General features: G+C 44.0%; 1 protein-coding gene across 5 annotated transcripts; it reads right to left on the bottom strand.

Annotated features, from left to right (window-relative positions):
* Positions 1-11491: 11491 nt before the first annotated feature.
* Positions 11492-47408, bottom strand: CCDC13 (coiled-coil domain containing 13). 5 transcript variants are annotated; one of them, XM_039366785.1, is made up of 18 exons: positions 46969-47408; positions 46599-46731; positions 44332-44561; positions 42951-43099; positions 41605-41747; positions 39182-39256; positions 35509-35619; positions 32336-32440; positions 26403-26567; positions 25318-25494; positions 23375-23539; positions 22571-22704; positions 20561-20629; positions 18810-18938; positions 15687-15841; positions 14155-14269; positions 11926-12031; positions 11492-11789 (listed from the first exon to the last, which is right to left on the bottom strand). In XM_039366785.1, the coding sequence occupies exons 3-18, from the start codon at positions 44553-44555 to the stop codon at positions 11682-11684; spliced, it is 2130 nt and encodes a 709-aa protein (XP_039222719.1). In that variant the 5' UTR covers positions 44556-44561; positions 46599-46731; positions 46969-47408; the 3' UTR covers positions 11492-11681. The 5 variants fall into 5 exon arrangements, with proteins under 5 accessions (XP_039222719.1, XP_039222718.1, XP_039222715.1 ...); XM_039366784.1 differs by having other exon boundaries at positions 23333-23539; positions 39182-39250; positions 46969-47406; XM_039366781.1 differs by having other exon boundaries at positions 23333-23539; positions 46969-47404.
* Positions 47409-72089: the final 24681 nt, after the last annotated feature.

Genomic DNA, 72089 nt, shown 5'->3' with positions numbered 1-72089 from the left:
AAACCATGTTCTTCTGGGATTTCTTTATTTTACTTTAATTTTTATTTTTTTGGTCCAGCAAAAAGTAAAGTTGTCTCAGCATCTAAAGAGACCCATTTTGCAAGGGAATTATTTATAAAATCCAGTCTTCCATTCTTTGGGGTTAACTAAAGGACACCTTGAACGATCTCTTTACTTACTAAACTCTGAGAATTTCCAAGACACCCAGTGCATAATTTCCTGTCTGTTTTTTAGAAAGAAAGAACCGGATTCAGGGATTGAGATGCTCAAGGAAAAGTATGCAGATGGAGTGGAGGCCACACAGCAATCCTGCGGAAGAATTTGACAACATTTGCAGCAGTAAAATGTTTTTTTGCTCAGAAATTTCCATTTCTTTTCAATTTGAAAAAAAAAAAACATGCATGCAGGGCTGGATTAAAATTAGTATGGTGGGAGGCAGTGATGGGATTCAGCCGGTTCCCACCAGTTTGGCAGAACAAGTAGCTAATTTTTGTTGCCCAGGCCCAGAATGGACTTCCACACAGAGAACCAGATGCTCACCTATTGAATCCCATCACTAGTGGGAGGCTAAACTAAGGTTTTTGGACCTCACCAATTTTCAGATTTCTGGACTTCAATTCCCAGAATCCCCCAGCCTTGATAATATATTGATAGCTATGTTTTAGTAAAGCAGTGTTTCTCAACTATGAATACTATAAGATGCATGGACCAACTCCCAGGGTCCCCTAGCCTGGTAATTTAAAAGACAGTCAAGTCAAAAATACTCTAAAGAGAACTTGAAAAAATTTCTGATTCAGCTTCGTACTCAGGATTGAAAATAAATTGGAATATTTATTGAAATTGGAATAAATATTGACCTTATGATTAGCTACATTAGTTGATATCTAATAAGGTCATCCAGCAATCTACATTTGGATTAATAAAATGTATTTTGTGTTGATTTGTGGAAAATACTGGGTTATTTTACACTTCCCTTTGAATCTCCAGCCAGTCCATGTTTATGCATATATTACCTGAATCCAAATTTCTGATCTACTTTCTAAACTACTCTTCCATAATTTGAGTTCAGAAGAGTGTTTTATTTATTTTTATCCAGCCATTGTTATTTCTTTTACAAACAACTCAAAGTGGTGAACATACCTAATTCTCTTTCCTCCTCCTATTTCTTTCGCAACAGCCACCCTGCAAGGTGGATTGGGCTGAGAGGAAGGATGGCCCAAAATCAACAAAATAGCTTTAATGCCTAAAGTGGGACTAGAACTCTCCGTCTCCTGGTAATTGGCCTAAAGTCACCCAGATAGCTTCATTCCCAAGGCAGAACTAGAACTCACCATCTCCTGGCGATTGACCCAAAGTCACCCACTGGCTTTCACACCTAAGGAGGGACTAGAACTCCCTGTCTCCTGGTGATTGGCCCAAAGTCACCCAGTTGGCTTCATGAACTCACTATCTCTTGGCAATTGGCTTTGTTACCTGGCCTGCTTTCATGCCTAAGGCAGGACTAGAACTCATTGTCACCTGATGTCGATGGATATTTTCAGTCATGCAGATCATAGTTGTTCCAAAGATGCTTTTTCACAAGGCAACGGGACTTTCTTGTTTTTTTCTTTGAAGATATTTTGCTTCTCATCCAAGAAGGTCCAGTCAACAACATGGTCTTTTCAGCAGTCCATACCCCTTTGCACCACTCAGGTGATCCTGAGGACACAGGTAAACCTCCATGTGGCCTCAACAACTCTCTCAAAGAAGGCAAATGACCAGCTCTGTGCAAGGAGTATAAATCCTTCCATTCCCCACCATCCAGTCAGAGCTGAAGAAGCTTCTTGGATGAGTAGCGAAATATCTTCAAAGGAAAAACAAGAAAGTCCAATTGCCTTGTGAAAAAGCATCTTAGGGATTGTCACCTGATGTTTGGCCCAAAGTCACCCAGGCAGCTTTAATGCTTAAGGCGGATTAAAACTCATCATCTCATGGTTTCTAGCACATACTTAAACTACTGCACTAAGATTTTGATATATATTGTGGTTTTTATCTGCCTTATTTTCCTCAAGTGAGTAATAAAGGTACACTCAGTGTCCTTAAGGAAAACCTGTGTCGGTAGGATTATAAGATTCCTCTGTCTTCTAAATATTTGAAGGAGGATTACATGTGTAGTTAAACTTTGTAGCAGGTGGATGACGGAAGCATAAATGAATTTAAGAAAGATACCGAGAAATTAGAGAGAAATAGAAATAGACTGACTTGTGTTATTATCTCCATCCAGAAAGCACAAAGGATGACCTTGTGAATGACAACAGGAGGGTAAAACAAATAAGAAATAGTAGTGCAAACTGAAAGATATGTAAATACAATGTTGACGATTGAAAGATGGTTTACCAAAACATTTACAGATGTTATACGCACACTCTGTCCTGTTAAAGAATATATTTTAAGTTTCTGTTTTTCTTTCTGTAACATAAGGTAATACTAATAGCACTGTTGAAGTCAAGCCTTAAAAAAAAAAAGTAACAGTAAAAAAAGTCAGAAGTTGAATCATATCCATTTTTGTTTTTAAAATGTTCATTTAATAAAATTTGTAAAAAAAGAAAAGAAATAGTAGTGCAAGTGGCATAGTGATGAAAAGAATTTTCCTAGCGAATCAGTACAAATTAGATTGTTTAGAAAATACCGTATTTTCCGGCGTATAAGACGACTTTCTAGGCATGCAACGGTGCCGAAGTCGGGGGTTGTCTTATATGCCGGGTTGCCTTATATGCCAGAAAATACGGTAAGTACGGTACAAAGAGCTCTTATTTTCTTCATAAAAGTAGCTTTGCTATCCTGTTGAACAGAGGGTTCAGCAACTTCACAACTGAATTGGAGCCAGGCAACCCCCTGATTGGTTTTTTGGCAGATGTTTTGTAACTGGAGAACCTCACCTGTGCTCAAAGAGTTCTGCAGAAAGGAGGAGGAGGAGGAGGAAGAAAAAAAAGGACTGTGGGGTCCTTGGTGCTCTCTGAGCTTGGCTGTTTTCTTGCATATGTTTCATGACCCAACTAGGTAACCATGAGCTACAAATATTCTCCTTTTGAATAAATGAATACTGTTTTGTGGTCATTGCCAACCTATAATTTCTTCTGGGGCCTTATCTCCATGGCTTCTATAACATGCATCTCTTTTAGATGCTTGTTCAGCGGTTCTGCACTTCCTTTATTTGTGATAGCCTTTCTTCTGTGTGTGTGTGAAAAGAACCAGGTATAAATATCCAGCTCAGCCTCAGGAATTGGGTTTCCTGTTTGAGCAGGGGGTTGGACTAGATGACATCCGAGGTCCCTTCCAACTCTATTATTATTCTGTTATTCTGCTTGTTGTGTTCTGAGCCTGCAAAAGCAGGCTCGGGACGTTGCATTGGTCCCGGGCATTCCAAAAGTTACCTGTGACCAGACAGAGCAGCGCCGGCCTTGTGCACATGCGCAAGGCGCGAAAACGCTCTGTTCCTATTGGTTGTCACTATCCAGGCTTCTGGCCATATAAAAAGGCTTGTGAGCCTTTTGCTTTCGCTTGGTTGTTGTAGAAGGAGAATAAAGTGTTTGTTCAGCATCGCCATGTCTCTTCATCATTCGCACGCAAACGAAGTATACAACACTGCTCTTCTGTTATTCTAGCCTGGCCCAGTTTTGTGAAAAGAAGCAATTATAAATATCCAAGCTAGCTCACTCTCAAGATCTGGGTTTCCTGCTTGAGTAGAGGGTTGGACTAGATGACCTCTAAGGTCATTTCCAACTCGGTTATCCTGTTATTCTATCCTGGCCCAGTTTCGTGAAAAAGAAGCAGGTATAAATATCCAAGCTAGCTCACTCCCAGGATTTTGGGGTTGCAAGCCGGAGCTGGTTTCGACCACCTGTCACAAGCCAGGATTGCATGCTTTCCTTCAAAGGCTCAGCGGGTGTCACATTTCAAATGTGTGTTCCTCGGGAGAAAACATGCAGAAATCCGTTCCCGGATGGGATATGTGGTCTCTCTGCCCCACTATGGGGTCCCAACACCACCGTTGCCTTCTAATGTTTTGGCATTGCGAATGGAAATAGTCTTTGGAGCACGGACAGAGTTGCCAGCCTGCCCGATTCTTCGCATGCTCTCATGCCAGGCGGGTGTCAAATGTCAGCTGGCAGCAGCCAGCCAAAGTCCATTTTTTCTTTTGAAATTCCAGTGTTGGCACCTTGGCATAAAAGAGTCTTTCATCTAATCGTGTGTATGTGTGTGTGTCTTTTTGGAAATGTTTAGGTTGGTTTTTCTGGACAATGGGCACACTTGGTTTTTTTTCTCTTAAAAAAAGTCAGAATCTGAGAAACACAGAAGGGGGGGGGCTTGGGAATGCAGGAAGATCAGAGGCAGGGCCCAAAGGATTGGGGTGTCGTGAGAATGGCAAAGTAGAATGTGCATTTGGAATAACTGATTTGCGTTATTTAGGCAAACTCCCTCCGAACTAGTAATTTTTTCTATTTGGAAGGATTCCCTCCTTCCCTCCATTCTTCCCTTCCTTACTTTCTTCCTCCTTTCCTCCCTTCCTTTTTTCCTTCCTTCCCTCCTTCCCTCCCCTCCTCTTGCTGTCCTTGCTGTTTCCACCATTCCCTTCCCCCATTTCCCTCCCTCCCTCCCTCCTTCCTTCCTTCCTTCCTTCCTTCCTTCCTTCCTTCCTTCCTTCCTTCCTTCCTTCCTTCCTTCCTTCCTTCCTTCCTTCCTTCCTTCTCTCCCTCCCCTCCTCTTGCTCTCCTTACTGGTTTTTTAAATATGTTTTATTAATTGTTTAACATAATCACCTTAATACTCAGTAAACAGTGTGTTGTCTGGGTTTAAGAATCATTCTCTAACAGTTGATTTCTATAATCTATAATCCACATAATAACTTTACTTGATTTCCTCTTTTTCCCATAGTGTTCTCTTTTACTGACTTCTTGTTGTTTTAATGAGTGATGATTGAGTATAAAAGTTTTCTAATATTTCTGCAGATAATAATCACATCAGTATAATATTCCTTTTCACTCTACTCATTCTGGTTGTCTCATCATAGATCCTGTTTACAGTTCTTGTTTACATTTGTTTTTCCCACAATGTTCAAAACATTCTTACTGGTTAAGATTTTCTCAAAGTTAATTACATTTAAATATTTACGTCTATTTTTTTTTCTCATGTAAGCCAACCCAATACTTTTACCTTTCTGAAGGAATAAATAAGACTAAAAAAAAAAGAATAATAAAAAAAATAAAAAGATAGTATGCTACTTAAAACCCCTATTTCCTATAAGCTAATACATATTTATTTCCAAAAAAAAATTCATTCTTTTTTACCATAATTAAAATATATATTTAATCTTTAAATATTCCATTTAATAAATCTAGTCCTCTAGTCTTTTAACTCTTATTCAAAACCTTTTTAATCCATTGTAATTTTCTTAAAGTCAATCGCCTTTAAATATCTAAAACATTTCCTTTAGATAAGCCATTCCAACTCTTTTATATTACTCATATCAAGAAATAAAAGAAGAAAAAGAAAGTATTAACTTGAGGGGCTCTTCTCTCTTAAAGCCAAATTCACATCCAAAATTTTTCTATTTCTTTAATCATATTCAAATAGGCCCCATCATTTATTTTCTTAATTTTCACTTTAGCCTTTTTCTTTTGCCCAGTATCTTTCTTAATCAATATGTTCTGCTGAGTCAAAGAATCTTGTAGGTGTTACTGTAGATACAAAAGGAAGTCAAGTACAATATCTTTGTGAGAGGCATTACCCCATTCATTTTTGTTGAAAATCTTTTTCTTTCTTTTTCTCTCTGCTTCTCTTATCATTTTTTGCCTCTCCAGTTCTAGTGTTTTTCCTGGCATTTCCATTTTGTCCAATCTCTTTTCTAATCTTCAGATTTGTTTTGTGGTGTTAAAGTATAAGTTGTCTTTTCCAAATCCAGTATTTCTTGTATTTTTTTTCCCACTTGGGTTAAATCTTACTTCTTTGTTTTGTTAGGTTCCATCTTTAAGTCTCTATTCTAAATTTATATTAAGTTGTCTGTTTTATCTGTTCCTTCTCTGTTCTTGTTCCTGGGATTTTGTTGTTGTTGTAAAGTTAAATTGGAGAGGAATTGGTTTATATTTTCAAAGTTATTTTGGATTTCTTTGTGGTTTGAAATCATTGTTATTTGAATTAGTTGCAACATATCATATGTCTCCTCTTGAAAAGTATTTATTTTTTCTTGATAGGTTCTTTCTATAAATTTCTGAATTTCCATGATGACCAAGAATCCAAATTTTCTTTTCTCTGCAAATAGTTTTGGGGTCAGAGTTAAATAGATACTTGTAATCCAGAAAGGTCAAGTTTTTTTTTGTTCCCTGAAGTTTGTAAGTCTCACTTTGTCTGCAGCCCAGATTGTTTTCTTTTTTTGTCACAGCTGTTCTCTATTTTTAGAGCTTTGAAGGTCACAAGTAGAGATTAGTTTTTTCCAGATTTTGCCAAGTCCTGCATGAAAACCATAACTGTCATAGTCTTCATCCACCACTAGATGTCAGCACTGGTATATTTTTCAAATTTTCAAAATAAACAAATTGCCTTTAAAATGAGAATCTTAACCATCCAGTAACTTCACACTTATCCAGATTTAGGTTTTATAGTCATTTCATTTCAATATGTTTTGGTCCTTCATAAAAGGTTTAATTCTCTGCTTCTGTTAGTAAAAGGGTGGGGCAAAAATCCCCCTCTTTCACTTTCAGAGGTTTTTTGCTTCTTGGGATTTTTTTTTCCTTCAGGAAAGTTGATAAATAGGATAGAGAAAATCAATGTTCTTACCCAGATTCAAACGTACTGTTTACAATCAGCTTAAAATAGTGCTTTTGACTTTGGTTGCTTGCAGCTTGGGCTAGACTCTGAAGTTAGGCTAGCCTTTCTCCTGTTGGTTTCTGGAAGGCTTCTCTTGGACCGATTGGGTCGACTGTCATCTCTCAGAGGTCCCCGGGACTTACTTCCTTCTTTGCCGCTTCTTCAGGGTGGCTTCTGGCCCATTTAGGGTCCCCTAACAGGAAGAAACTCAGCCGAAGGACACGGAGTCCCAAACGCCTTGACTGCTGCACTGCTGTGCAAGACTGGAAGTCTCTCTCCCTACTGTTTCCAACATTCCCCTTCCTTCCCTTCCCTCATTTCCTTACTTCTCCTTCCTTTTCCTTCCTTCCTTCCTTCCTCCTTCCCTCCCTCCCCCTCATTCTACCTTTCCTTCCTTCTCCCTCCTTTCCTCCCTCCTCCCCCTCCTCTTCCCCCCTTGACTATACAGGCAGTCCTTGATTGACAACCATTTTAGTGACCAGTGAAAGTTCAACAACATTGCAAAGAGTGATTTACGATTGGTTCTCACACTTATGACCATTGCAGCATGGTCAGGCGGTCAAAATCCAGATCCTTGGCTACCACCCTGCATTTCCAACCGTTGCAGCATCCCCACAGTCACGTGATCTCCATTTGTGACTTTCCCAATTGTTTTTCGACAAGGTCGGAAACAAGATTCTCTTAACATCCAAGGTCAATGGGGGAAACAAGATTCGCTTAACATCCATGCCCCCAAAAGATAGTAAAATTGAGCACAACTCACTGAACAACCATTTTGCTTAACCATGGAAATTCTGGTCCACATCGTAGTCTTAACTCAAGGACTGTCTGCTAGGCTTATCGCAGCCAAAAGGAAGGAAGGGAGAGACACAACTGGCCTCTTGGCACTGTCACAGCTTAATTTACAACCCTAGCTTTTGTGTTCCCAGTTGGTTTTTCCTGCCAGGAAACCACAAGGACAAGTATCTGAACGCTGCAGATAGAAACTGCACAGAGTTGTAGCTCTGCACAGCAGGGAGACTTCCCCTGTTCCGACCCGTTTCTAAAAAAAATTAAAATAATCATTTTGAGTTCAATATTTGTCCCAATTCTTTGGGACAAAGAGGAAAGGAAATATCCCAGAGTTTAAATCAGCAACACAGTGAGTCCCCCACTTACAATTGTTTGTTTACTGACCATTCAAAGTCACAATGGCCCTGAAAAAGGTGATGGCCGTTTTTCATGTTTATGACCATCACAGCATCCCCTTGGTCACATGATCAAAATTCAGAGGCTTGCCAACTGACTCGTATTTATGACGGTGTCAGAGTCCTGGATCATGCAGTCCCCTTTGGCGACCTTCTGACAAGCAAAGTCAATGGAGAAGCCAGATTTGTTTAACCATCGTACTAACGTAACAACCGCAGTGATTCACTTAACAACCGTGGCAATAAAGGTTGTAAAACGGGCAAAACTCACTTAACAATGGTCTCACTTAGCAACAGAAATGTTGGGCTCCCTTGTGGTCGTAACTAGAGGACTGCCTGTGTTTTAATCTTCTGAATGAAATAAAATTGAAAGGAGAAAATTTTTTTCTTAAATTAATGAATTAACGCTGGTATATCCTTGCTGGCCAATCATGATACAAAGCACTCTGTCTTTGATGCCAGTTGCCAGTTGGGAAAATGGGTGAAAGAGGAGGATGGGAAATCTATTCAAACCAAGCCCCCCCCCCCCAAAAAAAAAACCCAGTTGAAAGGTTTAATCCAGAAGATTTTGCACTAGCTGAAGAAATTTGACTTTCCTGGGCTGCTGAGAGATCAGTTAATGATGGCTGAGCACGCCACCTGCTGGGAGTGCAGAGGGTGTAGTTAGAATAAGAATTTAATTGATAGGATTAAATATCACCGCACACTCCGTGGGAAGTGATTATAATAGAACAGAATAGAACAGAACAGAAGCTGGAAAGGACCATGGAGGTCTTCTAGTCCAGCCCCCTGCTCAAGCAGGAGAACCTATACCATCTCAGACAAGTGACTGTCTAGCCTCTTCTTAAAAACCTGATGGAGCACCCACGATTTCCAAAGGCAAGCTGTTCCACTGGTTAATTGACAGGAAATTCCTCCTTAGTTCCAGGTTGCTTCTCTCCTTGATCAGTTTCCATCTGTTGCTTCTTGTCCTGCCTTCAGGCGCTTTGGAGAATAGCTTGATTCCCTCTTCTTCGTGGCAGCCCCTGAGATATTGGAAGACTGCTATCATGCCACCCGTTTCTTCTTTTTTTTAGTCTAGTCAAACCCAAGTCCTGCAACTGTTCTTCATATGTTTTAACCTCCAGTCCCCTGATCATCTTTGTTGCTCTTCTCTGAACTCTTTCTAGAGTCTCCATGTCTTTTAAAATATCGTAGCGACCAAAACTGGGTGCAATATTCCAAGTGTGGCCATACCAAGTATTATAAAGTGGTACTAATATCGTCCGCTGTGTGGTTTAGCCTTCAGTCCTTTGTGATCTTGATTCCATCCCTCTGTTAATGCAGCCCAGGACTGTGTTGGCTTTTTTAGCCGCTGCAGCACACGGCTGGCTCATCCTTAAGTGGTTGTCCACTAGATGACGGTACGCAGCCCTAATTGCAGTGGTGGGATTCAAATAGGTGAGCAACCAGTTCTCTGTGTGGATTCTGCTTCTGGAAGTCCATTCTGGGCCTGGGCAACAAAAAAATTAGCTACCGGTTCTGCCAAAGTGGTGCGAACTGCCTAAATCCCACCACTGCCTAATTGATAAGTGCAGACATGGAATTCTTTGATTTTTTTAAACAAATGGGCTACCTTATTACAGGAAGTTCTTGACTTACGACCACAATGGGGAACCTCAATGTCTATCGCGAAGGGATATGGTCATTAAGCAAACTCCCAGTATCTTTGTTTGTGGGAAGCTGGCTGCCATCATGTGACCCCGGGATGCTGCAACCGTTGTAATCACATGCTGGTTGCCAAGTGCCTGAATTTTGATTTTGTGACCAGCTGCATGCTGTGACTGTTATAGGAGTGAGGACTGGTTGTAAGTCTCTTTTCTCAGTGCCGAACAGTTGCTCAATGAATTGTTGTAAGTAGAGCTTAAGTAACTCAGTTGCCTGAAGTTATTCATTCAGTTTTTTACCCTAGTTTGAGAATTTCCTGGTGGCTGGCAGACATACAATGTAGGTAAAACGAAATTTAACTTGTACCTCAAGGAACAGTTTTATTGTGTTGGACAGAATCTCTAGGGCTAGTTTCAAGCTGTATAGGCAACTATAATATTACCAGGTGGGAAATTTGTCAATCTATCTGTCTGTCTGCCTACCTGTCTCCCTCCCTCCCCCCCTCCCTGTCTGTCCATCATCTATCTAACTTTACCTAGAGACAGAAAGATAAATGGATGGATGCAGTGCTTTTTTTCTTAAAAAAAAAAAAAAGGTGCTGGAACTCACACACATCATACAACCCGCCTTGCCTATCCTACAAGGTTCCATCCAAAAAAGGTGCCGGAACTCCGTTCTGGGCGTTCTATGAGAAAAAAAGCCCTGGATGGATGGATGGATGGATAGATACTAGATAGCTAGACAGATAGAAAGACAGACAGATAGCTAGAGATAGACAGGCAGATAGATAAATAGGTGAGAGACAGAGAGAGAGAGGGGGGGGGAGGGAGGGGGGGAGGGAGGGGGAGGGAGGGAGGGAGGGAGGGAGGGGGAGGGAGGGAGGGAGGGAGGGAGGGGGAGGGAGGGAGGGAGAATCCCTGGTGCTCTCTAAGCTTGGTGGTTTTCTTGCAAATTTTTCATGACCAAACCAGGTAACATCATCAAGTGCTAGGAGGGAACAGGGCAGGATTTGGTCTTATTGGCAAACCCCACTCCTTCCTAGCACTGATGGTATTACCTAATTTGGTTATGAAATGTCTTTTATAAAACCATCATGGTCAGAGAGCACCAACGACCCCATAGTACAATCCTGAGTTACAATAGCAATAGCACGTAGATTTTTATATAGCTTCGTAGTGCTTTACTGCCCTCTCTAAGCAGTTTACAGACTCAGCCTATTGCTCCCCAACAATCGGGGGCCCTCATTTTACCGACGTCAGAAAGATGGAAGGCTGAGTCAACCTGGAGTCTGGTCAGGATTGAACTGCTGGCAATGGGCAGAGTTGGCCTGCAAGAGTGCATTCTAACCATTGCGTCACCACGGCTCTACTTACTTATAAATATTCCTATATCTATCTGTCTGTCTATCTGTCTCTGTGTCTATCATCTATCTGTCTGTCTGTCTGTCTCTCTCTCTCTCTCTAATCTATCTATCTTCCTGCTTACTTTTCTTTTCATAACTACAGTGTGCTAAATCGTCTTCAACTCAAACTGAATCCCTTTTGGATCAATATTTTCTAATTTAATCTGAGCCCTCCTTGAGCAACTCAGCAAGGGGAAAACGTCCGAAGATAAACTAAAAGTCAACAAGGGAGTTAACTGATCGTGAAGCAAACTTGGGCAGAGATGAAAAAGGGCACGAGAGGTGTACAAACACACTTGTAAATGAGCGATCCAGGAAAAGCAATTCACCCTCACCATCCCTGCAATTCACAAGCACGCGATCAAAGAAACATGGTATTGTGTCTTTTGAAAAAATAAACAAGACATTATACTTTGTCCAGGTCTTGCTGAGTGACAACAATGGGGTCTGTATTTACATTGGAAAAGTTTAAAAACAGGTCTTGTTTGGCAAGGGATGTCAAAGTTGATCCAAAGTTGGTTTCTACCCAAGCAAATTCTTCCTGCTTAGGGATTCTAGATTCGTTTGGAATGAGGGCCGGACTACCGATCCGGTGAATATGACTACGAATACATCATTATGGATGAGAGGAGCTGGCCCTTGCGTCCCTCTAGCTGGGGACCACCTGCATCTTCTACAGGACCAACGTCTGCTATGTCTCCTGCACCCTCCTGCAAGTATTTAAATGAGAGTCACCTCGGAGGGACCACATCTGGACAGTGGGACTAACCCCCTCCCACCACCAGACCCGACTCAGTTCTTCTCCTGCGCGTGCTGCTTCAGAGCGTGCAGGAAGATCTCCTTCACCTGTCCCACGGTGTCCTGGTACACACGGAAGTCCTCCTCTTTGGTCCGGATGGATTCTTGCAAAGCGTTCTTCAGGCCTTCGATCTCGTCCATCTGGATCGCTAGCCTGCAAGGAAGGAAACAGTTGACGGATGTTTACATATATATAATTAAAAGAAATAAATGGACCGATATCTGACCGAAAATACTTGACTTACGACCAGTGCTCTAGAGACCATTTGAAGTTATGAGTTAAGATATTTAAATTTAGTAATTGGAAAAGTGAAGGGTTGTGCAGTGAGCCAGAACACACAGAGTTGTGGTTGATTAGTTGAAGAGAACTGGCCATGGTGCAAGGCAATCTGCACTGTGATTGGTCCTGTGAGTGAATTCCTTGTTTCCTGCCTTTTTTCCTGTGTGCCCTACATACTCTGTAATATACCTCATGATATTCCTGCTTTGTTGATATTATCTCATGATGTTCCTTCCATGTTGATTTTGCCTCATGATATTCCTGCTATGATTTATCTCATGATGTTTCTGCTGTGTCAATTACCTCATGATGTTCTTGCTGTATCAATTTCTTCATGATGTTCCTGCTGTCTCACGATGTTCCTGCTGGGTCAATTTACCTCATGATGTTCCTGCTGTGTTGATTTTGCCTCATGGTATTCCTGCTATGTCGATTTATCTCATGATATTCCTGCTGTATCAATTTACTTCATGATGTCCCTGCTGTGTTGATTTACCTCATGGTGTTCCTGCTGGGTTGATTTCACCTCACAACGTCCCTGTTGTGTTGATTTACCTTATGATGTTCCTGCTGTATCAATTTACCTCATGATGTTCCTGCTATGTTGATTTACCTCATGATGTTCCTGCTGTGTCGATTGATCTCATGATGTTCCTGCTGTGTCGATTGACCTCATGATGTTCCTGCTGTATCAATTTCTTCATGATGTTCCTGCTGTCTCACGATGTTTCTGTTGGGTCAATTTACCTCATGATGTTCCTGCTGTGTTGATTTTGCCTCATGGTATTCCTGCTATGTCGATTTATCTCATGATATTCCTGCTGTATCAATTTACTTCATGATGTCCCTGCTGTGTTGATTTATCTCATGGTGTTCCTGCTGGGTTGATTTCACCTCACAACGTCCCTGTTGTGTTGATTTACCTTATGATGTTCCTGCTGTATCAATTTACCTCATGATGTTCCTGCTATGTTGATTTACCTCATGATGTTCCTGCTGTGTCGATTGATCTCATGATGTTCCTGCTGTGTCGATTGACCTCATGATGCTCCTGTTTGCCTGACTATCTATATATACTGTGTAAAACATATTTATTTACCGTATTTTCCAGTGTATAAGACGACTTTCTAGGCATGGAAATCGGCGTCGAAGTTGGGAGTTGTTTTATATGCCAAGTCGTCCTATACGACGGAATATAAGGTATATAAAACTTAGAAGTTCCTGACAGCCTCTGACTCCATTTGGACACCACCTGCGCAATTCCCTGACATTATGACAAATCTCACCAGGGCTATTTACATAGTTGTAAATAAGTAGTCATATTTTGGGTGCTGAGTAACTGGCCTTCGTTTACTGACATTTGTAGTTTTGTGTGATCTAAAGCATGCAAATCATCTCCGAAGGCAGGGGTCATCTTATACGCCAAGTCGTCTTATACGCTGGAAAATTTATGACATTTTTTTTTGATGGAAACATTTAATTCGGCTTTCAGGCAAAGAACAGCCATTGGGTAACATGGTTCCACTTAACAATTGCGGTGTTTGCTTAATGACAGTGGCAAAAAATGTTGTAAAATTGTGAGCAGTCAAGTGGTAACCTGCTTAATGACCAATCAATTAATGATCATAATTGTGGGCTCCGTTACGGTCATAAGTTGAGGATCACTTGTACAGGCAGTCCTTAACTTACAGCCATTCATTTAGTGACCAATTCAAAGTTACAACGGCACTGAAAAAAGTGACTTATGACCATTTTTCACACTTACAACTGTTGCAGGATCCCCATGGTCATGTGATCAAAATTCAGAGGCTTGGCAACTTATCTATGACGGTCACCATGTCCCAAGGTCATGTGATCCCCTTTTGCGAACTTCTGACAAGCAAAGTCAACAGACAAGCCAGATTCACTCAACAGCCATGTTACTAACTTAACAACTTCTTAAATCTAATTTAGAGTTTTGATTTTAAAAAAACGGAAAAAAATATTAAATGTCTTACTGTGTGGACAGTTCCTCTAACTGAGATTCCAGAGGCACTTCGGAAAGTTGAACGGATGGCAGATCTTTTTTATCCCCGGCGTTCCAGCTCATTTTGGTGCTGCTGAATGACGGAGCTGTTGAGACAAGATGTATCGTTAAACAGGGATACTGATCTGGAAGGCTGCTCACAAACCCACCAAATTTTAAACTTTTCTGGAAAAAAAGAAATCACAATTCATATTTTCGGTGGAGAAGAGGAAAAAGACTGTAAGACGCGTGAATTTCGACTGCCAGAACTCCCCAGACCGTAAGTCATGATGGTGACTGGACCTGATTTTATGAGATTTTTTTGCAGTGGTCATTAAGCAAATACTGCCATCGTTAAGCGAATGCTGCAGTCATTAAGCCAGTGGTTCTCAAACTGTGGGTCGGGACCCCATTTGGGGTCGAACGACCATTTCACAGGGGTCACCAAACAACGCAGTCCGCCATTTTTTCCCCCTTTTCCTTAGCTGTGCTACTCTCTTTTATTCTATTGGCTTTTGAAAGCCAATAGAACAGACTCTCTTGAATAGAGTCTAATTCTATTGGTTTTCAAAAGCCAATAGGAATTGTCCAGGCTGTCTCTGCCCTGCTGAGCCTGCCAAAAGTCCCATTCTGCAAACGGTGCTGCGCCAGTTGAGTAGTCCTCGACTTACGACTGGTTGAGTAGTTCTCGACTTATGACCGGTTGGGGGTCACGGCATTAAAAAGGTTGAGAACCACTGCATTAAGCAAATCCATTTTTTTTTACTATGGGGTGTTTTTTATTCTAGAAGCCAAAGTGAATGCCATTTTGGGGGGGGGAATACATATACCGTATTTTCTGGCGTATAAGATGACTTTCTAAAGCATGCAAATCGTCTCCGAAGTTGGGGTTCGTCTTATACGCCGGAAAATACGGTATGTATAATTCTCAACTTATGACCGTAACTGAGCCTGGAATCACGTTCATCAGTCATGGTAGTGTTAAGCAGGTCAGCATACTGTGCCTGATTTTGTGATTTTTTTTGCAGTGGTCGTTAAGCGAATCCAACGGTTGTTAAGTGAACCCATTATACCCAATGAGGGCTTTTGCCTGGCAACCAAAAGTAAACACCACTTTTTTTTTTGGCAAAAATGGCCCAAAATCGCAATCATGGGACACTGCAAATGGCTTTCAATGTGGGGTGGTTGCCAAGTCCCCCAAATTAGTCACATGACCACAAGGGGAAGAGGTGGGGCCATTGGAACTTTGAAACTGATTAGTAAGTAGTTCTGGGGAAGTCCGTCATAACTTCAAACGGTCACTACGTGACCGGTGATAAATTGAGGACTATGTGTTCATTCAAAAAGGGGGGGGGTTGTGCAGTTATGACGACCATCTTTGCCTTTATTTTGGGACTCTTTTCCACAGCCACCCCTAGTTGGCCATTAGGGAAGGAAATTCTCCTCTGTGGAAATTCCACTGGTCAAGTTTTGCACAAGGCTTCTGTGAAGCATTGCATGCCTAGATGTTTTGAATGATTTTACCTGTTTTGGTTTTGGGGTGAGCCCTGGGGGCCATGACTGTCTTCCCCGATTCCATCTTCAGCTTCGCAAACTGCTGCTCAAGAGCGACGTACTTATGTTGTTGTTCCTGAAATTTCTTTTCTGCTTCCCAAACTTTAGTGATGCTCTCATCCACCCTGGAAACATAAATGTTGCACATAAGCATCATCAGAAAGATCAAACACCTGAAAGACTTCCGGTTTTGCGCTGCAGTGAGACAGACGCAGAAAGGCAGGGCTCTGCCTACCATGTCTGATTTTGCTCTGCTGGGGCCCCTAAAAAGGGCCTAAAATTGCCCCAAAGAGGTGATGAAGGTGGAGGGGTGTCTCGTCGATCACGGTGAGATGGCAGTTTTTCTGTTCGATCCGAGAAAAGCCCTCCAAACCAGCAAGGGAAAGACTGGCTACATCCCTATGGCCAGCCACTAGCTGCTGACAACCAAAGAAGAAAAGCACCAATTAACACATCGTAAACAGCATGTTTGGGAACTGGATGAGAATATTGATCCTTTCTTTGCTATCTTACAACTGAATTTCCTGGGAAAGGCTCCCAAGAAGCTAAAAACCTCCAAATGTGAATGGAAACGGCGTTTTAATTTCTATGGGGGACAGAAATATACAATATTGACATGGAAGTAACATAAAGCTACAGTTTTGAAATTTGAGAACTGAGATAATTGTTAAGATTTTCTCTTTGAAAAAAAAACATTGAGGTGAAATATAAGAAATCTGTCTTAAGAGTAGAAAATGGATTTTGAATGACATCTAGTGGTGGATTTGAATACAGTGCTATAACTAGCTTCCTGGCTGCTTGGTTACTCCTAGCTTAAGGGAAAACAGCTGGCAATAAAGGAAAATATTTTGGCATACTTATCACCCTGACCTTTTTGGGCTATAAATACCTACTTAGCTTGGACTTTTAATCTCAAGAGCTAGTGGGAGAGAAAGAAAAAATTGACTTTTGATTACACCCAGCTGGGAGAGACTTTTGAGCTGTTTCCAGAGAGATTGAACATTTTGAACATTGTGGATTATAACCTTGCCTGACTGACAATTTTTGGATGCCTGAGACAAAGGATAACTATAAAATATTGCTTTTGGGACTGGACTATATTCTGGAATCTATTGGATTATAAAGGCTACAAATAAAGTCCAGAAAGCTAGAGGAAACTTTGTTCTACTCTTACTGAGACTGGTGACATTAGACAATCTCCAGGAATGATACCTCAAGAAAAAACAAACACCTTTCAGAAGGAAATATACTCTACGCTACAACTAATTCACCAAACAATTGTTGCATACAAAGAGGACATAAAAAGAAACCATAATGAGACTAAAAATAATTTAGATAATATAAATAAGCAAATCTCCAAATTAAATCTACAACTAGAAAGTTCCCAGACAACGACTACAAAATATGAATAAATAAATCAGACATTGGAAGATGAAGCAGAGGAAATGGACCTAGAGATGGAAGAGATGAAAGAAGGGAAATATAAACTACCATACACAAATAAAATACTGCAAGAATTACCCATAACAATGAAAATGCAAAAGACTCTTTACCCCTTAAGTCTGCAAGATGCACCTGATGACAAGGAAGAAGATTTTGGGGAATGGAACATAGAGCTGTCAGGGGAAATGTTACAGTTTGGGAGACAAAAGATGAGTGGAGAAATTGAGAGAGAAGGAAGGTGAGAATTGCTTAAGCAACATAAATGGGCAGAATTCCTCCCCCCAAAATACCCTACCTAAATTGTCTTCTTCATGCCAAGCAACTTTCACAAAAATAGAAAGAAAATTTCTGGGTGATTTAATGTCTTAGCTTGGAAAGCTACTTGGCAAAGAAAGAAAGTGAGAGTTAGGTTTAAAACATAGAAGATTTGACCTATTAGAGGGGGCATTATATGTTTAAATACTTGTTTCAATATGATTAAAAGAATGGATGACCCTTAGATATAATTAGGCTTTTCTAATAAAAGATATGATTTAGCATCTTTTTTCTTCTTTTGATATGGGAAATACGAAAATAAGAGGAGGATTGGTATGAATAAAATTTTTAGCTATATAAATGTAATTAATATTGAGAAAATCATGACTTTAAATATTGATGGGAAATCAAGCTTTAACAAGAGCACGAAAAACAGGATATTGATTTATGAATTGATATTGTTATTTGTATAATACTAATAAAATATGATGAAGATGTTTATGATGAAGATGTTGCATATATCAATAGTATTAATAATTGTAATTGTGTAATGAGGGGAAAATGGAAAAAATATGGGGAAGAAAGGAGGATTAGAGAAAAAAATATTGGAATGTGCAGTACTGAATAGATTTATATTGAAGTTAAGGTTAAATATGTGAACCCAGACATGTTGTTTACTAAGCTCTAAAGATTCTAATTCTTAAAAATTAATAAAACTTTGAAAAAGAAAATAAAAGAAAGAAAGGTCAAACATCCCTGTAGCCCCATAAACAGCAACAATTCAAGAGCTGAGAGAGAACTATCAAATATTTCCCCAGCGAGGCAGAATCTGGCTTTGGGTGTAGATGGATGGGAGACCACCAGGAAATCCAAGAGGTGGATTGACTGGGACATTTTTTTTATATCATGGCATCCCAAACTGGATGCAATATTCCAAATGTGGATCTTACCAAGGCATTGTAAAGTGGTATTAACACTTCACGTGATCTGAATTCTATCCCTGTTAATGCAGCTTAGCACTGTGTTGGACTTTTGGACAGCTGCAGCACATGGCTGGCTCATCTTTCAGTGATGTCTCCTTGATTTGTTTCCATCCATTGCTTCCAGATGCTTTGGAGAAGAGGTTGACCCCCCCTCTTCTTTGCGGCAACCCCTGAGATATTGGAAGATTCCTATCATGTCACCCCTAGGCCTTCTTTTCATTAGACTAAACACACCCAATTCCAGGAACCGTTCTTTATATCTTTTAGCCTCCAGCCTCCTGATCATTTTTGTTGCTCTTCTGCGCATTCTTTCCAGAGTCTTTGTGGAGTCTCAACATCTGAGTGACTTGGGACAAGGGACTCTGAGTTTCAAAAAAAGCCAGGGAATTTTGTGCTCAGCGACCCACGATACCTTTTCTGTAGGATGCTGACCAGCTCTATCAAACGGTCTCGTTCCACTTCTGCTGCTTGACACAGAGTCTTGTATTCGGTGATCTGAGCCTGCAGGGTTCTGAAATCGATGTTGTTCAGCTGTAGTGCACTAAAACAGAGAGAAGATCAGTTTGGTTTGGCCGAATGAAAATAAAACGGATTTTTGTAAACAAGGCCGAAAGCCCAATTTATGGCATCCAGGATCCATCCTGCAAAGCCCAAGCAGGTACTTATGAGACGTCGCAAACCACCTTCCCATGTCAGTTTCCCAGATGATATTAAGGGGAAGGACATTTACAGGTAGTCCTCTACATACAACCATTTGGAGTTACTATGACACTGAAAAAAGTGACTGATGACTGCTTTTCACTTATGACCGTTGCAGCATCCCTATGGTGATGTGATCAAAATTCAGATGCTTGGCAACTGACTCGTATTTATGATGGTTGCAGTGTCCTGTGTGATCCCCTTTTATGACCTTCTGACAAGCAAAGTCAACATTTATTTCATTTAACGGCTTTGTGACTAACTTACAACTGCAGGGATTCACTTAACAAATGTGGCAAGAAAGGTCGTAAAATGAGGCAAAACTCACTTGTCTTGCTCAGTGGGGTTCAGTTGTGGTAGTAAGTCAAGGACTACACACACAGAAACACACATATATGTGTGTGTATGTATGTGTGGGTGTGGGTGTCTGTATGTGTAGACCTCGACTTACGACTGCCATGGAGCCGAGCAACACATATACTTATAAACACACATGTTTTTGTGCATTAGAACAACACACACTTTTAACATGTTCCAGAATTTTCTTCAACTTCTCTGTGAGTGAAGATAGCCTTGGACTTTCCAGATTGTCCCCCCTCCAAGATTGAACCACGTCTGACCCTGCTTAGCTTTTCAGGAAGGCTGAGGAAGCCAAAAGCCAAATCAGATTTTTTTATTCGTAGAGGCAGTCCTCAACTTATGACCAATGCCAGGTTTTATGCCCTCGTTTTTTGCCACAGTTGTTAAGAGAATCACTGCAGTCTTTTCCCCATTGACTTGGAAGCTGTTGGTCTGGTGTTAAATCTTGCTGTTGCTTCACTGGGGGTTAATTGCAAGCGATAAGATCTTTGTGCCTTTTTTGTTTCTCTCCTAGCTTTTTGATGGTCTTTTGAACCCTCACCCTAGCCCTTCAGAAAATGTATTGCACAAATAAATAAATTAAGGCCTCCCACAGACTTCCCTGGAAGAGAAGGAAAAAATTTGGGCATTGCCATTGTTCTGAATCATATAGCTCTATGTAACCTTGTATAGCTCTATGTAACCCTAACTAGAGAGAATGTATCAGTATGTTAGAATATCTGGCAGTTATTGGGTTAAATGCTGATTTGTTAATAGGTCAGTGGGAGGAGTCTCTAAAGGGCATTGGGAGACTTCCTGGACACAAGCCAGATTGGAATGTCTTTGTCTGAAAGAAGCATGGGCCATCAGATGTCACCCGCTGAGCCTGCGCCGTTATAAAGATGGTATGGAAGAGAGCATCATTCTTTTACCTATAGGAATGGACAAAGGATGTATTTTCCAGAAGTAAAAACCACAGCATGAATGCAAGTAATCTTTCTGACTGAAATATATTTTTTGTTATGAAATCATTTCTATTGAGTTATCTATCTGACTTGATTTAAAAGAAGGCATTTTTTAACTCAGAGTCAGAATAGCCATCAAGCAAGCAAATTTTGCACCAACCTGCTAGGAGATGTTGGAATTAACGTTGCTGCAGAATCCACCAGGGTGTGTCCCATCTTCGACACTGTCCTGGAACACACAAAACATATGTCACATTTTTCACTTCTGCCTCTAAACCACACATCTAACAGCCTCTGGACAGGCTCCTGCTAACCAGGGTGGGATCAGAAGCACCGTCTGGGGGAATTCTAGTTTGCAATGGATGCAGCCGTTCGAAGCATCCTATAATCCTAGAATGAAAGGGTGATGGGGCCATTTTAGAGATCATCTAGTCCAACCTGAGCCAGCAGGGGATGGAAACTAAACAAGGACAGAAGCAACCTGGAACTAAGGAGAAATTTCCCGACAGGGAGAACAATTAACCAGTGGAACTGCTTGCCACCAGAAGTTTTGGGAGCTCCGTCACTGGAGGTTTTAAAGAAGAGATTGAACAACCATTGGCCTGAAATGGTGTAAGGTCTCCTGCTAAGGCAGGGGGTTGGACTAGAAGATCTCCAAGGTCCCTTCCAACTCTTCTTCTGTTATTCTCTAATCCCAGAGCAATCAAACGGTGGAACAACTTGCCTCTAGAAGTTGTGGGTGCTCCATCAGTGGAGGTTTTTAAGAAGAGATTGGACAGCCATTTGTCTGAAATGATATGGGGTTTTCTGCTAGGGCAGGGGGTTGGACTAGATGGCCTCCAAGGTCTCTTCCAACTCTTGTTATTCAGCAAAGGAACCTATTACCGTACTTCGATATTTGTTTAAACACCTCCAGCAAAGTGGAGTCCACCAACACCTGGACTAGTTGATCTTTAAATTCCCTTCAAATCCAGATTTCTGGAGGTCAAAAATTCCAAACTTTCACACAATACAAGATGTCATCAGAAGTGAATGCAATCCAGATGAAGGCTAGTTTGCTGTAGACCCGGATGTATGTATAGTGGGTCCAGCTATTCTGGTTTGTAAATTCTAGTTGAGTTTGTTCCCCACCTGGGACGATAGTAACCAGCACAGTAAACTATACAAATAGTTTACTGTAAGTCATGACTGTCATTAAGAAGGTTGTTTTTGATCGTGTCCTATTTTATATTATTTCTGGCTGTAGTTGTTAAGCGAGCACAGGGTCACAAAGCAAATGCTGCAATCTTTAAGCCAGTGGTTCTCAACCTGTGGGTCGGGACCCCATTTGGGGTCGAACGACCATTTCACGGGGGTCGCCAAACAACGCAGTCCGCCATTTTTTACCCCTTTTCCTTAGCTGTGCTACTCCCTTTTATTCTATTGGCTTTTGAAAGCCAATAGAATAGACTCTCTTGAATAGAGTCTAATTCTATTGGCTTTCAAAAGCCAATAGGAATTGTCCAGGCTGTCTCTGCCCTGCTGAGCCCACCAAAAGGCCCATTCTGCAAACGGTGCTGCACCAGTTGAGTAATCCTCGACTTACGACCGGTTGGGGGTCGCAGCATTAAAAAGGTTGAGAACCACTGCTTTAAGCAAACCCATCATCCACTTCGAGGCATTTGAGATGGGAGTAGACACAGGCCAGTCCTTGACTTACAAGAATTCATTTAGTGACCGTTTGAAGTTACAACGGCATTGAAAAAAGCGACTTATGACCATTTTTCACCCTTTCAACAGTTGAAGCATCCCTCATGGTCACGTGATCAGAATTCAGATGCTTGACAACTGACTTGTACTTTTGACGGTTGCTGTTTCCCAGGGTCATATGATCCTCCTTTTGTGACTCTCTGACAAGCAAAGTCAGAAGGGGAAGCCGGATTTACTTAACAACCGTGTTGCTGAGTTAAAAACTGCAGTGATTCGCTTAACGACGGTGGCAGGAAAGGCCATCAAATGGACAAAATTCACTCAACCACCATCTTGCTTAGGTATACCTCTGAGAAATGTTTCTCTATCCAAAGGTTTTTCAATCTGGCTCAGGATAATGATTAAGGATCAGAACTGGTAAAGACTCTTTAAAAAAAAAAATAATAATTTAATTGGGGATTTAGAACATTGCCTTTCCTACCTTACAGAGCTGTCCGTTCTGCTATAGTCTTCCTTCTTGGTGGCTAAATTCTGATTTTCCTCTTCTAAAGACTCTGCAGACAACGTGGAACCTGAATCTAATCCACTCTCCTCTTGGGAGGGAAGGTGCTGCTGCTACAAAAAACAACCAGCCAAGCGATTTTGAATGCCCGGGGCTTCTGTTTATTGATTGATTGATTAGATGCTTATCCCGACTTTATTACTTGACAATTTAAGTATCAAATATACATGATGATCCTTCCTCCTATTTCCCCACAACAACCACCCTGTGAGGTGGCCTGGGCCGAGAGAGAGTGATTGGCTCAAAGTCACCCAGCTGATTTTTATGCCTAAGGTGAAACTATAACTCACAATCTCCTGGTAATTGAGCCAAAGTCACCCAGCTGACTTTCATACCTAAGGCGGAACTAGAACTCACTCTCGCCTGGTGATTGGACCAAAGATACCTTGTTATCTTTCATGCCTAAGTGGGACTAGAATTTGTTGTTTCCTGATGATTGGTCCAAAATCACTCAGCCGGCTTTCATGCCTAAGGCAGGACTAGAACTCACCACCTCCTGGTTTCTAGACCAGCGTCTTAACCACTAGACCAAACTAGCTCTCAAATTGTGTCTTCCCCTGATATCAAGTTCAATGTTTGATGAATTCAGGGAGACATTTTCTCAAGCTGTTTTCTGATTGTTGTCCTTTCTGGCCATTCCCCATGCCTCTATCCTCGCTTCTCACCTCTGAGGTGCCTTACCTGCAACCTCAGCTGCCTGACCATCTCTTCGAGCTCCTTCACCTGAGCTTCTCGCTCGGCCACCATCTCCTTGAGCTGCTCAATGAGGCAGTTTTGCTTCTGGATCTCAGCATTCAGCTTCTTCCCCACAGCCTTTTCACCCTCCACGTTCCTGTCTTCTTGCTGGCTCAGATTTTTTAAGATGCCTTGCATTTCTTTCTGCTGGCTCTGATGGGAAAGTTAGGGAGAGAGAGAACCCTGTTTTTCTTTCTGCATCTCATGAAAAGTTGGACAACATTTAACCGGGATGGTGGAAGGTGCCCTGCCTTGAAAAAGGGGTTGGACTAGAAGACCCCTGAGTCTCTTCCAACCCTATTTTTCTATGTTTTATGTTTTAAATGGACTTAAAACCATTTAACTGTGAATTAACAGCAATTCCAATGACAAGCAATCCTCGACTTATGACCACAATCAATTCCCACATTTCTGTTTACTAAACGAGACGTTTGTTAAGTGAGTTTTGACCCATTGTACAACTTTTCTTGTCACAGTTGTTAAATGAATTGCTGAAATTGTTAGTTAACACAGTTGTTAAATGAATCTGGGCTTCCCCACTGACTTGCTTGTCAGAAGGTCACAAAAGGGGATCACATGACCCCTGGGACACCGTCACCATCATAAATATGACCCAGTTGCCAAGCGTCTGAATGGGGATGCTGCAACGGTCATGTGAAAAATGGTCATAAGTCACTTTTTTCAATGCCGTAACTTTGAATGGTCACTAAATGAACTGTTGTAAGTCGAGGACTATCTTGTAATCAATGGAGTAGCTTGTCTCCTGGAGTTGTGGGTCCTCCAACACTGGAGGTTTTCAAAAACAGACTGGATAACCACTTGACCAGGATGGTAGAAGGTCTCCTGCCTTGAAGAGGGGGTTGGACTAGAAGACCTTTAAGGTCCCTTCCAGTCCTGGGATTCTATGTTTTATGACACCCACTTTGGGACTGCTGGAGAAATTCCTGAATAAAAAAACGTATCTTTTAGATACGGATTACAGATAGTTTTTGACCTGCAACAACTTACCAGCCCCATTATGGTCATAAATTGTGATGGTGGTAAAGCAAGTCACAATTTACAACCTTTTTTGTAACGGTCATTAAGTGAATGCTGCACTCATTAAACAAACCCATTATTGGCTGGGAGATGACAAAAACAATGTGAAACAGTCCCCTGAATGCAGGACATGAAATCCTTGCCTTAATCTCTCTTACTCTGAACATTGTTTCTCAATGTCAACAACTTGAAGAGCTGTGGGCTTCAAGTCCCAGAAGTCCCCATCCAGCATGCGTGGACTTCAACTCCCAGAATTCCACAGCCAGCATGTGTGGACTTCAACTCCCAGAATTCCATATCCAGAATGCCGGCTAGGAAATTCTGGGAGTTGAAGTTCACACATACCAACTAATTGGAAATTCGGGGGAATTATAAATTGGGAACCACTGGACCCAGACTTTGCAGAAGATCGTACACTGACAAATTCACATTGATATAACTGTGAATACACAGTCCTCGATTTACAATATTTCATTTAGTGAGCACTGAAAGTTACAACGGTACTGAAAAACGTGACATGAGCATTTTTCTTACTTACGACAGTTGTGTCATCCCCATGGTCACGTGATCAAAATTCAGACCCTTGGCAACTGACTCATATTTATGATGGTTGCAGCATCCTGGGATATCGTGTTCAGCTTTTGCGATCTTCCGACAAGCAAAATTAATGGGGAAGCCAGATTCGCTTCACAACCGTGTTACTCACTTAACAGCTGCAGGGATTCACTTTACAACTGTGGAAAGGAAGGTTATAAATGGGGCAAAGATCACTTAACAAATTTATCATTTAGCAACATGAATTTTGGGCTCAATGGGGGTCGTAAGTCAAGGACTACCTGTACAGCCAGACCCAAGTCTCTCACGCATGGAATACCACCATCAGCCAATCGTACCACGAGAGCATCCACAAGTTCGTTGTCGTGCTTCCCCTTCTCCATCAGGGTGGAAATTTGATCCTTCAGAGTCTTCACCTCGTTGGACAAGACCTTGTTCCTGGCTTTGGACCCCTCCAGCTTCTTCTTCACATCCTCGTGGTCATTCTGAAGGACTTGGTACTGATTCATGAGCTTCTGCCACCAAGACAGAGAAGAAAGAGATGCTGAAACTGGGCATCAAGGCACCCCAAAATTATTTTTGTGGCCCCTTCTGAACTTAGATGAAGGATTGATTCCACCTTAAGACTCTCTGATTCTCAACTCTACACTTCTTTTTCTACCAAACCAGATTTGGTAGGACGTCTGTCCTACCCAGTGGGAGAAAAAATTCACCTTGGAGGAAAAAATTCCAAGGAGTTTATGCTCACAGGTTCTATGTCCGTCTGGTTCCTATTGGTTGCTAACAGCTTTTGGTTGAAAAAGATGGTTGAAGTGAGGAGTCTCAAGGTTGCATCGTACGAATGTAAACCCCAGAAAGTAATCACCTTCGTGGAGGGTAGGGTTAGGGTTAGGATTGAAGGTTAGGGTTAAGGATTAGGGTTAAAGGTTAGGTCTAAGGGTTAGGGTTAGGATTAGAGCTGCCTTAGGGGTTAGGGTTAAAGGTTAGCATTAGAGTTAAGGCTTAGGCTTAGGGTTTAGGGTTTGGGCTAGGGTTAGTATTAGGATCAAAGTTAGGATTAGGATTAAATGTTAGGGTTAAGCTAGGGTTAGGGTTTAAAGGTTAGGGATATGTTAGGTTTAGGGTTATAATTAGGGTTATGATCAGGGCTAGGCTAGGTTGAGATTAGGGTTAGGGTTAGTATTAGGGTTAAAGTTAGGGTTATGATTAGGGTCAAAGGTTAGGGTTAAGGGTCAATGGTTAGGGTTTAAGGGTTAGGGTTAAAGGTTAGCATTAGGATTAAGGATTAGAGTTAGCAAACCTGAACCCACGCTTTTTGTCCACTGACTCTATGGATGGAGGAGCATCTACCAACTTGTAGAAAACCCATTAGGTGTTTCAAAATTATCAGTTTTACTAGATTCATGTGGAAAGAACTCCTTACTTCCAAAGCTTCTTTCTTCTCCCTTTCCAAGGTTCGAATCCGCAAATGGTTCTTGACTTGGGCTGAGGACTTCCTGGAGTCAGTGAGGCTTAACGGGTCTTCGTTAGCATCGTTCTCCGATAACTTGCTTTTGTGACAATTCAGCTGGGTTTCTAACTCCCGTACCTAAAGGGGAATATAAGCAGGATACAGTAGGCCTAAAACTGATTTATACGGTATAAATTCTTTTCACGGGGACTAGATTAAAGGGGACAGAAACTGGCATTGGGATGTCCATCAATCCTAGCTAATTAGATTTGAAAAATTCTTTCTTGCCCATCACCAGGAGAGGGTGAGTTCTAGTCCCACCATAGGCATGGAAGCCTTCTGGGTGACTTTAGGCCAATCACCAGGAGGTGGTGAGTTCTAGTCCCCACTGTAGGCATGAAAACCAGCTGGTGACTTAGGCAGTGGTGGGATTCAGCCAGCTTGCACCGGTTCAATACAACCGGTAGCTAAATTTTGTTGAGTTCGAAGAACTGGCTGAACCCATGCTGCTTCTGAAAGTCGGTTCTAGGCCTTGGAGGCCTGGAGGTGGTCTCCTAGGCCTAGAACGATCCACAGGAAGTGCATGGATGTCACTTCCGGAAGTCTATTCTAGTCTTCAGAGGCTGAAGCCTGCATCCATGCAGAGAACTGGATGTTCAGGTATTTGAATCCCACCACTGGACTTAGGCCAATCATTAGGAGATAGTGAGTTCTAGTCCTGCCTCAGGCATGAGAGTGGGCTGGGTGATTTTGGGCCAATCACTAGGAAACTAGGAATTCTAGTCCTACCTTAGGCTTGAAAGACAGCTGGGTGACTTTGGGCCAAAAAACAGGTGACTGGGAGTTCTAGTTCCGCCTTTGGCATGAAAGCCACTGAGTGACTTTCCTTCTCTCTCAACCCAAGATTGTTTTTTGTTGTGGGGAAAATAGGAGGAGTATTAAATATGTTCTTGCTGCTTTGAGTTACTTACAAATTAATAAAAGTGGGCTAAAATATGTAATAAATATTTCAGCCTGGTTCACACATCCTCTTAAGCTGTGGTTTAATTTGGTGTCAAAAGAAGAGACTGGACAGCCACTTGTCTGAAATGATATAGAGTCTCCTGCTTGAGCAGGGGTCTGGACTAGAAGACCTCCAAGGTCCCTTCCAGCTCTATTCTAATTGTTGTTGTTGTTATATTATTATTATTATTATCGATCATCGCACAGTCAGCCAGATGTTCAGACTGGATTTGGCATTTTGTCTACCTATCGAGTCCTTACCCAGGACCTGGGATAGGCAGATGTGGATGTTTGATGGTATTACAGATATCGTCGCAGGATGGAAGCAGTTCCTAGTAAGGCCACCTTTTGCAATTGACTAATAGTGAATTTGTCAATGCCAATGGTGTTCAAGTGGTGCTCAGTTGTTTTGGGATTGCACCCAAGGAGGCTATCACTATTGGTATTACCCTTGCTTGCTTTTGCCACAGTCTTTCTATTTCTATTTGTAGGTCTTTGTATTTTGTTATCTTCTCCAGTTCTTTCTCTTCTATTCTGCTATCTCCATGCACTGCCACGTCCACGATCCAGACTTTTTTGTCTTTCTTATCGACAATTGTTAAGTCTGGGGTGTTATGTTGCAGGTGCTTGTCTGTTTGAATTCTGAAGTCCCAGAGCATTTAATTTTATCATTTTCTATGACTTTCTCTATTTTATGATCCCACCAGTTTTTGCTTACAGGCAAATGATATTTTTTGCAGATCTTCCAATGCACCATTGTTGCTACTTTGTCATGCCGCTGCTTGTAATCCGTTTGTGCAATCTTCTTGCAACAGCTTACCAAGTGGTCCACTGTTTCTTCAGCTTCTTTGCATAGGCGGCACTTACTGTCTATTGCTGTCTTCTCAATTTTGACTTTGTATGCATTTGTCCTTAAGACTTGGTCTTGTGCAGCCAGAATTAGTCCCTTGATCTCTTTCTTCAATTTTCCTGCTCTTAGCCATTGCCAGTGTTATGTCCCGAGCCTTGCAAACGGCTCGGGGCATTTGCAGGCGGTCCCGGGCAGGTGCAAAGCTGCCCGGGACCAGACAGGCTGTCGCCAGCGCCGTGCGCATGCGCGGGTGCTGGCGCGGGAAAAGTATCGCATTGACCCGGGAAATGCCTATATAAGAAGCTGGGAGGTTTTGGGAGCTGCTGAAGCCATCTACTTGTGAGCTGAACACAGAATAAAGGAAACTGAGAACTACAACTGCTTCTCGTGTCTGCTTTTCGCCAAGGACTCAACACTGGCGACGAAGGTGGGATTGCCTTACATCAGCTGGAAAGGAAGAAGTGTAAGCTTACCCAAGTGAGTCCTGAGCGGCGGAACGGCGTTGACTCGGCAGCTACTCGCCAATCCAGTGCGCATTCGGGGGTAGGCTGGCTGATATACCCGTCTCCTGAAGATGGCAAAGGTTGGAAGGCTTTCGGAGTTCGACGTCTCACATCCAGAGCGGTGGGAGTCCTACGTAGCCAGGGTGGAGAACTACTTCAAGGCAAACCAAGTGAGGGAAGAGAGCTTGAAGGCTGCCACCCTGCTTTGTGTTTGCGGTCATGACGCCTTCGAAATCGCAGAAAACCTTGCAGCACCTGTTCCAGTAGAGTCTGTTAGCTACGCAGATCTAAAGAAGCTACTGAAGGAGCACTTCCAGCCTAAGATGTCCATCATCGCATGGCGCCACACCTTCGAGCAGAGGGATCAACGATCCGGAGAGTCGGCCAAAGAATACATCGCCGCATTGAGGAAGGCCGCCAAGCACTGCGAGTTCAAGGACCTCGAAGAACAACTGAGGGACTGATTTGTGTGCGGCTTAAGGCATCGAGATCTACAACAGAGGCTTTTCGCCAAAGAAGAACTGTCCTTCCAAGATGCCTTAAGAGAAGTCACCGCAGAAGAAGCAGCAGGCGGCGCCGTCAAGAACATGCAGCCGATCAGAAACAGTCCAGAAGTTGCATCTGTGCACCAGGAAGATGTCCAAGGAAACTCCGAGGAGGATCCGGACGAGGAAGTCGACCGTCTCCACCCCATGAAGGAAGGAAATCAGAAGGGAAGCTTTTCAGCTCCACTCAAGTGCATCGGCTGTGGAGGTCGCCACAGGAGAACCGACTGCAAGTTCCGCTCCGCTACCTGCCGGGCATGCGGCAAACAAGGACACATTGCAGCTGTGTGTCTGCGCCTGAAAGCTTTCTTACAGGCTAACATGATTCGTCATGCCACGTCTGCACCCTTCCACCGTCCACCAACGGTATGGCTGAACGTATGGTGCGCATCACAAAGGACGCCTTGAAAAGACTCACCTACGGGGACTGGCATCACAGGTTGGCTGACTTTCTCCTTTCTTATCGCACCACACCATCCACTTCTACAGGGAGAAGCCCAGCTGAACTTCGTTGGGGGCGTCAACTTACTACTAAACTTGACCGGTTGCATCCGGACAGATTGCCTTCATCTACCTCACATCCTAGGGCACCTAGACAAATACTTGAGGGTGCCCCGGTCTGGACTCGCAATTACGGGCCTGGTCATACATGGGTCCCCACTTCTGTTTCCAGGGTCACGGGTCCTCTATCCTACGAGGTAGCCCTGGACAACGGTCGTGTCCTGCGCAGGCACATCGACCAACTCCACCCTAGGCGGCATCTTCCAGCTGAGACTCCTGGGTCTTTTCCAGGGGGGAGGGGGACCCTTTGGAGCAAAGGGAAGGGCACGAGCTGCTGCCCATCTCCACTGATGGAGCCACTGATGGCCCATTTCAAGCTTCCGCAAGTGCTCCGAAAAGGAATTCATGGAGCTTACCCACACAACAGGCACTCATGCCTACTCCAGCCAGGGAGTCACCCCGGGGGCATACTCACTTTCCACTCACATTGCACAGCACTCCAGTCACGGAGGATACCCGGGAGCATCCCAACAAATCATTCCCCGCAAGAGAGCTGGCACACAATCCCCAGAGTTGGCCTGACCTTACCCCTAATCCTACAGGGGGTCATACTTACAGGGAGGTGGTCGAGGAACCAAGTCCCGACCGCAACACCTCTAGCCCAAATCAGGGAGTAACTGAGTTTTGGGAAGGTACAGAGACCCACACGAGCCCGTACACAGAACGGGGCTTAGGGATTGGACAGCCTCCTGACAGGTCTTGGACGGACCTAGGAGGTTCTATAGAGACGCCCAGCAGTGGCTATCACTTCAAGGGGCCCGAGGGCCTACAGCTAGGCGGGTCAACCAGGTCACAAAGTGACAGGAGCCCTGGCCTGACGAGCCCGGTGAGCAAGCAAGCAGGCCAGGCATTGGGGCAAAGTCCTTGGAAGGCACCAAGGCATGATAAGGGGAACAGGCTCTTGTCACCCCTCAGTCAGGGAACACCTGTCAGAAACCCAGAGCTGAGAAGGTCACAGAGAGCACGGAAGTCTCCTAAATACTTAGAGGATTACATAACATTGCTGGCTAAACAAAAGCCAGGTAACGATAGGAGCACTGAGAAGCAGAACACTGCATAAAATAAATGATTATATGTTGGTAGTAGTTTTAGCCCGGGGGACAGGGGTGTTATGTCCCGAGCCTTGCAAACGGCTCGGGGCGTTTGCAGGCAGTCCCGGGCAGGTGCAAAGCTGGCCGGGACCAGACAGGCTGTCGCCAGCGCCGTGCGCATGCGCGGGTGCTGGCGCGGGAAAAGTATCGCATTGACCCGGGAAATGCCTATATAAGAAGCTGGGAGGTTTTGGGAGCTGCTGAAGCCATCTACTTGTAAGCTGAACACAGAATAAAGAAAACTGAGAACTACAACTGCTTCTCGTGTCTGCTTTTCGCCAAGGACTCAACAGCCAGGTTTTATTATTATCTGCTTTCCCAGCTATTTTTTTCATGTATTGGCCATGTAGTGCTTTCTTGTAGGCCAGTTTGGTCTCTCCAGTAGTTAGTAAGTCTTCCTGATATACTAATTTCAGTGCATCTTCATCATTGTTCTTCAGATATTCTTCCAAAGCCATTTTTTCTTCTTCAACCATCTGATGTACTTGTAGCATTCCATGCCCACCTATTTGCCTTGGTAGATAAAGTCTATCAATGTCACTGCGTGGATGAAGGGCATAATTCATTGTCATTATTTTTCTGGTCTGCCTATCCATTGCTTTTAGTTCTGCTTGAGTCCAGTCCACTATTCCAGCTGTGTACCTAATGATTGGGATTGCCCAGGTGTTGATTGCCTTTATGGTATTTCCTCCATTGAGTTTGGATTTTAAGATCTTCTTCACTCTCTTGATGTATTCACCTCTAATCTTTTTCTTGACTTCAGTGTGCTTGATTTATTTATTTTTATTTATTTATTTATGAGACTTATATACTGCTTTAAGTGCAAACACTCTCTAAGCGGTGTACACCAGTAAGCAATGTATATATATATTTACATTGCCCCCAACAATCTGGGTCCTCATTTGACCTACCCCGGAAGGATGGAAGGCTGAGTCAACCTTGAGCCGGTGAGATTTGAACCGCTGACCTGCTGGACACAGTCAGCTAAAGTGGCCTGCAGTACTGCCCTCTAACTGCTGTGCCACCTCGGCTCAGCTTGAAGGATACCCAAGTATTTGTAGTACTCTTCCTCATCCAGACTCTTAATGTTATTTTCGTGGGGCATCTTGATTCCTTCAGTTTATTATTATTATTATTATTTGCAAAGCCAGCCATGTGGGTCTACAAATTCCATCCATGGCTGACCATCTCATGTCAATCAAGTATAGTTTCAGCTAGTCTGGCTGAGGAATTCTGGGAGTTGAAGTCCACACAGCTTAAATTCGACAGTAGTTGCGAAATACTGGTGTAAGCCAACAGTTGCTAGCAGAACTTGTGAAGCGAAATAGACTTGTAAGGAGGAAGGTTGACTCACTCTGCCTTGCAGGACAAGGATTTGCTGAGCCCGTCCTCGCCAGCTGCCAGGGTTGGACAAAAGATTTTGGATATTGACGTCTACGCCCACTTCGTTGGTTAGAAGCTGAAAGAGAAAAGCAAAAACAGGCCGAAATCAGGGCTGAAAATGCTTTGCATAAAAGTCCTTTAGCCCAGCAAATACAGGAAGTCCTCAGCTTATGACTGCTTGCTTAGCAACCATTCAAAACTGCAATGCCCCTCACCAGGACTATTTACGATCCAGATTTCTGACAGCTGCCCACCCCCAGTCACCTGATCACATTTTTGGCATTGGCAACGTCCCACACTCACAGTGACCACAATTTACAACTTTTATTTATTTATTTTTATTGATTTATATATCAATTTATTTATTAAATTTATTTATTTCCAAGTAATCTCCAACTTGTAACTTTACTGTAGTGACCATTTGAAGTTACAACAGCACTGGAAAAAACTGGCTTAAGGACCATTTTTCGTATAACCATAGTAGCCATCCCCGTGGTCATGTGATCAATTCAGATGCTTGGCAACTGTCTTGTACTTATGACGGTTACAGGGTCCTGGGGCCATGTGATCACCATTTGTGACCTTCTGACAATGGGGAAGTCAGATTCGCTTAACAACTTGTGTTACTAACTTAGCAACTGCAGTGATTCATTTTACAACTGTGGCACGAAAGGTCGTAAAATGGGGCAAAATTCACTAAACAACGGTCTCACTTAGCAACATAAATATTGGGCTCAGTTGTGGCCATAAGTCGAGGACTATCTGTATTTCCGATTTCTGGCAAAAAAAAAACCTCCAAAAACCCACTGCAGACAATGGCTTCACTTAACAACTACAATGTTCAATTAATGTCATGTTCACTTTACTCCGATAGCAAAAGAAAAGGTTGCAAATTGGGCATGGTCTTGTGGTGACCCGCTTAAGACTGATGTAGCTTACAACATAGAAATATCTGAAAAATATGGCTTGAAACTTAACACCTCAAAAACCAAGATCATGGTCGTCAGCAAACAACCCGTTCATTTACCACCAATAAATTCAGAAGAAAAAGTTGAAAGGATCACGCACCTCGGTTCTAATTTACGTGAAAGCTGGGACATGACCACTGAAGTAAAGACAAGGATAGAAAAAGCTCGAACAGCATTCTTCAAAACGAAAAAGGTCTTCTGCAGTCACGACATAAGCCTAAGACTGAAAACCAGGCTTGTCAGATGCTATATTTTTTCTATCCTGCTCTATGGAGTAGACAGAGTTGGTCTCTGACAGAAGGCCACCAGAAGAGACTAGAAGCATTTGAAATGTGGATTGACAGGCGGCTGTTACGTATAAGCTGGGCTGACAAGATCAGAAATGAGGAGGTGATAAGCTGCCTGGGAAAGCCAAGGGAAATCATCAAAACAATTAAAAAACGAGAATTAGAATATTTCGGACACTTGATGCGACACCCAGAAAGATTGAAGGCAAACGAGGTCCTGGCAGAAGAAGAACATCGTGGCTTCAAAATCTAAGGGACTGGTTTGGACAAAACTCAGCAGCACTTTTTCGTGCGGCTGCTGATAAAAACAGGATCACCAACATGATCGCCAATGTCTGATAATGGATATGGCGCAAGAAGAAGAAGCTTACAACTATAATTCTGGGCTCAATTACCATCGTAAGTCGAGGATTATGCGTGATCAGATCTATCTTTACATAGATTAGGACGTAAAATGAGTCCTGATTAAATTTGAGCTCCCCAATCATTTTCTTGCAGTTTATGTGTCTGTTTTCCATTCAGTATTTTATTACATGAAGGAAACGTGTACCTCACAAAATGATAAAATGGTTGTAGACATTTTCCGGGACAGCCACTGTGGTGAGGGGTGCTGTCCCCTCCCTTTTGTGCAATGCATGGTTGTGATGCATGTACATACAGTTAATTCTCAACTTATGACCATTCATTTAATGACGGTTTGAAGTTAAAATGCTGGGGAAAAAAATAACTTTACAACTGGTTGTAGCAAAATCCCTCTTATGTAATTGTGATTTAGGTGCCTGTTCAGGAAGTCCTTGCTTAACTACTGGTTGCTTAACGACCATTTGAAGCTATGACGGATCTTTGACCAGATTTTGAAACTCTGACACCCTCGAAACAGGCAGTCCTCAACTTACAACAGTTTGTTTAGTGACCGTTCAAAGTTGCAATGGCACTGAAAAAGGTGATTTAGGACTATTTTTCACACGACCGTTGCAGCATCCTCATGGTCATGTGATCAGAACTTGAACGCTTGGCAACTGGCTCATATTTATGACAGTGGCAGTGTCCTGGGGTCACGTGATCCCCTTTTGTGACCTTCTGAACAAGCAAAGTCAATTGGAAAGCCAGTGTCACTTAACAACTCACTTAATGACTGCATCTTATGAACTGTGGCAAGAAAGATGGTAAAATGGGGCAAAACTCACTTAGCCACATAAATTTTGGGCTCATTTGTGGTCGTAAGTCAAGGGCTACCTGTATTTATGATCACATTTGGGCTCTTGGCAACTAGCCTGCATTCGTGGCTATTTGCAGCATCCAATGGTCACATGACTGCACTTTTTTGGCATTTTTTTCGACATTTACTTCTATTTCCAGCACAAAAAAAGCAGACTTTGGGTAAAAATAATTTGCTTAATGAACGCTGTGTTTGCTGAATGACAACCGGGAAAAAAAAGTCATAAAATCAGGCATGGTCAGCTGCTTAACTGGAACGGCGGATGACTGTAAATCTGGGCTCAATTATGGTCGTAAGACAAGGACAACCCGAACTTATGGCACTGACAGAGTCGCGTGATCCCTATTTGTGACCTTTGCAGACAACTTCTGACAAGCAAAGTCAATGGGGGAAGCTGGATTTGCTTAATGACCACAGGATTCACTTAACAACTGCAGGGGTTTATTAACTACTGCAGACTCACTCAATGACCATCTTGCTTAGCAACATGTTTTTGGTCCCAAGTTGATTACTTGTATTTAATCTCCTTCTGGCCAAGCAAATTTGAAATGTTAATACAATGTTAAAAGATTAACAAGGTAATGGGATATGAAAATTATCCTGCCCCCTCAGCCACTGTTGCCCATACATGCACACATGCATGAACAAACATACACACACACACCCCTACCTTTTGTGTCATCTTAAGTTCCTGTTTTGTGGACTGAAGCTGGTTGCGATATTCAGATGCTTTGAGATTCACGGCAGACAATTTTTCATGCAAAGCTTTCACTTCTGGGCTCTTTCAGACAATTGTCGCATTGTCGGAGAAGAACAGAGACCCCGGGAAAGGCAAAAGATACACTTCAGTTAACTAGCACAATTTTCAAGGAAACCAAGAGAGCCTAAAGAGTGACATCACATCACCCAAATGGCTAAACAAATCCATTTCACACTGATTGCGTTACTTAGTTGGGTAATGAAATGCCTGTAAGAAAACCACCAAGTTCAGAGAGCATCAAGAACCACACAGTCTTCCTCCTCCTCCTCCTCCTCCTCCTCCTCCTCCTCCTCCTCCTCCTCCTCCTCCTCCTCCTCCTCCCCCCTCCTCTTCCTCTTCCTCTTCTTCCTCCTTCCCTTTTTCTTCTTCTCTCTGTAAACCCACTCCCTTCTACCTTGTTTTCCTTAAAATAAGACCTACCCTGGGGCAAGGAGCACACCTAAAAATCAAGCTAGGGTGGGGGGTGGAGCTTCCCCACGTGGCCCGCACCCACTTACCGTTGCAGCCAGATCTCCCATGCCCTCCACACCTGCCTTGCCTCGCCGACCCACTTCTCCTGCAGTTGCTTGCTGCCATTCATGCATCTGCATCACCCCGACCTCCATTTCGCTGTCAGAGGCCTTCAGGAAAAGCCTCTGCAGCTGAGAACTAAGCTCCGCATTGACGTGCACAGCGCCCCTTGGAGACTGTGAAACGTCTGCAAATTCAGAGATTACCAAGTACCCCCCTCCTCTTCCTCCTCCTCCTCTGCCTCCTTCTCTCTCCAAACCCACCTCTCTTCTAGCACTGATGAAGTTATCTCGTTGGGTCATGAAACGTCTGCAAGAAAATGAGACCACCAAGGACCCCACATTTTCACATAATGGGGATGGCCACTGAGGGCCACGTAGGAGGACTCTGTAATAGCTGGACTACTGTCAGAGCATGCACAGTCTTATTGCACGAGATAACCCAGGAGTAAACACAGTAAACAGTGGTCTATATTAAATGGTGGTTTATCTTACACTATCTACAATATTATACAGCAGAACAAAATACATACACGTGCTAATACAGCCAGATCCAATAAACAATAGTTACAGCAGGAAACAGAAAAGAGAAAACACAGCAGTAGAGCCTTCCCTTTATACCAGGTATGTCAAACTGCTGGCTTGCCAATACGTCACACGATGTCACGTGACGTTACAAGTTTGACATGCCTGCTTTATACAAAGGCTCTTAAAGAGACACAGACCCTGCTGAGTCATTCCCATCATTACATCTTAAATCTTACATTACACAAGCTGGTTAGCTGTTAAATCAATACCTTGACAACTACGGGTTTCGCAGTACTGTTGCACCAGTAAACGGATATGGGTTCACTTTCTTTAATTTAGCTCACATTTTGAGTATAACCTTGTAAGAATGAACTGTTGAAGTTTTCCCTTAGCAACCGACTAGCTGTAACTAACTTCAAGAGAAGAATTTTCTGAGGGGGAATTACAGAAAGTTTTATTTTTCAGCTGTGTACATTAAGAAGTTTCAACTTGGCTGACATTTTATCTTTTCGCAACGACTCTATGGGACTCATGAGATCCTTTCCGGTTGCTAATGTTTTACCTTTTTATTATGCTTTTAATACAATGCTCTTTTCTGCGGCTCTGATCACCTATTATTGGATGCTTTAATTCTTATAATGTAACTGGACAGATGTTTGAAGGTTGAATCAAGGCAACTGGACTATTTTTTTTCCTGTTAGTTTTGCTGCTCATCCAAGCAGTTTCATCAGTCAGGGCAGAGAGTATGTTTAGCAACCTTCAACCTTCAACATTGTAAATCGACAAGTAGCCCTTGAGTTACAACAGGGGTGTCAAACTAGTGGCCTGTGGGCCGGATGCGTCACACACAGGCCACATCCACACTGGCTCCACAAAGGCAAAAAACATCACAATATGTCACGTGACGCAATCGAGTTTGATACCCGTGAGTTACTATTCATTTAGTGACCATTCTAAGGTAAACGGCACTGTACAACATGAGTTATGACATAATAATAATAATAATAATAATAATAATAATAATAATAATAGTAAAGTTGGAAGGGACCTTGGAGGTCATCTAGTCCAACCCCCTGCTCAGGCAGGAAACCCTACACCATTTCGGACAATGGCTGTCCAGTCTCTTCTTAAAAACTTCCAGTGTTGGAGCATTTACTGCTTCTGGAGGCAGGCTGTTCCACTGATTAATTGTTCTCACTGTCAGGAAGTTTCTCCTTAGTTCTAGGTTGCTTCTCTCCTTGATTAGTTTCCACCCTTTGCTTCTTGTCCTGCCTTCAGGTGCTTTGAAAAATAGCTTGATTCCCTCTTCTTTATGGCAGCCCCTGAGATATTGGAATACTGCTATCATGTCCCCCCTTGTCTTTCTCTTCGTTAAACTAGACATACCCAATTCTCGCAACCGTTCCTTATATGTTTTAGCCTCCAGTCCCCTAATCATCTTTGTTGCTCTTCTCTGTACTCTTTCTAGAGTCTCAACATCTTTTTTACATCGTGGTGACCAAAACTGGATGCAGTATTCCAAGTGTGGCATTACCAAGGCATTGTAGAGTGGCATTAATACTTCACGTGATCTTGATTCTATCCCTCTGTTAATGCAGCCTAACACTGTGTTGGCCTTTTTGGCAGCTGCAGCACACTGCTGGCTCATATTTAGGTGATTGTCTACTAGGACTCCGAGGTCCCTCTCACAGTTACTGCTATTGAGCATGGTGCCACCTATGCTATACTTGTGCATTTGGTTTTACTAGCTTCTGACAAGCAAAGCCAATGGAGGAAGCCAGATTAAAGGCTGTATAATTCATTTAAAAACTGCAGTGTTTGGCTTAACAAGTATGGCCAAAAAGGCATAAAATGGGGCACAACTTGCTTAACAAGTGTCTTGCTTAGCAATAGCAATTTTGGGCTCAGTTGTGATTCGTAAGTTGAGGACTATGTGTAGGGGTTAATATTTATTAAATTAATATTTATTAAATTAATATCAACTAATCAAGTTATTTAATAAATAATAAATAAATATTTAATAATTAATTAATATTATTAAATTAAATAATATTTTAATTAACATTAATATTTATTAAATTCCTTGTGCGTCCAATCACATTTGGCCAATGAGGAATTCTAATTCTAATTAAATGGGCATATTTGCTGGAGAAGAAATTCAAGCTTCTTGCTTCTATTCTTTCCCCCTCTTTCTGTACTTTTTACTTCTCTTTCTCCTTTCTTCCTTTATTTTTCTTTACCTCTGTTTGCTCTTTCTTACTTTGTATCAGTTTTGAGGTTCTTTGTGTTAGTTTTGACATTCTTTGTAAAACGTTTAATAACATTTGTATTGGGAAAACATGGTTTGCCTTCCCAAACTTCCCTCACTGTTTCACACTGATAAAAAAAAAAGAATGTAACAATTCAATTAATTAAACACAGTCACCACGAACTCCTTGGCTGTTGTCAAAAAGATAAAACAGAGCAGGATATTGCAAACCAGAGAAGCTACTGTAAATTGAGAAAACGTATCTTAAAAGAACAGTTTTATGGAGTTTAACTCTTACCATAGTGGTGTCTGCCTTTTTACGGAAAGCTGGGCTGTCACCATGAGTTTGCAACTTAACACTGGATATCTGTAGCTGGAAAAACCAGACAGGTATAGTTTTGTACAAAATGCTAAATGAAGACATATAGACTACCGAACAACAGAAATGGCCCCCCTCTGGCTCAAACAGGAAACCCTATATCAGTGGTGGTGAACCTATGGCATGCGTGCCAGAGGCGGCACTCGGAGTCCTCTCTGTGGGCACGCGTGCTGTTGCCCCAGCCCTGCCTCCCCCCGTGGCCCCCTCCTCACCAGCAGCCCCCCTGGAGAAGAGTCACCCCTGGGCATGGCCCACACGGAGCAGCGCAGCCAAGGACATAGCCGGGCAGCAGAGACAAGACTCCACCCTCGCATCCCATAGCGTGCCATGGTGCTGCAGGGCTGCCTGAGCGATCTGCGGCAGGCCATGGAGGCGGTGCGTGACCCTGCAGGCAGGCGGGGCAGGAGGCAGGTGCGGGCGGAGCAGGCAGGGCAGGAGGCGGAGCGGGGCCAGGGGGCGGTTTTGGGGTATTCGGTTTCTAAAAGGTTCACCATCACTGCCCTATACCATTCCAGAAAAATGGCAATCCGATCTTTTCTTAAAAATCTCCCATGATGGAGCACCCACAACTTCTGAAGGCGAGCAAAAACAGAAATGGAACCACACCAACAGTTTGGTTATTTTAGCCTTCAACCAGCAGAACTAAAATTAAGTGATTGTCACAAAGATAAAACCTTAAAACGGGGGTGGAAATTTCTTTTAGAATCAGTTGTTGATTGGGTTCACAATTGCAAAGCAAGAAGATTAGGATAATTTGATTTCTTGCTGCTCAAGGACTACAGCTAGTCCTCAAGTTATAACCATTCATTTAGTGACTGTTCGAAGTCACAACGGCACTGAAAAAAGGACTTATGACTGTTTTTCATCACCTACGACCATTACAGCATTCCCAGGATCAAAATTCAGATACTGGCCAACTGACTTGTCTTTATGATGGTTGCAGCATCCTGGGGTCATGTGATCCCCTTTTGGGATCTTCTGACAAGCAAAATCAATGGGGGAAGCCAGATTCACTTAACAACCCTGTTGCTAATTTAACAACTGCAGTGATTCACTTAACAGCTGTGGCGAAAAAGGTTGTAAAATGGGGCAAAACTCATTTCGCATCAGAAATTTGGGGCTCAATTGTGGTCATAAGCCAAGGACTACCGGTATTAAAATTTTTTACTGCGTAATGATGTGAGGAAGTGAAAATACTGTGCATCGCCAACTATATGGTTAGGATTTGCTGACAGTTAATAGGTTTTTATTGATTAGATTAAAACTAAATTAGGAATATATTAAAATGTTTTTCCCAATATTGGTTGCTAATATTTTTAAGTATTTTTAAGTATTGATATTATTTCCTTAATTTAATCTATTCCAGGCTAGAAAACAGGAGACAGTGAGTAATAGTTCTGTCTGGGCATCAGAGTGGCTGGCTGGACCTGTCATTCTCTCTTAATCCAGCCAATTTACAAGGTTGTTGTGAGGAAAATAGGAAGAGGAAGGATATCTTTGTCACCTTGAATTATTTATAAAAATAATAAGGGTGGGAGATTAGATAGATAGATAGATAGATAGATAGATAGATAGATAGATAGATAGATAGATAGATAAAACATATTTAGAGATAAATAAAACATATTTAGAGCCTGAGATGAGTGCTAAATAAATTTTATTAAAAAAATAAATACATTGTCACTTTTTAACTTTTCCGTTTTATTCCCTTTGCCTTTGTGTTTTATTTTATTTATTTTTCTGAAACTTAATAAAGCTATTTTAAATAGGTTGGAATAATTTGATTAGTAATAATAATAGTAGTAGTAAAGTTGGAAGGGACCTTGAAGGTCATCTAGTCCAACCCCCTGCTTAGGCAGGAAACCCTACACCATTTCGGACAAATGGCTGTCCAGTCTCTTCTTAAAAACTTCCAGTGTTGGAGCATTTACTGCTTCTGGAGGCAGGCTGTTCCACTGGTTAATTGTTCTCACTGTCAGGAAGTTTCTCCTTAGTTCTAGGTTGCTTCTCTCTTTGATTAGTTTCCTTGATTAGTGATTGTTATTATTACCAGTAGGTGTTTTTTCACCTTTTTTGATACATGGATGGATGGATGGATGGATGGATGGATGGATGTTAACTCAAGGTGGTGAGCATATCTAACAGCTTTGCTCCTATTATTTTCCCTGCAACAACAATCCTACCAGGTGGGTTGGTCCTAACCCAGCTGGCTTTCATGCCTAATGCGGAACTAGAGCTCCCAACCTCCTGGTGAATGGCCTAAAGTCACTCAACCTTAAGCCATGACATTATCAAAAACACCTGTGCTAACAACAACAACAACAAAAAAAACGAAGCCTCACATCTTTTTCCAGCTGTTTGATCCGGTTGTTCAGCTGTTTCGTTCTGGTTTTCTCCCTTTCCATTTCAGCTGTCATGTGCCGGTTTTGTTTAGCCAGTTCCACAATTTTAGACGCTGCAACATCCCCTGATAAACCAGTGGTCCCTAAAATTTAAAAAAAAAAAAGGGAAAGAAAAGGAGAAAATAAGAAAATAGTTTTCCCCAGAGATATATTTGTAGTTCAGGGTTGAACTGAGGGGTCCTTGGTGCTCTCTGAGCTTGGGGGTTTTTCTTGCAGATGTTTCATGACCCAGCTAGGGAACATCATGAGGGCTAGAAGGTGGTGGGGTTTGTGGAGAGGAGGAGAATGCAATTTATATATTATTTATTATTTTGTCCCACCTGTACTACTTTTTAAAGTAACTCATGACAGCAAACATACATAATACTTATTTCTCGTCCTATTTTTTCCACAACTATCCTGTGAAGTGGGTTGAGATGAGAGAGAGTAATTGACCCTAAGTCACCCAGCCAGGTGTCATGCCTAAGGTGGGATTAGAATTCACAATTTCCTGGTGACTGGCCCAAGTCACCCAGTCAGTTTTCATGCCTAAGGCGGGACTAGAACTCACTGTCTCCTGGTAATTTACCCAAAACTGGCTTTCATACCTAAGGCTGGCCTAGAAGTCCCCATCTCCTGGTGATTGACCCAAGGTAATCCAGCTAGCTTTGGTGCTTAAGACAGGACTAGAACTCTCCGTCACCAGGAGAGTCACCTAGCTATCTTTCATGCCAAAGATGGGACCAGAACTCACTATCTCCTGGTGATTGGCCCAAAGTCACCTAGCTGTCTTTCATTCCTAAGGTGGGACTAAAACTCACCTTTTGGTGATTGGTCCAAAGTTACCCAGTCAGGTGGCGCAGAATTAGAACTCACCATCACCTGGTTTCCAGGCCAGCACCTTAACCATTATACCAGTGTTTCTCAACCTTGACAATTTTAAGGCATGTGGACTTCAACTCCCAGAATTCCACAGCCAGCAATGCTGGCTGTGGAATTCTGGGAGTTGAAGTCCACATGCCTTAAAATTGTCAAGGTTGAGAAACACTGCATTATACTAAACCGGCTCAATTTCCCACCTTGTGTGATAATTGTTCTCCTTTGTACCACAAATCTAGCATTTTTGCTGGACTAATCTACACTTTGATGAAATTTCTAAAACCATTCCCTAATAGGTTCTTTGCCATAAATAAATAAAAAAATCATTCTGGGATACTTGGTGGTCTGGACCACTATCTTCAGGAAAAAGGAATTGCAGAAACAATTGGTAAAAAAAAAGGGGCGATTTAAATCAACTGTGTGTTTACCCAGTAGAGCTTGCCGTTCCTCTTCTATCTTCTTATGAAGCTGCTTTATTTCCAAATCTCTTTCCTTTAAAAGCTTGAACAGCCGGCCGTTCTCATCCACCAGCTCCCGGAGTTGGTGCTGCAGCTGCTCATTTTCAGTTTCCAGCAATCTAGAAAACAAACAGGCAGCTTGATCTAGTCTGTGGTTGCAATCCAGCCCCAGAGTGGAAGGGCCTGGGATCTGAAAAAAAAAAAAAAATGAAGAAATTTGGGCACGCAGAATTGTGCATTTTTCTCCCTTCTATTAAAGATTGTCCTCGACTTACGATCACCATGGAGCCCAAAACGTCTTTTGCTAAGGGAGACAGTTGTTATGGGTTTCGGCTCATTTTATGACCTTTCGTGACACAGTTGTTCTATGCAGTGAATCACTGTAGCTGTTAAGAACATGGTTGTAAAGTGAATGTGGTTTCCCCATTGACTTCGCTAGTTAGAAGGTCACAAAAGTGGATCACGTGACCCCGGGACACTGCAACCGTCATAAATATGAGTCAGTTGTCAAGCATCTGAATGTAAATCAGGTGACCACCGGGAGGCTGCACCAGTCGTAAGTGTGAAAAACATTCCTATATCACTTTTGTCAGTGTTGTTGTAACTTTGAAAAGTCACTAAAGAATTTGTTGAGGAACGCTTTTCATTAGGAAGGTCATAAGCCAAAGCGCTCGTGTGATTTTACGACATTGCGGCAGTCATTAAGTGAATGCGGCATTTTTTGGGGGTGGGTGGGTGGGCTGGAAACCAGAATTAAATGCTGGCTTCCCCTCAGAAAGCATCATAAATCACAGTTCTGTGAATTCAACCAGAAGGCAAGGCCACACCTGGAATACTGCATCCAGTGTTGGTCACCACGATGTAAAAAAGAGGTTGAGACTCTGGAAAGAGTGCAGAGAAGAGCAACAAAGAGGATTAGGGGACTGGAGGCTAAAACATATAAGGAACAGTTGCAGGAATTGGGTATGTCTAGTTTAACGAAGAGAAGGACAAGGGGGGATATGATAGCAGTATTCCAGTATCTTAGGGGCTACCCCAAAGAAGAGGGAGTCAAGCTATTTTCCAAAGCACCTGAAGGCAGGACAAGAAGCAACGGGTGGAAACTAATCAAGGAGAGAAGCAACCTGGAACTAAGGAGAAACTTCCTGACAGTGAGAACAATTAATCAGTGGAACAGCCTGCCTCCAGAAGCGGTGAATACTCCAACACTGGAAGTTTTTAAGAAGAGACTGGACAGCCATTTGTCTGAAATGGTGTAGGGTTTCCTGCCTGAGCAGGGGGGTTGGACTAGATGACCTCCAAGGTCCCTTCCAACTTTACTACTATTACTATTACTAGATTGCCGCCTTACTTCGTCCCAATGTCTAAATTGGATGTCTCGGCTGGCAAGAATGATAAGTTGAGGGCATCTGGGATTCCGAGGGCCTTGTCTTGATTCTCCTTGTTGTTCTGTTTTAGGCTGTGTTGACTCTCCTTTTTCTTCTCCATCAGATTTTGCATCCTTTTCTGCTGCTGCTCCTGGAGAGCCTTAAACTGCATTTTTAGGTTTTCGCTGACAGCTTCATCAGCATCCATTGCGACCTTTGAAAGGGAAATCAAATTAAGATGTTCAAAGCAGAATACTTTGGCTAGTTCAGTGGTTCTCAACCTGTGGGTCGGGACCCCATTTGGGGTCGAACGACCATTTCACGGGGGTCGCCAAACAAGGCTGTCCGCCATTTTTTCCCCCTTTTCTTTGGCCACGCCCCTGGCACCCGGTGATGTATAAGTGGTTGGGGGTCACCACAACATGGGGAACTGTATTATGGGGTCATGGCATTAGAAAGGTTGAGAACCACTGGGCTAGTTTGTTAAGAAAAAAAAATTCTCCAGATTTTTAGAGCAAAGCAATAGCAGTATTTTTTTTCAATCTTAGCCACTTTAATACGAACTTCAACTCCCAGAATTCTCCAGCCAGAATCTCTGAGCTTGGTTGTTTTCTTGAATCCGTTAATCCATCCATCCATTCTTCTGTCTCTATTATAGTATCCATGCATCTATCCCTCGATCCTTTTAGCTATTATCTCTCTCTCATCTATTTATCTATCTATCCATTCATCCTCCATCTCTTTATCTTCTGTTTATCATCTATTTCTCTCTATCTCTCTATCATCTATATTTATCTATCTATCACTCTATTGAAGGAGAGTGCAAAAATTGGCTTGAAACTCAACATTAAGAAAACCAAAATCATGGCATCCGGCCCTCTCAATTCCTGGCAAATAGATGGGGAAGGAATGGAGGTAGTGACAGATTTTATTTTCCTGGGCTCCAAGATCACCTCAGATGGGGACTGCAGCCAAGAAATTAAAAGACGCTTGCTCCTGGGAGGAAAGCTATGGCAAATCTAGACAGCATACTAAAAAGCAGAGACATCACCATGCCAACAAAAGTGCGTATAGTCCAGGCCATGGTTTTCCCAGTTGCAATGTATGGCTGTGAATGTTGGACCATAAGAAAGGCTGAGTGCCAAAGAATTGAGGCCTTTGAACTCTGGTGCTGGAGAAGACTCCAGCGAATCCCCTGGACTGCAAGGCGATCAAAGCGGTCAGTCCTGGAGGAGATCAACCCCGACTGCTCTTTAGAAGGCCAGATCCTGAAGTTGAAACTCCAATACTTTGGCCACCTAATGAGAAGGAAGGACTCACTGGAGAAGGGCCTAATGCTGGGAAAGATGCAGGGCAATAGAAGAAGGGGACGACAGAGAATGAGATGGCTGGATGGAGTCACTGAAGCAGTAGGTGTGAACTTAAATGGACTCCAGAAGATGGTAGAGGACAGGAAGACCTGGAGGAATGTTGTCCATGGGGTCGCGATGGGTCGGACACAACTTCGCAATTAACAACAACAACAAATCTCTCTATTATCTATCTTCAACTCTATCAATCATTCTACCTATCCTTGTGTCATTTCTTTATATCTCTATTTGTATATCATTCTCTTGCTTTCTCTTTCATTACCTCCATCTATCTATCCTTCTGTCTATCAATTTATCTATCCTATCTCTATATCTCTCTGTCATGTGTCATTATTTCTCTATTCTCTACCTTCATCTCTTTCCTTCTATTCTTCTCTCTCTACTATCAAATCTATCTATCTATCTATCTATCTATCTATCTATCTATCTATCTATCTATCTATCTATCTATCTACCCACCCACCCACCCACCCACCCACCTATCCATCCATCCATCCATCCATCCATCCATCCATCCATCCATCCATCCATCCATCCATCCATCCATCCATCCATCCATCCATCCATCCATCTATCTATCTATCTATCTATCTATCTATCTATCTATCTATCTATCTATCTATCTATCCATCCTCTCTCTCTCTCTTTCTATCATCTATTATTAATCTATCTATCCTATGTCATCTATCTATTTATCCATCTACCTATCCATTCAATCTCTCTCTCTCTCTCTCTCTCCCTCCCTCCCTCCCTCCCTCCCTCCCTCATTATTACCCAGCCCCAGCCTCCTGTCACTGGGACTCTCAGTGGTCTCCGGTCCTGCCTCTTCCCTCCCAACCTTGTTGAGATTCCCAAGGCCAGCTCCACTACTGTGGGCTTACCTTTCTCAGACCCACTCAAGGCACCTCGAAACCGAAAGTTGGTTAATTCGCTCCTCTTCCGCCTGGCTCCAACTTCGCTTTGACATCGCCAGATCTTCACGCCTTCAATACTTGGGGAGAGCTTGGCACAGACCTGGTGGAGGGAGGGAGGGGGGGAGGGAGTTTAGAAAGCGGAGTTTAAACTCCCTTTAAAGGGGAGGGGGCTCTGTGGAGATTTCCCCTTGGCAAATTGGGGAGGGTCAGAGAGGATCCAACGGGGTGGGAAGTGGGGGGAGGACTTTGGACCTGCTCCCCCTGCCAGAGCCTCCCAAGGGGAAGTGCGGGAAGACACCCCCCCCCATTCTGTCCCCCCCCCAGCAGCCCCACTCACCCACCGCCGCCTCCGGGTCCGGCGCCCTCCTCCTTTAGCCGGACAGCCCCGGGGCGGAGCAGCTCCCCGGCGAAGACGCTGCGGAGGCAGGGCGCGTTGCTATGGACGCGGTCGCCGCGGCAACCGTCGCTAGGGAGAAGCCCGGGACGATGCTCCGCAGGACGGCTGGGCAAAGACCAGGAGGCGTCGCGGGGGCTGCGCTGGGGTGGGCAGGAAGCGGAAGAGGCAAAAGCAGCCCCCTTTCTCCAAATCTGGAACAGGGACCTCTAGATCTGCTCCCCCTCGCCCCCCCCCGGGGCTGGAATGCCACTCCAGATGGGGCAAATCTCAAATCTCAAAATTCTCTGCAAGTAAGGGTGGGGCATTCTGGGATAGCTGGAGGCTCCTCATGCTAGGGAGGGGCTCAGCAAGGACAGACCTCAGCTGACTTTGCAAAGCTAACTTTAGGTTAGACTAGGTGGGAGCCCATGGTTTTTTTTTTTTTTTTACAGTTTTATTGGTTTTTAACTGTTTTATTGTTTTAAAACGTTTTTAAGATTTTAATTGTAATCGTATTATATGGTTTCAATTGTGAGCTGCCCAGAAATGTTTGTTAAAAGGGAAGGGAGGGGAAAGGAAAGGAATCAGTTGGTAGCCTCACACATTGTTTATTACTCCTTCCATGCCAAAAAAAAAAAAGGGGGGGGGGGACTGATAGTTGTCAGTTCCACTTCTGCTCATCCCATTTATTGAGGCTGATGTTGGTCCCATGTTGTTATCTATTCCTATGCACACAGGTACACAAACTTCTCAACATCTTTTTTGTAGTAGGGTGACCAATACTTGTTTGCAGTATTCCAGGTGTGGTCTTACAAGGGCAGTGGTTCCCAACCTTTTTAATGCTGTGACCCCCAACCGGTCGTAAGTCGAGGACTACTCAACCGGTCGTAAGTCGAGGACTACTCAACTGGTGCAGCACCGTGTGCAGAATGGGACTTTTGGCGGGCTCAGCAGGGCAGAGACAGCCTGGACAATTCCTATTGGCTTTGGAAAGCCAATAGAATGAGACTCTATTCAAGAGTCTATTCTATTGGCTTTCAAAAGCCAATAGAATAAAAGGGAGTAGCACAGCTAAGGAAAAGGGGGAAAAAAATGGCGGACTGCGTTGTTTGGTGACCCCCGTGAAATGGTCGTTCGACCCCAAATGGTGTCCCGACCCACAGGTCGAGAACCACTGTACTAAGGTTTTATAAAGCGGTACTAATACGTTGTGTGATCTTGATTCTATGCCTCTGTTTATACAACCAGGAATTGTATTAGCTTTTTTGGCTGATGCTGCTGCACAAGGCTGGCTCACAGTCAAGTGATCGTCCATTCAGACACCAAGGTCCCTCTAACAGTTACTGTTTTTGAGCCAGGCCTCGCCTAATCTGTACTTATACCTTTGATTTTTCCTGCCTAAATGTAAAACTTTGCTTTTCTCCATATTGAAACTAATTTTGTTGGCCCATTGTTCAAGTTGTCAAGATCTTTTTGGATCCTGAGTTTGTCTTCCAGGGTGTTGGCTATTCCTGCCAGCTTAGTGTCATTTGCAAATGTGATGACTTCCCCTTCTATTCCCTCATCTAAGTCATTTATGCTGGGCCTAAAATGGAGCCTTGTGCTACCCAAACGTTTAGGACAGAACATTTAGAACAGGAAATCCTCAACATATGACCACAATTAAGCCCAATGTTTCCGTGGCTAAGCAAGACAGTACTTAAGTGAGTTTTGCCCTATTTTTCTTGCCACAGTTGTTAAGTGAATCTCTGCAGTTGTAGAGTTAGTAACATGGTTGTAAAGTGAATTGGATTGCCCCATTGACTTTGCACATCAGAAGATTATAAAAGGGGATCACGTGACCCCGGGACACTACAACCATCATAAATACATGCCAGTTGCCAGCCGTCAGAATTTTGATCACATGACTATGGGGATGCTGCAATGTGAAAAATGACCATAAGTCACTTTTTTCATTGCCATTTTAACTAAATGAATGATTGTAAGTTGATATTATCTGTACACTTTATGGAGTTTATGGAGAGTTATGGAAAATCTTAGAAATATTGCAAAGATGTCTCTGTTTGTTTTTATCACAAATGCAGAAAAGCTCTTTAAATTTCTGCCCTATTCAGTCTCCATTAAACAGGTCTGGACATGCAGACATCTGCAGAGGCAAAGCAAAGTAAGTGAGAAAAATGAACATCCCACTTTTAAAAATTTGATTTATTTAGTTATGACATTTATATACAGCCCATTTGTCTATCAAGCCACTTGGATGATTACTTGGGCCACACAATATCTCAATGTTATGGAAATAAGCAGAGTTTGCATTGTGTGGCAACAAAGGTCGTAAAATGGGACAAAACTTCTTAACTACTGCCTTGCTTGGCAACGGAAATTTTGGGCTGAATTGTGGACATAAGTTGAGGACTACCTGTGCTGGGTCAATGTAACTCTGACTAGAGCATATAGATCTGTATGTTAGAATGTTTGGCATTTATAGGGTTAAGCGCTGTCTCCTTAAGACAGTGGTTCTCAATCTTTTTAATGCCGCGACCCCCAACTGGTTGTAAGTCAAGGACTACTCAACCGGTTGTAAGTCGAGGACTACTCAACTGGTGCAGCACCGTTTGCAGAATGGGACTTTTGGCGGGCTCAGCAGGGCAGAGACAGCCTGGACAATTCCTATTGGCTTTTGAAAGCCAATAGAATTAGACTCTATTCAAGAGAGTCTATTCTATTGGCTTTCAAAAGCCAATAGAATAAAAGGGAGTAGCACAGCTAAGGAAAAGGGGGAAAAAATGGCGGACTGCATTGTTTGGTGACCCCCGTGAAATGGTCGTTTGACCCCAAATGGGCTCCTGACCCACAGGTTGAGAACCACTGCCTTAAGAGATGGCTTATGGGTAATGTAGTTTAGCTATTCAGCAAATACTATGTTAACAGGTCAGTAAGAGGAGCTACTAAGTTCATCACAGGATATCCTGGCTATGTGCCAGTTTGGCAAGCCTTTGTCTGAAATAAGCATGGGACCACCACAGGACACACATGGTCCCATTCCACGTTAGAAGTTGATGTGGAGGAATTATTGATTTCTTACCTATAAGGATGAACAGATGTGCCATATCCAGAAGAAACTACATAATTGCAAGTATACCTGAATAAATATCTGTTTTACAATCATCTTTATTGAGTTATCTGTCTGATCTTGAATTGCAAAGCATCTTAGTTCAGGATCAGAACATGTAAAACAGATATTTATCTATCTATTTCCCCTTCTGATCCTCAGGGTCTCATCTGCACGTACATTCTTTCATCTGATCCTTCAATAGTCTTCGGCTTACAGCAGTTCATTTAGTGACTGCGTTGAAAAAAGTGGCTTATGATCGTTTTGCACAATTACAGTCTTTGCAGCATCCCCATGATCATGTGATCAAAATTTGGCAACAATAACAATAATAATAAAGTTGGAAGGGACCTTGGAGGTCATCTAGTCCAGCCCCCTGCTCAGGCAGGAAACTGGTTCATACTTATGACTGTTGCTGTGTCCCAAGGCCATGGGACCCCCTTTTGCAAATTTCTGTCAAGCAAAGTCAATGGGGAAAGCCAGATTCACTTAACAATCCGGATATTAACTTATCAACTGCAGTGATTTATTTTAACAACTGTGGCGAGAAAGGTAATAAAATGGGGCAAAATTTACTTAACAAATGTCTCACTTAACAACAGAAATTTTGGCTCAGTAGTGGTCATAAGTCAATCAAATAATAATTTTGTGATTTATCCCGTTCTATGAAGTCTTGGGACTACTGCAATTGTAATACAGACCTACAACCATTTATTTAGTGATTGTTACAATGGCACTGAAACAAGTGACATATGACTGGTCCTCACACTTATGACCTTTGCAGCATCCCCACGATCACATGACTAAAATTCAGGTGCTTGACACCTGGTCATGTGATCAACATTTGTGACCTTCCCAGCTGGCTTCTGACAAGCAAACTCAATGGGGTAAGCCTGATTCATTTAATGACCATGAGATTCACTTAACAACTGCAGTGACTCAATTAACTTGGCAAAAATGGTTGAAAAATCAAGCACAACAACTGCCTTGCTTAGTAATGGAAATTCTAGTCCTGATTCTGGTTGTAAGAAACAAAAATAAAAACATCCAGACAGTGATGATGCAATGATACAATCAGCACCACCACCACTGATAGAGATAAAATTCCTGCTTGAGCAGGAGTTTCGATTAGATAAAAGACCTCCAAGGTCCCTTCCAATACTGTTATCCCATCCCATCCTTTTCGGTTCTGTTCAACTCTGTTCTATTCTGTTCTGTTTTGCTCTGTTACATTCTATTCCATTTCATTCTAGTTCTAATTCTGTTCTATTCCATTCCATTCCATTCTATTCTATAGTATATTCTTTCTATCTATTCTATTCTATTCTATTATCTATTTTTCTATTCTCTTCTGTTCTGTTGTGTTCTGTTCTTAACTAGCTCAACTGTTGAATATATATGTTATTTGTTGTTGTTGTTAACTGCGAAGTCGTGTCCGACCCATCGCGACCCCATGGACAACGTTCCTCCAGGTCTTCCTGTCCTCTACCATCTTCTGGAGTCCATTTAAATTCACACCTACTGCTTCAGTGACTCCATCCAGCCATCTCATTCTCTGTCGTCTCCTTCTTCTATTGCCCTCAATCTTTCCCAGCATTAGGCCCTTCTCCAGTGAGTCCTTCCTTCTCATTAGGTGGCCAAAGTATTGGAGTTTCAACTTCAGGATCTGGCCTTTTAAAGAGCAGTCGGGGTTGATCTCTTCTAGGACTGACTGGTTTGAACGCCTTGCAGTCCAGGGGACTCACAGGAGTCTTCTCCAGCCCGGGAGTTCAAAGGCCTCCATTCTTTTGCACTCAGCCTTTCTTATGGTCCAACATTCACAGCCATACATTGCAAATGGGAAAACCATGGCCTGGACTATACGCACTTTTGTTGGCAGGGTGATGTCCCTGTGTTATGTCCTGAGCCTGTGCAAGCAGGCTCGGGGCATTGCAAACGGTCCCGGGCAGGTGCAAGCTGCCCGGGACCAGACAGGCTGTCGCCAGTACTTGTGCGCATGCACAGGTGCTGGCGCGCCAAAAGTTGCAGATTGACCCGGGAAAGGCCTATAAAAGGGGCCGAGAGTTTTGGGCGTTGCCGGCGTTCTCTAACTGTAAGCTGAACTAAACAATAAAGAGTTCCTGAGAACTACAACTGCTTCTCGTGTCTTGCCATTTCACGAAGGACGCAACACTGGCGACGAAGGTGTGATTGCCTTACATCAACAAAAAGGTGTAAGCTTACCCGGGTGAGTCCTGAGTGGCAGGAACGGCGTTGACTCGGCAGCTACCCGCCAATCCAGCGTGCATTCGGGGGTAGGCTGGCTGATAGACCCTTCCTTCTACAAAAATGGCAAAAATTGGAAGGCTTTCAGAATTCGACGTCTCACATCCAGAGAGGTGGGAGTCCTATGTAGCCAGGGTGGAAAACTACCTCAAGGTGAACCAGGTGAGGGAAGATAGTTTGAAGGCTGCCACCCTGCTGTGCGTTTGAGGTCAAGACGCATTCGAAATTGCTGAGAACCTTGCAGCACCTGTTCCTCTAGAGTCTGTCAGCTACGCAGATCTAAAGAAGCTACTGAAGGAGCACTTCCAGCCTAAGATGTCCATCATCGCATGGCGCCACACCTTCGAGCAGAGGGATCAACGACCCGGAGAATCGGCCAAGGAGTACATCACCGCATTGAGAAAAGCCACCAAACATTGCGAGTTCAAGGACCTCGAAGAACGACTGAGGGACTGATTTGTGTGCGGGCTAAGGCATCGAGAGTTACAATAGAGACTTTTTGCCAAGGAGGACTTGTCTTTCCAAGATGCCTTGAGAGAGGTCACCGCAGAAGAAGCAGCGGACGGCGCCATCAAGAACATGCGGCCGATCAGGAACAGTCCAGATGCTGCATCCGTGCACCAGGAAGAAGTCCAAAGAAACTCTGAGGAGGATCCGGATGAGGAAGTCGACCGTCTCTACCCCACAAAGGAAGGGAAACAAAAAGGAAGCTCTTCAGCTCTCCCCAAGTGCATCGGCTATGGAGATCGCCACAAGAGAACCGACTGCAAGTTCCGCTCCGCTATCTGCAGGGCATGCGGAAAACAAGGACACATTGCAGCTGTGTGCCTGGGCCGTCAGAAGGTACAACCTCAGGAAGAATTGCGCCTGAAAGGTACCAAGGTTCCCAGCCAGAATAGGGTGGGGTTTTGCGTTTCGCGAAGAAGCATCTATAGGGCAGGCACACACAAGCCCATTAAGAAAAAGCTGTCACTTAAGGTGAAGTTACAAGGGGTTCCATTAACTATGGAACTGGACACGGGGTCTGCACTTTCGATCATTTCTATGCATACATTTAGGAAGATTTGTTCCGGCAGCGGAACCCAGGCCAAGTTGAGGCCTTCTGACATTATGCTAACAGACTTTCAAAATTCCAGAGTGTGTGTTAAGGGGGAGGCCACCCTTAACGTACAGTATAAGGATTTTGAGGGTCCACTAGACCTATTAGTAGTAGGGGGTGAACGAACGAGTCTCATAGGACTCGATTGGTTTGAGGCCTTGGCGATACACGTCACAGGGCTCAACAGCCTACAAACACTCGACCTACAGGAAGTCTGCAAAGAATTTGCAGATGGGCACATTCAAAGGACCCCCTGTGTCATTAAAGCTAGACCCCACTGTCACTCCCATTATGATTAAAGCAAGAAGGGTCCCCTTCACTTTAAAGAGTAAAATTGACACTGAGTTGGATAAACTGATCCAACAAGGAATTCTAGAACCTGTTGACTCCAGTCCCTGGGAGACCCCCATTGTCACGCCTCTCAAGGCAAATGGGGACATTCGCATCTGTGCTGATTACAAATGCACTCTGAATAAGGCATTGCAGCAACATGCCTATCCTGTTCCTGTGGTCAGTCATATCCTGGCCTCCCTCAAGGGGGGGGCGTGTTTTTGCAAAGCTTGACCTAGCTCAGGCATATCAATAGCTGCCTGTTGATGATGCTGCTGCTATAGCTCAGACTATTGTGACCCACAGAGGGGCCTTCAAGGTAAAGAGGCTACAATTTGGAGTAAATGTCGCTCCTGGAATTTTCCAAAGCGTAATGGAAAACACACTACGGAGTATACCAGGGGTTTGCCCCTATTTTGATGATGTCTTAATTGAAGGAGACTCCACATACATTTTAGCTGAAAGGCTAAGGGCTGTCCTGCTGAGGTTAAGAAGGACAAATGCAAAATTGGGGTGCCTTCTACTGAATTTCTGGGGTTCAAAATTGATGCTACTGGGATTCACCCTGCTGAATCCAAACTAAAAGCCATTATGCAAGCCCCTAGGCCGAAGTCTAAGGCCGAACTACAGGCTTTTCTGGGCCTTCTGAACTTCTACAATTCCTTTCTCCCACATAAAGCTAGTGTAGCTGAGCCTCTTCACAGGCTATTAGATAAACAGGCAGTATGGCAGTGGTCACAAACACATGAGGCAAGTTTCAATGAGGTCAAGGCCTTACTCACTTCTAACAGTGTACTCACACATTTCAATGAATCCCTTCCTGTGTGCATCGCTTGTGATGCTTCCCCTTATGGGGTAGGAGCTGTACTGAGCCACCTCAGGTCTGATGGAACTCAGGTTCCTGTTGCATATTACTCCAGAACATTGTCTTCTGCTGAGCGTAACTATGCTCAGATAGACAGGGAGGCTTTAGCTGTTGTTGCTGGGATTAAAAAATTCCATGATTTTTTTATATGGTAGGCATTTCACGGTCTTCACTGACCATAAGCCTTTGCTGGGACTGTTTACCATACGTAAGCAAACACCCCAAATCATCTCCCCCAGGATGCTCAGGTGGTCTATCTTTTTGTCTGCATATGATTTTTCCCTACTTCACAAGCCTGGGAAGGAAATGGGCCATGCTGATGGCCTCGGTAGATTACCCCTGCCGGTAATAGAAGCTGACCCCGCGCCAGCTATCAATCTTCTTTCTATCCAAGCCTTGCCTGGGTCCCCTCTGAATGCCAGGGATGTAGCCGCTGAATCGGGCACAGATCACACACTTTCATGTGTCCTTTCTTGGGTTTTGTCTGGATGGCCTGAGCACTGTCCTAGTCCTGAGTTTCAGAGTTTCTGGTCTAAAAGGAACGAGTTGTCCACCTCTCAGGGTTGTCTGCTTTGGAAGCAGAAGTGTCATTCCCACCTCAATGAGGACTAGGGTCTTAGGTTCCCTCCACGAGGGTCATCCTGGCATTGTACGAATGAAGGCTCTTGCGCGCAGCCACTTGTGGTGGCCTGGCCTAGACAAAGACATTGAAGCTAAGGTGCATACATGCCACCTTTGTCAACGCTCGCGCCCTGAAATGCCCCAAGCTCCTGTGCATAGATGGGAGGAAACACAGTCTCCATGGTCTAGGGTGCACGTTGACTACGCTGGGCCCTTTCAGGGTCAATTCTTCTTGGTCCTGGTTGACAGCCATTCAAAATGGCTTGAGGTTGTACCTGTCTCATCCACCACCACTGCAAAGACTATTCAGGTACTGAGGGGGATTTTTGCTGCACACGGGCTCCCAGACGTCATTGTGTCTGACAACGGCCCTCAATTCACTTCCTCCGAATTCCAAGCTTTCTTGCAGGCTAACATGATTCGTCATGCCACCTCTGCACCTTTCCACCCGTCCACCAACGGTATGGCTGAACGCATGGTTCGCATCACCAAGGACGCCTTGAAGAAACTTACCTACGGAGACTGGCATCACAGGTTGGCTGACTTCCTCCTTTCTTATCGCACCACACCGTCCACTTCTACAGGGAGAAGCCCAGCTGAACTTCGTTGGGGGCGCAAACTGACTACCAAGCTTGACCGGTTGCATCCGGACAGACTGCCTCCTTCTGTCTCACACCCCAGGGCACCTAGGCAACTACTTGTGGGTGCCCCGGTTTGGACTCGTAATTACGGGCCTGGTCATACCTGGGTCCCCACTTCTATATCCAGGGTCACAGGGCCTCTGTCTTACGAGGTGTCCCTGGACAACGGTCGTGTCCTGCGTCGGCACATTGGCCAACTTCGCCCTAGACAGGACCTTCCCGCTGAGACTCCTGGGTCTTTTCCAGGGGGGGAGAGGGAACCCTTTGGGCAAGGGGAAGGACATGGGCTGCTGCCCATTATCAATGAGGAAGCCACAAACGGCTCATCTCAAGATTCTGCAAGTGCTCCAAACAGGAATTCAAGGAGCCCAACTAGATACCAGGCATCAACGCCTACTCCAGCCAGGGAGTCACCCCGGGGGCATAATCACTACTCACCCGCATCACACAGTACTCCAGTCAGAGAGGATACCCGGGAGCATCCCAATAAACCATTCCCCGCAAGAGAGCTGGCACACACTCCTTCTAGTTGGCCCGACACTACCCCTGTCCCTAGAAGGGGGCAAACATACAGGGAGGTGGTCGAGGAACCAAATCCCGACTGCAACACCTCTGACCTCACTCAGGGGACAAGTGAGTTTTGGGACAGTACTGAAAACCCCACAAGCCTGGGGACAGAACGGGAACCAGGGGACAGACAGCCTCCTGACAGGTCTTGGACGGACCTAGGAGGTTCTACAGAAACGCCCAACAGTGACAGTCACTTAGAAGGGCCAGAGAGCCTACGGCTAGGCGGGACAACCAGGTCATACAGTGGAAGAAGCCCTGGCCTGACGAGCCCGGTGGGCAAGCAAGCAGGCCAGGCATTGGAGCACAGTCCTTGGGAACCACCAAGGCAAAACAAGGGGGACAGGCAAGCATCACCCCTCAGTCAAGGGGTACTTGGCAGGTACCCAGAGCTTAGGAGGTCACAGAGAGCAAGGAAATCTCCTAAGTATTTAGAGGATTTTGTAACCCTATTGGCAAAACAGAGCTAGTAGAAAAGTAGAGCACTGAGACCAATGGAAAACGGGGAATACCAGGTATTGGGAGCATGGCAATACACTAAAAAATGAGTTATGTATTATTATGGCATGGGTAATAGTTTTAGCCCGGGGGGAAGGGGTGTTATGTCCTGAGCCTGTGCAAGCAGGCTCGGGGCATTGCAAACGGTCCCAGGCAGGTGCAGGCTGCCCGGGACCAGACAGGCTGTCGCCAGTACTTGTGCGCATGCGCAGGTGCTGGCACACCAAAACTTGCAGATTGACCTGGGAAAGGCCTATAAAAGGGGCCGAGAGTTTTGGGCGTTGCCGGCGTTCTCTAACTGTAAGCTGAACTAAAGAATAAAGAGTTCCTGAGAACTACAACTGCTTCTCGTGTCTTGCCATTTCGCGAAGGACGCAACACCGTGCTTTTTAGAATGCTGTCTAGATTTGCCATAGCTTTCCTCCCCAGGAGCAAGCGTCTTTTAATTTCTTGGCTGCAGTCCCCATCTGAGGTGATCTTTGAGCCCAGAAAAATAAAATCTATGTTATTATATGTTATTACTCCATTCCTATTCCTATTCCTATTTCTCATTCCAGTCCAGTCCAATCAGTTGTGGTCATAAGTTGAGGACTGCCTGTACTTCAAACTCCAAAAGAGACTAAAATGACAGATTTGCAGTTTTCTTGATTTTGTCTCAGAAATGTCCTTTTTTATTTTGGTTTCTCAGAGGGGTGTGTATGTGGAAATCAATAAATATAGTTTTTCCACACATGGATTAAAAGCCACCTCAGGGAGGCCATTTTGTCAATGTTTCCCCTTCAGGAACAGACAAAATGGCAAAGCTGAAGGGCTGATTGGTGGTCTTTCATGACTGAGACAAAATGGCTTCTGTTTGATCTGACAGCAGCCAAGGACCACCAGGTCTGTTAACCCCTACTGATGCTTTTATTTCTCCTCAACGAAAAGAAAAATTAATGAAACTGAAATCAAAGCTGTAATAAAAGATTATTTCCTGGGTTGACAAGATGGCGGGCCTAAAGACAACCAAGTAGCCTTTTGAGGAAATAAAGGCGATCCATTACCCAAAATGGAAACATTAAATATGGAAAGTGTTAAGTCCTCGAGTTAATGGCGAAAGAAGAGTACGCATTCTGTAGCCAACAACTGTTTATTCTTCTGGTGCTCACTCCAACACAACTCAGAGGCTCGTAGGTCTCTTTCACATTAAATAGAATTCCCGGGGAAAAAGGTTATAACAGAAAATGGCGCGCGTACATGCCTTGCGCATGCGCGCAGGCTGGCGCCACTTAGTCTGGTCCCGGGCAGCTTACAACAGCCTGGGACCATAGCAACGTTCCGAGCCTGCTTTTGCAGGCTCAGGACACAACAGAAAGCATAAATCTTCGTGGCATTAAAATTATTTCTACATTTTCAACACCAATCTCGCTCTGCAATGGGGATCAACATTTCAAGCTACATTGCCTCAAGTTCCTTGAAGGAAAAGTAGGAAACTAATCTGAATCAAGGCAAAGAAAAACAAAGAAGTCATTAAAAATGAAGTGGTTTACATAATAATCTTTTTAATAATGAACAGAGAGCAACTGGAGCTGATCATTCAGTGTCAAAAACCTAGTCAGAGCCTGGATGGGACATCACCAGGAGATCTCAGAATGGGGAAGTTAAAAAAATATTCCCAAGAAAGCAGTGGCTTATTCTTTCCATTAACACTAGTAAGACAAAAATCCTGAAACTCTAAAAGCAGGAATTTTTCAGGATATTTAAAAAAGATTTGCATTTTTGAGGACCGTTGATTGCAGTGAAAAAAATCTTCTTTTTGCAATTATTTTGAGGATTGCTGTAAAATCTCAATTAGGTTAAGTGTGTTGGAATTACAAATAGACGCTAGGTAAGTTGAGAACTGCCTGTAAGTTTCAAAAAAAATTCCTGAAGATGAAGCAGGAAAGGCAGAGCTGTTTGCAAGTACATATATTAGGTGTTGCCTGTTGATATTGCAACCTCCAGCCTTGCATTAAAATAATCAGCAGAATAGAACAGAACAGGACAGGACAAGACAGAATAGAATAATTATTATCACTTTAAATGTACACTAATCGGCATACATTAAAATGAAATTTCATTGCATACAGGTCTCAAAGGGTCACCACCTCTGATATACACTACATAACTATGACAAAAATAAATAAATAAACACAGAATTATGCATATAACCATATGAAATAATAATATACCGTAAATGCCGGCGTATAAGGTGACTTCCACGAGCGCTGAAATTGGCGCCAAAGAGGGGGTTGTCTTATACGCCGAGTCGTCTTATACACCAGAAATACTGGTAGTTTCCGGCGTATAAGACGATGTTCTAGGAATGCGGCCCGGCGATAAAGACGGGGTCGCCTTATACGCCGGCATATACGGTAATACAGGGATGTCAAACTCAATTTCATTGAAGACCGCATCAGCATTGCGGTTGCCATCGGGGGGGGTCTCGCTTGGTATGGCCAGGGTGGGTGCAGCCTACTGGGTGGGCGTAGATGGAGTGGGTGTGGCCTACTGGGTGGGCGTGGCCAGCTCTACATCGTTTGCGTCAAGGGTGCCTGTGGGGACCCGGGCAGGAGTGGGACAGATCTGAGGGTCTCTGGTAGAAGGGGGGGGGATCGGGGCAAGCGCCAAGGCACGGTTCATTTCTTCATTCCTCACAAAGGGTGACACCTCCCCAGCATGCACCCAGGGGGCGGGGCCGATGCAGCAGGGGCCGGTCCCTTGCTGTTTCCAGACAGCCTTGTGGAGCTAAGACTGAATTGCGTTTCAGCATAGATGGTCACCACAAAATTGTACATTGACTCCCAACTGGTTTTCTAAACATTTCTCCTTCCCAGCTTCACACACAAAAGTTTGTACTACAAGTAATACTTGACTTAAAACAACTTGTTTAGTGATTGTTCGAAGTGACAACGACTCTGAAAAAAATGACTTATGACCGTTTTCCACAGTTACGACCATTGCAGCATCTCTATGGTCACGTGATCCAAATTCAGACACTTGGCAACTGATTCATATTTATGACGGTTGCACTATCCCGGGGTCATATGATCCCCTTTTGCGACCTTCTGACCAGCAAAGTTAAGAGGGAAGCCTGACTCACATAACAACTGTGTTAGTAACTTACTGCAGTGATTCGCTTAAGAACTGTGGCCCAAAATATGGTAAAATGGGGCAAAATTCACTTACCAATGATCTCCCTTAGCAACAAACATTTTGGGTTCAATTGTGGTCATAAGTTGAGGACTACCTGTATTGGAAGTATTACAAGGACTCCACAATTCCATTCAATGTAAGATAAATATGCAAGGTAGAAACATTTGCCCTATAGTAACCCTGGAACTTTGACCCACATGATGGCTGTTGCAGCAACTGCCTGGAGAAACCACAAGCCATGCCAAACTCATAAAGGTGAGTCTTTTGTTCTTGGAAGCCAGAGGGGTTGTGGTTTCACACACCAGCTTGGAAGAGGAATAAGGACAGTGAAGATGAATGTCCTACCAAAACTACTCTTCTTATTCCAAATAATCCCTGTTAGATTGGGGAAGATATTCTTTGATGACTTAAATGCAACAATATTAAGATTTATATGGCAAGGGAACAAAGCACGGATTAAAATTAAAATGCTAAAACAAGCTAAAGATAGTGGAGGATTTGGACTCCCGGATTGGAGACTTTATTATCAAGCAGCCATCTTACCATAGATCAAAGAATAGATAATGTTAAGAAATAAAACTTCTCTACGTAGAGGGGCATGATCTACAATTGGGTTATGCCTTTCTGTGGTATGGGAAAAATAAAAATTTTATATTAAAATACCAGAATGGCTTTCAACAATGGAAGCTTTTGCTTACCCAAATTTAATTAAGTCCGACAAACTCGTTACTTATAAAGATATTTTGGATAAGGACGGAAAACTTAAGGACAGGCAAGATCTATAACAACAAAGTATTGACTTATCATGGTGGCCTTACCTACAAATTCAAACAAGATACGAGAAAGATCTAAAGACAATGGGATTTTATAAAGAACAGATAGAATTTGACCAAATACTTTTGAAAACAGATGAAAATTTGATTAAGAAATTTAACAGAAATTAAGATTTCTGTTAAAATGGAAGATGGAAGAAGAACAAGTAAAAGAGACAATGATAGTTTGGGCAATTTTGGGGGGATATTCTATAGACTTAGAACTTTGGCAAAAGTTATGGGATAGAAATATTAAACTGACTAAAGCAGCTTCATATAAAGAAAACCTATATAAAATGTTTTACATTTGGCACATGATACCAGTAAGGCTAGCGAAAATGTTTAAAAATGTTTTGAATAATTGTTTGAAATATAAACAAAAGCCAGGTACTTATTACCTTATCTGGTGGGCATGTCCCTAGTGCAAAGAAATTTTGGTCTAAGATTCATATATGACTAGGTTAGTAACATGATTGTTAAATGGAACTGGCTTCCCCATTGACTTTGCTTGAGAGAAGTTTGCAAAAGAGGACCACATGACCCCAGGATAGGGCAACTGTTGTGTCCTGATGAGGAAACTCAGCAGGCCCAGAATTGTTGCAAATGGTCCCAGGCATTGTAAAAGCTGCCTGGGACCAGACTGAGCGGCGCCAGCTTTGTGCGCATGCACAAGGCACGAAGAAAGAAGAACTCTTATTGGTGCACTCTGTCCGGGGTTCAAGCCCTATAAAAAGGCCTGCATGCCTTTTGCTTTTTGCTTGGAGTTGGAGTAGGAGAATAAAGCATTGTTATTTGTCATCACGAGTCTTCATCATTTGCATGCGAATGGAAAACTCAACAGCAACCGTCATAAATATGAACCAGTTGCCAATGGTCTGAATTTTGATCATGTGACCATGGGGATGCTGCAATGGTCGTAGGTGTGAAAAATGGTCCAAAGTCGCTTTTTTCAGCATCACTGTAACTTTGAATAGTCACTAAATGAACTGTTGTCATCCTTTTTAGTCAAGTTTTGCTCTTCTTCCCAAAATTTTTTCTCTATCCAAGAATCAAGTGATGTCTGCTAATCAGCTTGTCCTTCTGAGGTAAAATCCTCCATTTCCTTATTATAGGTCATTTGTTCATTAATATCAAGTCTTTTTTCCGATATCAGATAATCCAACTGTACATTTGCTTCTTCCATCTCAGTGGACTGAAAACAAGTCTCTTGAACATAAACTGCTGTTTCATTTAATCCTTGTGCTTTACCTCGTAGATATAAAGAAATCTCCTTTGTGCAAGCAATTATCTTCTCAGTATTTTCCAGAATTTTGTCCAAAGTATACTTATACATAAGTTCTAAACAAGTTTCCTCCATTTTTATCACATTTGAAATCATTATCCTTTTGGGGGAGACTATATTTAAAAGCAGTCAATCAATATCCATCTCCTCCCAGCTTCTTAGTCTTTTTCCTTTGTATTAAAAGAAAGCAAAGACAGATTCCAAATGGAGAAAGTAGCAAGTACAATAAGTAGTTTCACCAGAAGATATCACCCAGAGAATAATCAAAGTTAATCAAATATTCAGTCTTTACGGACACCATAAAAAATAAAAGAAAACAATATTCTCCAAGTAAGTAGCGTATTAAATCTCTGTAAGAAACTTTCTTGAGGCTCCCCGATATCCAAAAATAAAATCAACCATTAGAACAAAAATAAATTTTAAGCTTCTCTTCCCCCGTTTAAAATGCCACTTCATCAAAAAGGGAAGTAATTCCAAAGAAAAAAGCTTTTCACAGGAAGAATAAAAGAAATAGAGGTAAAGAAAAAGTCTCACCGAATCTTCTACAGTGGGTCTATTTCTTAAGTGATCTTATGGCTTATGGTCGGCGCAGCTAAATGATCGGCCATTTTACTGACCAAACTTTACTCTCTGCCCAAAGGAGATACTCGGAGTACAGAGGACGCCCCCCCCCTCCTGTAACCATCCGAGAAGACTCTTCAACGGTGGTCGCTCCTCCAGAGCGACTTTTCGACTCTCTCAAGAGTCTACCGACAGAGGAAACTCGGCCAGCAAAGGGACAACTTCCTTCACTTGACTGCAACGCTGTGACCCGGAACCGAAAGCCACTAAATGAATGGTTGTAAGTCAAGGACTAGCTGTATGTTGAATTATGTCCATATTATAATTCTCTCAAGCATGGTTAGAGGTATTCAACAGTATATAAAAATTACAGATTACTTGCAACTATTTGTTTAGTGACTGTTTGAATTTACAACGGCATTGAAAAAAAGGAACCTATGACCATTTTTCACACTTATGACCATTGCAGCATCCTCACGGTCATGTGATAAAAATTTGAACACTTGAAAACTGGCTCGTATTTATGACAGTTGCAGCATCCGGGGGTTATGTGATCCCCATTTCTGACCTTCTGCCAAACAAATTGAATGGAGAAGCCAGATTCACTTAACAACCATGTGATTCACTTAACAAATGAAGGGATTCACTTAATCACTGTGATAAGAAAAGTCAGTAAATGGGTCAACACTCGCTTAACAACTGTCTTGCTTAACAATGGAAATTTTGCACTCATTTGTGATAATAAGTTGAGGACTGCCTGTACTTCAAACCCTAAAAGAAAATGAAACGGTAGATTTGCAATTTTGTGGATTTTTCCTCAGAAATATCCTTTTTAAAATTTTGTTTCTTTGAGGGAGGGGGAAATCAGTGAATATGGTTTCTCCTCACATGGATTAAAAGCCACTTCAGGGAGGCCATTTTGCCAATGTTTCCCCTTCAGGAACAGACAAAATGGCAAAGCTGAAGGCTGATTGGTGGTCTTTCATGACTGAGACAAAATAGCTTCTGTTTGGTCTGACAGCAGCCAAGAAAATGGAGGCCTCTTTTCCCTGCCAGGTCTGTTAACCCCTATTGATGCTTTTATTTCTCCTCAATGAAAAGAAAAATTAATGAAACTGAAATCAAAGCTGTAATAAAAAAAGATTATTTCCTGGGCTGAAAAGATGGCACGACTTAAGACAACCAAGTAGCCTTTTGAGGAAATAAAGGCGATCCATTACCCGAAATGGAAATATTAAATATGAAAAGCATAAATCTTCATGGCATTAAAAATATTTCTTCATTTTCAACACCAATCTTGCTCTACATTGCCTCAAGTTCCTTGAAGGAAAAGCAGGAAACTAATCTGAATCAAGGCAAAGAAGAGCAAAGAAGTCATTAAAAATGAAGAGGTTTACATAATAATCTTTTTAATAATGAACAGAGAACAACTGGAGCTGATCATACAGTGTCAAAAACCTAGTCAGGGCTTGGATGGGACACCACCAGGAGATCTCAGAATGGGGAAGTTAAAAAAATATTCCCAAGAAAGCAGTGCCACATTCTTTCTGTTATGTCCTGAGCCTGTGAAAGCAGGCTTGGGGCATTGCAACGGTCCCGGGCAGGTGCAAGCTGCCCGGGACCAGACTGGCTGTCACCAGCACTCACGCGCATACACGACTGCAAGCACGCCAAATGTTGCAGTTTGGCCCAGGAATCACCTATAAAAGGGGCAGGGAGATTTGGGCGTTGTCGGCGTCTTGTAACCAGTATGCTGAACAGAAATAAAGAGGTTCCTGAGAACTACAACTGCTTCTCGTGTCATTGCCATTTCGTGAAGGACTTAACACTGGCGACGAGGATGGGATTGCCTTACATCGACTGAAGACAGGTGTAAGCTTACCCTAGAGTCCTGAGCAGTAGGAACGGCGTTAACTCAGCAGCTGCCCGCCAATCCAGCGAACATCGGGGGTAAGCTGGCTGATAGATCCTTCCTTTTCTACAAAAATGGCAAAAGTTGGAAGACTTTCAGAATTCGATGTCTCGCATCCGGAAAGATGGGAGTCCTACGTAGCCAGTAAGAGAAGATAGTTTAAAAGCCGCCACCCTGCTGTGCGTTTGCGGTCAAGACGCATTCGAAATCGCTGAAAACATTGCAGCACCTGTACCTCTAGAATCTGTTAACTACACAGATCTCAAAAAACTACTAAAGGAACACTTCCAGCCCAAGTTGTCCATCATCGCTTGGCGCCACACCTTCGAACAGAGGGATCAGCGACCCGGAGAATCAGCCAAAGAATACATTGCTGCGCTGAGAAAAGCCGCTAAACACTGCGAGTTCAAGGATCTAGAAGAACAGCTGAGAGACAGATTTGTATGCGGACTGAGGCATAGAGAATTGCAGCAGAGACTTTTCGCTAAAGAAGACTTATCATTCCAAGATGCCTTGAGAGAGGTTACTGCAGAAAAGGCAGCGGGCGGCGCCATCAAGAACATGAGGCCGATCAGAAGCACTCCAGAAGCTGTGTCCGTGCACCAGGAAGGAGTCCAAAGGAACCCAGAGGAGGATCCTGACGATGAAGTAGACCGTCTCTACCCCACGAAAGAAGGGAAACAGAAGGAAAGCTCTTCAGCTCTCCCCAAGTGCCTCGGTTGTGGAGGTCGCCACAAGAGGACTGACTGTAGATTCCGCTCCGCTATCTGTAGGGCATGCGGAAAACAGGGACACATTGCAGCTGTGTGTCTGGGCCGTCAGAAGGTACAACCTTGGGAAGAATTGCGCCTGAAAGGTACCAGGGTCCCCAGCCAAAACAGGGTGGGTTTCTGTGCTTCACGAAGAAGCATTTATAGGACAGGCACACACAAACCCATTAAGAAAAAGCTGTCACTTAAAGTGAAGCTACAAGGGGTTCCATTGGCTATGGAACTGGATACGGGGTCTGCACTTTCAATCATTTCCATGCACACGTTTAGGAAGATTTGTTCTGGCAGCGGATTTCAGGCCAAGCTGAGGCCTTCCAACATTGTGTTAACAGACTTTCAAAACTCCAGAGTGTATGTTAAGGGGGAGGCCACCCTTAATGTACAGTATAAGGATTTTGAAGGTCCACTAGATGTAATAGAAGTAGGGGGTGAGCGAACGAGTCTCATAGGACTCAATTGGTTTGAGGCCTTGGGAATACACGTCACAGGGCTCAATAGCTTGCAAACAGTAGACCTACAAGAAGTCTGCAAAGAATTTGCAGATGTTTTCAGCCCACAGCTGGGCACGTACACAGGACCCCCTGTGTCACTGAAATTAGACCCCACTGTCAACCCTATTAGAATTAAAGCAAGAAGGGTTCCTTTTGCCTTGAAAGGTAAAATTGACACCGAATTAGACAAATTGATTCAGCAAGGAGTTTTAGAACCTGTCGACTCCAGTCCTTGGGAGACCCCCATTGTCACGCCTCTTAAGGCAAATGGGGACATTCGCATCTGTGCAGATTACAAATGCACTCTGAATAAGGCATTGCAGCAACATGCCTATCCTGTTCCCGTGGTCAGTCATATTCTGGCCTCCCTCAAGGGGGGGCGTGTTTTTGCAAAGCTTGACCTAGCTCAGGCGTATCAACAGTTACCTGTTGATGATGCTGCTGCTGTAGCTCAAACCATTGTGACCCACAGGGGGGCATTCAAGGTAAAGAGGTTACAATTTGGAATAAATGTCGCTCCTGGAATTTTCCAAAGCATAATGGAAAACACACTTCGGGGTATACCAGGGGTTTGCCCCTATTTTGATGATGTCTTAATTGCTGGAGACTCTACACACAACTTAGCTGAGAGATTAAGGGCTGTCCTGCTGAGGTTCAGGAAAACGGGCCTCAAACTTAAGAAGGACAAATGTAAAATTGGGGTGTCTTCTACAGATTTTCTGGGATTCAAAATTGATGCTACAGGGATTCACCCTGCTGAATCCAAATTGAAAGCTATTATGCATGCTCCTAGGCCAAAGTCCAAGGCCGAACTACAGGCTTTTCTGGGCCTTCTGAACTTTTACAACTCCTTCCTTCCAAGCAAGGCTAGTGTAGCCGAGCCTCTTCATAGGCTCCTGGACAAACAGGCTGTGTGGCAGTGGTCACAAAAACACGAAGCAAGTTTCAATGAGGTTAAGGCCTTACTCACTTCTAACAATGTGCTTGCACATTTCAATGAATCCCTTCCTGTGTGCATCGCTTGTGATGCTTCTCCTTATGGGGTAGGAGCTGTACTAAGCCACCTCAGACCAGATGGAACTCAGGTTCCTGTTGCATATTACTCCAGAACCTTGTCTTCAGCGGAGCGAAATTATGCTCAAATTGACAGGGAAGCTTTAGCTGTTGTTGCTGGAATCAAAAAGTTCCATGATTTCCTATATGGCAGGCATTTCACGGTCTTCACTGACCATAAGCCTTTGTTGGGGCTGTTTACCACACATAAACAAACTCCCCAAATCATCTCCCCCAGAATGCTGAGATGGTCTATCTTTCTGTCTGCCTATGATTTTTCCTTATTTCACAAACCTGGGAAAGAAATGGGCCACGCTGACAGCCTCAGTAGATTACCCCTGCCAGTAATAGAGCTGACCCTGCACCAACAATCAATATCCTCTCCATTCAGGCCTTGCCTGAGTCCCCTTTAGATGCCAGGGATGTGGCTGCTGAATCAGCCACAGATCTCACACTTTCTCGTGTCCTATCTTGGGTTTTATCTGGATGGCCAGAGAGCTGTCCAGGCACTGAGTTTCAGAGTTTCTGGTCCAAAAGGAATGAGTTATCCACTTTCCAGGGTTGTCTGCTTTGGGGAAGCAGAGTTGTCATCCCTGCCTAAATGAGGACTAGGGTCTTAGGTTCCCTCCACGAGGGTCATCCTGGCATTGTACATATGAAGGCGCTTGAGCGCAGCCATTTGTGGTGGCCTGGGTTAGACAGAGACATTGAGGCTAAGGTGCATGCATGCCACCTTTGTCAGCGCTCACGCCCTGAAATGCCCCAAGCTCCTGTACATAGATGGGAGGAAACACAGTCTCCATGGTCTAGGGTGCACATTGACTACGCTGGGCCCTTTCAGGGTCAATTCTTCTTGGTCCTGGTTGACAGCCATTCAAAATGGCTTGAGGTTGTACCTGTCTCTTCCACCACCACTGCAAAGACTATTCAAGTACTGAGGGGGATTTTTGCTGCACACGGGCTTCCTGATGTCCTCGTATCTGACAACGGCCCTCAATTCACTTCTTCCGAATTCCAAGCTTTCTTACAGGCCAACATGATTCGTCATGCCACCTCTGCACCTTTCCACCCGTCCACCAATGGTATGTCTGAACGCATGGTTCGCATCACCAAAGACGCTTTGAAGAAAATTACCTATGGAGACTGGCATCACAGGTTGGCTGACTTCCTCCTTTCTTATCGCACTACACCTTCCACTTCTACTGGGAGGACCCCAGCTGAACTTCGTTGGGGGCGCAAACTGACTACCAAGCTTGACCGGTTGCACCCGGACAGACTACCTTCCACAATCACACACCCCAGGGCACCTAGACAACTGCTTGTGGGTGCCCCGGTTTGGACTCGTAACTACGGGCCTGGTCATTCATGGGTCCCTGCCACTGTGTCCAGGGTCACAGGTCCTTTGTCCTACGAGGTTTCCCTGCACGACGGTCGTGTCCTGCAATGACACATCGACCAGCTCCGCACTAGACAGGACCTTCCCACTGAGACTCCTGGTTCTTTTCCAGGGGGGGAGGGGGACCCCTTTGGGCAAAGGAAAGAGTGCGGGCTGCCACCTATCATTAACGAGGGAACTACAGACAGCTCATTCCGAGATTCCGCGAGTGCTCCAAACCGGAATTCATGGAGCCCAGCTAGAACTCAGGCACCAGTGCCTACTCCAGCCAGGGAGTCACCCTGGGGGCATAATCACTACTCACCCGAATCACTCAGTACTCCAGTCAGGGAGGATACCCGGGAGCGTCCAAACAACCCACACCCTGCAAGAGAGCTGGCACACATTCCGTCTAGTTGGCCCAACACTGCCCCTGTCCCTAGAAGGGGGCAAGCACACAGGGAGGTGGTCGAGGAACCGAATCCCGACTACATCACTTCTGGCATCACCCAGGGGACAACTGAGTTTTGGGACAGTACTGAAACTCCAGCAAGCCCGGGTACAGAACGGGAACACGGGGAAAGACAACCTCTTGACAGGTCTAGGACAGACCTGGGAGGTTCTACAGAGTTGCCCAACAGTGACAGTCACTTAAGAGGGCCAGAGAGCCTGCAGCCAGGCAGGACAAACAGGTCAAACAGAGAAAGAAGCCCTGGCCTAACGAGCCCGGTGGGCAAGCAAGCAGGCCAGGCATTGGAGCACAGTCCTTGGGGATCACCAGGGCCTAGCAAGGGGGACAGGCATACATCACCCCTCAGTCAAGGGATACTCGGAAGGTAACCAGAAGTCAGGAGGTCACAGAGAGCTAAAAGATCTCCTAAGTATTTAGAAGATTTTGTAACCCTACTGGCAAAACAGAGTTAACAGAGAGTATTCCTGTACACATAGGAAAATAGAACACTGGGGAACAATAGAAGCAAAAGGAATAACTGGTACAAAGCTAGTATGGGTTCCACACTCGTATTGGGTTGTATATTATTATTTGTATGATCATAGTCTTAGCCGGGGGGGGAGGGGTGTTATGTCCTGAGCCTGTGAAAGCAGGCTCGGGGCATTGCAACGGTCCCGGGTAGGTGCAAGCTGCCCGGGACCAGACTGGCTGTCGCCAGCACTCGCGCGCATGCGCGAGTGCAAGCGTGCCAAATGTTGCAGTTTGGCCCGGGAATCGCCTATAAAAAGGGCAGGGAGATTTGGGCGTTGTCGGCGTCTTGTAACCAGTATGCTGAACAGAAATAAAGAGGTTCCTGAGAACTACAACTGCTTCTCGTGTCATTGCCATTTCGCGAACGACTTAACACTTTCCATATCACTAGCAAGACAAAAATCCTGAAGCTCTAAAAGCAGGAACTTTTCAGGACATTTAAAAAAAGATTTGCATTTTTGAGGACTGTTGATTGCAGTGAAAAAAATCTTCTTTTTGCAATTATTTTGAGGATTGCTATAAAGTCTCAATTAGGGTAAGTGTGTTGGAATTACAAATGGACGCTAGGTAAGTTGAGAACTGCCTGTAAGTTTCAAAAAAAATTCCTGAAGATGAAGCAGGAAAGGCAGAGCTGCTTGCAAGTACATATATTAGGTGTTGCCTGTTGATATTGCAACCTCCAGCCTTGCATTAAAATAATCAGCAGAATAGAACAGAACAGGACAGGACAGGAAAGGACAGAATAGAATAATTATTATCACTTTGAATGTACACCAATCGGCATACATTAAAATGAAATTTCATTGCATACAGGCCTCAAAGGGTCACCACCTCTGATATACACTACATAACTATGACAAAAATAAATAAATAAATACAGAATTATGCATATACCCATATGGAATAATAATATAATACAGGGGTGTCAAACTCAATTTCACTGAGGGCCGCATCAGCATTGCGGTTGCCATTGGGAGGGCCTGGGTGGGTGTTGCCAGGGTGGGTGTGACCTACTGGATAGGGGTGGATAGAGTGGGTGTGGCCTACTGGGTGGGCATGGCCAGCTCTACATCGTTCGCGTCAAGGGTGCCCGTGGGGGCCTGGGCACGAATGGGACAGATCTGAGGGTCTGTGGCAGAAGGGGGTGGGATCGGGGCAAGTGCCAAGGCACGGTCCATTTCTTCATCCCTCACAAAGGGTGACCCCTCCCCAGCATGCACCCAGGAGGCAGGGCCAACACGGCAAGGGCCGGTCCCTTGCTGTTTCCAGACAGCCTTGTGGAACTAAGACTGAATGCGTTTCAGCATAGATCAGCAGTTCTCAACCTGTGGGTCGTGACCCTTTTGGGGGTCGAACGACCCTTTCACAGGGGTAGCCTAAGACCATCGGACAACACATATTTCTGATGGTCTTAGGAACCGAGACACTGCTCCGCATCCGTCTCTGCACGGCCTCCTCCGCCATTTGCAGAGAGAGAGAGGGGGGGGGCACTTTCGCTTCCCTTCTCTCTCTCTCTCTCAGGTGGACTTACCTCCTGCAGGGCTCCTGATTGGCCCTGCACCCGGGTGCCCCACCCCCTGGGAGAAGCGCGGCCAGGGCCTCGTGGCCTTGGAGCCGCCCGGGGAAGCCCCGGGATCCCTGCTGGGAGCGGCCCACTGGAGGCTCCGTTGAGCGGGCCAGTCCTCCCGCAAGCTGTGGCCCAAGGGAGACCAGCCGCTGCAATCCCTAGCCAGCCCGACCATTGGACCCGCTGGCCTGGAATGCGCGCCAGAGTCCAGGCTGCTGGGAAGGAAGAAGGAGATTCAGCAAAGGTAGGAGAGGAGAGCCGCCTCCTGGGGCCCAGCCCTGGCAGCGGCTTCTTTGCCATCCTCTTCCTCCTCCCCTTCTCCTTTCTACTGCCCCCAAGGCGGCTCGGGCGGGTGCCGGGAGAAGAGGGGTGCCTGGGGGGGAGCAGCTGGGCTAGCAGAGAGGCTGGTGGGCTGCGCGGCACCAGCCCCCACTGCGGCTCTATCAGATGGGCAGAGGGTGAGGCTGGGCAGCTCAGGGGCGGCGGGAACGGTAGTAGCAGTTTTTTCGTCCTTCTCCTCTCCTTCTTCCTCCTGCTGCCATCAAAGCAGATCGGATGGGCGCCGGGAGGAAAAGGGGTGCCTGGGGGGAGCAGCCGGACTGGCGGAGGGGCTGGCAGGCTGCGCGGCACCAGCCCCCACTGCGGCTTCATCAATGGATGGAGGACAAGGCCGGGCAGTGCGGGGGCGGTGGGGACCCCCGCTGCTGCAGCAGCGGCCGCCGCTGCCACTGCAGCCACTGCCTCCTGTCCTGCTCCCCCTCCCCACCTGTTCAGCTGAGGACTCGGCAGAGGCCGGGCCGGGGGTGGCGGGGACCCCCGATGATGCTGCCGTAAGAGAGAGAGAGAAAGAGAGGAAAGAGAGAGAAACAGAGGAAAAGAGAGGAAGGAGAGAGAGAAAGAGAAAGAGAGGGGAAAGAGAGAGAAAGAGAAAGGGAGGAAACAGAGAGAGAGAGAGAAAGAAAGAGGAAAGAGAAAGAGAGGAAAGAGAAAAAGAGAGGAAAGGGAGAGAGAGAAGAGAGGAAAGGGAAAGAGAAGAGAGGAAACAGAAAGAGAGAGGAAAGAGAGAAAGAGAGGAAAGAGAGAAAGAGAAAGAGAGAGGAGAGAGAGA

The sequence above is a fragment of the Crotalus tigris genome, unplaced genomic scaffold, assembly GCF_016545835.1.
Source record: "Crotalus tigris isolate CLP2741 ecotype Arizona unplaced genomic scaffold, ASM1654583v1 scf7180000020352.946698, whole genome shotgun sequence".
In the NCBI taxonomy this organism is placed as follows: domain Eukaryota; kingdom Metazoa; phylum Chordata; class Lepidosauria; order Squamata; family Viperidae; genus Crotalus; species Crotalus tigris.
Note: the sequence above shows the minus strand (reverse complement) of the source record. Positions and strands in the feature narration are given on the sequence as shown.

Coding starts and splice junctions, on each gene's coding strand:
- CCDC13 (XM_039366781.1), bottom strand. CDS start 44,555: ATGGATGCTGATGAAGCTGTCAGCGAAAACCTAAAAATGCAGTTTAAG. Junction 26,568..32,335: donor TCCTTGTCCTGCAAGGCAGA/GTGAGTCAACCT, acceptor ATTCCCCTTTAG/GTACGGGAGTTAGAAACCCA. Junction 14,270..15,686: donor TCACCCCAAAACCAAAACAG/GTAAAATCATTC, acceptor TTGTCTCAACAG/CTCCGTCATTCAGCAGCACC.